General features: G+C 44.2%; 4 protein-coding genes and 1 pseudogene across 6 annotated transcripts; 2 read left to right on the top strand and 3 right to left on the bottom strand.

The window, feature by feature from the left end:
• Nucleotides 1–597: 597 nt before the first annotated feature.
• LOC127781120 (nuclear pore complex protein NUP43) lies at nt 598–5,490 on the bottom strand. The gene is made up of 5 exons (XM_052308026.1): nt 4,821–5,490; nt 3,464–3,533; nt 1,558–1,792; nt 1,402–1,475; nt 598–1,320 (listed from the first exon to the last, which is right to left on the bottom strand). Exons 1-5 carry the CDS (start codon nt 5,429–5,431, stop codon nt 1,246–1,248), a joined length of 1,065 nt encoding a protein of 354 aa, XP_052163986.1. The 5' UTR covers nt 5,432–5,490; the 3' UTR covers nt 598–1,245.
• A 7,299-nt stretch (nt 5,491–12,789) lies between these two features.
• LOC127782124 (probable leucine-rich repeat receptor-like protein kinase At1g35710) lies at nt 12,790–14,924 on the top strand. Its single transcript, XM_052309198.1, has 2 exons — nt 12,790–14,228; nt 14,867–14,924. Exons 1-2 carry the CDS (start codon nt 12,790–12,792, stop codon nt 14,922–14,924), a joined length of 1,497 nt encoding a protein of 498 aa, XP_052165158.1.
• LOC127782760 (uncharacterized) lies at nt 14,818–18,936 on the bottom strand. 2 transcript variants are annotated; one of them, XM_052310028.1, is made up of 6 exons: nt 18,584–18,936; nt 17,637–17,854; nt 17,117–17,245; nt 16,237–16,368; nt 16,038–16,142; nt 14,818–15,042 (listed from the first exon to the last, which is right to left on the bottom strand). In XM_052310028.1, the coding sequence occupies exons 1-6, from the start codon at nt 18,906–18,908 to the stop codon at nt 14,950–14,952; spliced, it is 1,002 nt and encodes a 333-aa protein (XP_052165988.1). In that variant the 5' UTR covers nt 18,909–18,936; the 3' UTR covers nt 14,818–14,949. The 2 variants fall into 2 exon arrangements, with proteins under 2 accessions (XP_052165988.1, XP_052165989.1); XM_052310029.1 differs by lacking the exon at nt 14,818–15,042 and adding an exon at nt 15,149–15,199.
• Nucleotides 18,937–19,879: 943 nt separating this feature from the next.
• On the top strand, nt 19,880–20,973 carry LOC127782123 (uncharacterized; annotated as a pseudogene).
• Nucleotides 20,974–47,613: 26,640 nt separating this feature from the next.
• Nucleotides 47,614–53,714, bottom strand: LOC127782529 (uncharacterized). 2 transcript variants are annotated; one of them, XM_052309776.1, is made up of 16 exons: nt 53,421–53,714; nt 53,152–53,332; nt 52,111–52,399; nt 51,957–52,036; nt 51,760–51,860; nt 51,546–51,671; nt 50,122–50,191; nt 49,952–50,038; nt 49,814–49,879; nt 49,620–49,712; nt 49,479–49,535; nt 49,264–49,389; nt 49,084–49,174; nt 48,902–48,990; nt 48,082–48,272; nt 47,614–47,999 (listed from the first exon to the last, which is right to left on the bottom strand). In XM_052309776.1, the coding sequence occupies exons 3-16, from the start codon at nt 52,343–52,345 to the stop codon at nt 47,897–47,899; spliced, it is 1,515 nt and encodes a 504-aa protein (XP_052165736.1). In that variant the 5' UTR covers nt 52,346–52,399; nt 53,152–53,332; nt 53,421–53,714; the 3' UTR covers nt 47,614–47,896. The 2 variants fall into 2 exon arrangements, with proteins under 2 accessions (XP_052165736.1, XP_052165735.1); XM_052309775.1 differs by having other exon boundaries at nt 53,452–53,714.
• Between the last annotated feature and the right edge of the window lie 4,410 nt (nt 53,715–58,124).

Genomic DNA, 58,124 nt, shown 5'->3' with positions numbered 1-58,124 from the left:
ACTATATATAGGGCCTGTTTGGCACAACTCCAGCTCCAGGAGCTCAGCCAAACAGTTTCAGCTCCACTAAAACTGGGAGTGGAGTTGGGTGGAGCTCTCTCACAAAATGTACTAGAGTTGTGGAGCTGGGTTTAGGCAGCTCCACATCTCCACTCCAGACTCAACTCCTGGAGTTAAATTTAGGAGTTGGAGCTGTACCAAACAGGCCCATATTTTTAAAACATATTTACAAATGGAGATGCTTACAATGCACGCTCACCCTACTCATACGAGTACATTCAGAAAAATGGGCCATCAAATTTTAAGATTGACGAAGTCACCGTAGGCGTCTCGCTATCAACAGAGACAATGTCTCTACCACTTGTCAAATCTAAGACTCGAACGTGAGTGGATTATTTCCAACACAATAAACCTAACCAGTCAAGCTTCAGTCACTTTGCTCTTAAAAGATGCAATTCTCAAGGCAAAAACAATTTCAGATCTAATAAATCCAAGGGAATAGAATAATGTACCACAAATTTGAAAACCAAAATTTAAAATTTTCAAATGGATTCTAATAAAATTTCAGCCTTGTTCGTCATAATACACTTGTAGCTCTTCCCCGGTTTTAATAAAGTTCAACCGGAGCTATTTGCTGTCCCAGCTAGGAAAAAAAAATTACCATCCTATCCAAGAATGTTGAAACCGACATTGCCAAATTTTTCAATATTTTCAGAGAGAGAAAAAGGTTTGCGTTCTTTCCTGAGCTACAAGCAGCAGATGAAATTTTTCGATAATAACAGATAAAGGTTTAATGGCATCTCGGTGCCGGAATCAATTTCCGTTTGAAATTTTGTATGGTAGCCATCATTAGCATGACTTGGGAGCACATGGAACAAAAAGTTCTCACAACAGTCGACCCATCCCTGAGCACCAAAATACTGTCTACAACAAAGAACTTGCCAAAATAGTTTTGGACCATTCCAACTTGCATTTCAAGAATGGAACACCCAACTCCCGTAAAGCGCAGTTACACATGTAGGAAACTAGGAACGATAATCTTTCACATCAAATTTCCACGATCTTCAATTACACCGACAAGGCAACGAACCAACGACCCAAAGTCGCAAGACAATTTCCTCCAGCACCAGACATAAGTTGGACGACTTGAATCAGTGTCATTCCTAGAAGACGTTTATCTTGGCATAGTTGCCCCACACAATTTAAGGAAGACCATGCGGGAAATTTTTAACGAAATAGAACTTTTCATTCTTCAGCCATTGTATCTCTACCACGTGTTAGTACACCAATTGATTCCCATTCCAGGGCACAAACCACATCCTGCGCAAAAAGCAAAACAATTTTAATATCTCATTTCCAATAAAGAAAAAACTATTCAAACTGGAGAAACCTTGAACTTACAGAAGGGTTCTGAGGATCTATGTCAAAGGAGTTGATAGCGCAAGGTTCAGCAAGCAATTCAAGGGGCCTCTCATCTGCAACAAAAAGGTAACTTTTTCAGCAATTTGAATAATAGCCAACAAAAAAAATGGCACAAGTTTCTTCATATAGGCTTACCTTGTTCGACGACTGCAAGGATCCCATCCTCTGAGCACATCATCACAGGTAATATTCTCGTCGAGGCAGATGAGATGATATCAGTAGACTGAGTGTAATTGTCAAAAAGAACCTCCCAGACCTCACTCTCAGACACAGGCTGTGCTGTTCCATTAAGGCCTAAACCAGAGAGTGGTATTGGTTGCTGCGGCCACCGCAGATCCCAAGCAAATATTGTCCCTGAGGACCCTCCCACCTAAAAACATCAGAGCTGGTTCAAATTGCAGTTATGACTCTCCTGTAAACACAGCTTTTCAACTCATCTCAACTCTGAGTTCCGCAGTGATGGACCAGTATAGGTCTATTTGGCAGTTGTGAGAACATGAGTGGTCTGACACTAATTGGTAGACAGTCCAGAGACCAGTATCCCAGGTTTAAAACTGTCACCATTCTCCCACAGTTCCCCCATCATGTAAACAGTGAGAACGTACCCCTAAAGTCGTCTAGGTCCACTCCACCATTATAGACATCTTAATTCTCTGGCATGTACAGCACAGATGCACAAAAGTGCAACATAACCGCTTCCTGACCAAATATCCCTAGTTAACTATGATATAACATATTTATGTCAACACTAGGATTTCACAATATATACTAACATGTCAATATGTAATTTGAAGATAATTTTAGAAGATAACTTGATCAATGTTAAGCAATACAGATAACTGACTTTAGTTGTCACAGCAAAGATTGTTCTGATTGGAAATTTCCGATCTTTGGCAAATATAAGAAGCAAGAGTTGTAGCCAATGACTCGACAGCATTCATTCATTACAATGAATTATTAGTTACATTGCCATTTCCCTTTTTGTGTGTGTGTGGGGGGGGGGGGGGGGGTTGGGGGGGGTATGAATAACATGGAAACCCTTGTACATAACTAAGAAGAGCTGCAAGAAATCAGTAAATACATCTGACCTAAGGATATTATCAAGGAATTAGTTGCCATTAACTCTGAAGGAGTTCTAATTATTTCAATAAAACAGCCGACATGGATATACTTTTTCTTTTGAAAAAAAGACTTTGAGAACAAATCCAGATTTCCACCTGTGCTGAAATTTTGTCAATACACTGATATATGGTTGTTTCCTCTTACGTGTATTCTATTTGGTTATAAGATTTTTGGAGAAAACAGAAACTATCACTCTCAGTGAACAGCGGACACCCTATCATACCAACTTCATGGTCCAAAGTCCAAACAGAGGCTTCTTGGTGTGTACGCAACATTCAGCTGTTTGATTAAGCTATATACCTTGGCTCATTGTCAGGGCGAGGATTATTTGAGATGAAAGGGGGTGAAGGGGGATAAATTGGATTATAATAGAGGAAGTAACAGGACTGGCCCTGGACCTAAACAGCGCAATGGAGCTAGAGCACATTGTGCAGGAAAGGCAGGGCCGGTGGGCACTAAGGCTGTGTTCGGGAGGAGCCCGGCATGCAAAACTAAGCTCGTATTATTTCATGATTAATTAAGTATTAACTAATTTTTTTGAAAAATAGATTAATATGATTTTTTAAAACAACTTTCATATAAAAAGTTTTTGCATAAATCACACCGTTTAGCAGTTTGAAAAGTGTGCGCGTGGAAAACAAGAGAGGTGGGTTGGGAAAATGGGGGGAAGAACACAGCCTAAGAGATAACTCAATCTAATGCCTCACTGACCTGGGATAAGATCCCTCTTTATATAGATCGAGGACTCTCTAACCTAATCCCAACAGACTCTGACTCTATCTAACTGAGATACGTAAGTAGCGTGGGGCGGGGATATTGTTCCCATTGGGCCTGGGACTCCTGGCCCATGACACTCATCACTTTTTAAATTCTTCTATTCACGCAAGTCAACACAAATTTTCTAAGACATTGAACTTACCACACAGATATGCTTTCTTGATGGATGAATGTCAATGGAATGAACCATACCAGTGACAATGCCACGGCCCCTGCAAAATCACAAGGTCATCAAGTCAGCATAACAAGCAAATATGGCACATTACCAACTTCTGGAATAATATAAACGCTGGCATAATTATATGACATGACATTGCTAAGATTGGTACCTTTACATGTTTACAATTGATCATGAATTAGATATTAACAGTAATTCAGAAGTTTTATGCTTTTCCATCAAGTAGTGATACAAAAACCACTCATTGTCTGCAGCATACTAGCACATAAGGTTCAGCCATCCAGCCTTGTATTCCACTTAACATAACAATCCATTATATAAAAGAACCTGAATCTTCTAGCACATGAGTTCAAGATGTGCAGCCATTCAGAAAAAAAAAACCTATTTTCTGGGACATCAGATCTTGATGTTTTAGCAAATAAATCCGCCAAACATGAAACATCTTGATTCATCACCATGATAATAAAAATAATCACAAGCCTAAATCATTTTTATCTTTTTTTTCTTATGACGTAGGAGTCCATATGCTTTTTGAGGAAGACTGGAGAGTAGAGATGAATCTATATGATTTTTTGCATGATTATTTTTAAACCTAAATCTTGACAATTTAATTAAAAAAACCACAGAACTTTGAATTTTGCAATTATCAGCATACAGACCCAACCCTTTTTACTCAAGTATAAACAGCCATGTAAATATCTTAAAAGTACACAACAAAAAAGGATCACACAATTAATCAAAATCTGCACTAGTAAAGCTTAGGCTGAGCTACTAAAAATAGAACGATAACTATTGAGCTATAGCCTTTCAGAAATGGAATGTAGAGAAGTTCAAGAATTGAGTTGCTTGTTACCCTGAAATTTTTTGAATCAAATTCCTGTGTAACAGGTACATTTCATCCATATCAGATTCGAGTGCACCAAATTTTAGGAAAGCAGAGATGTCTTGAGATGTTAGAATCCCATCAAAGAGTTACAGGAAGCTCTCCTTGCCAAAATTTTCATCAACCCATAAGCAAATAACCGTAGCAGTCGACCTAATTACGTGATGACAACAATGAGCATAACCATAACCATAAATATACATCTAGCATGTTCATAACAACAGCAGGAACATACATATCTACAGAGCAAACAACATGTAATGTACTAGCACCAATCAAATCATTGTGCGCGCATTGAGTCTCTACTCACCAATCACAAGCAAAGAAGATTTCCTTGATCCTAATTGAACCACTAATAATGTACTACTCCTACTAGCATTTACAAGCACATCAACCAACAACCAGGAACAGGAGAGATCCACCATTTCTCACACTCACCAAACGCCCTTGCACTGCGCCACCACGGCGTCCCCCTTCCTCCTGTCCCACCACTGCACGCCGCAGCCGGCGCCACCGGTGGCGAACTCCGCCGCCGACGCCCACCTGGCGGCCTCGTACCCGGCCATCCCCTTCCCATCCCACAGCCTCCTCGCCACCACCCTCCCATCCCCGCCACCGCCCACCACGTGCACCCTGCCGTCCTCCCCGGCCGTCACCCACTCCTCCCCGCCGCCGCCGCAGTCGAGGCCGCGGACGGGACCCACGTGGAACCCGGCGCCGGCAGGGACGGACACCCCGGCCGATCCGGCGGCGTCGAGGGAGGAGGGGAGGAGGTGGAGGGACCCCGAGGAGGTGGCCGCGGCGAGGACGGAGGGGGAGCAGCGGAGGGAGGCGGCGCGGGAGGGGAGGGGGAGGGCGGCGAGCGGGGAGGAGGGGTCGTGGAGCGGGAGGAGGTGGAGGTGGGAGGAGGAGGAGGGCGCCGCCGGGTCGTGGACGGCGGCGGCGAGGAGGCGGTCGGAGGAGGAGGAGGAGGAGGAGGAGGGGAGCCAGCGGATGAGGTCGATGGAGAAGGGGTGCGGGTGGCGGCGGAAGGACGGCGGGTCCGCCATTGCTGGGATTCGGAGCGTCGAGAGGGTTTTTGGGCGGAGGAGGAAATTTTAAGCTGTGAGTGAAATTTTTGGTGAAAGATGCCCCTTGCAAAAGACTTCTTTCTCTTTGATAGATGGCGAAATCTAGAAAACAAAATTAAAATATACATGATTTCTGACGTTTTGTAATTATATACGTGTTTTTAAAAGAATTGTAAAAATATACATGTACCGCAAGATGATAATGTGGGATCGATTATTCGACGCGACACCAAAACGCGGATCGATGGCTGAAACAATCCCGCGCAGCGGTCGCGTGGTACCGCGTCAGTCCCACGTGCCGGCCACGTGGCACCACGCGATCCCGCAGACTTGCTGTACGGCACCGGCTAAATGCATACCATTATCAGAAAATATGAACCGGTAGTTTAAGTATCAAATGGAAAAATGTGAAAAAGAAAATGCAACATCCTTTCCTACACTATATTCCAACGTCAAATTTATCGAGCCAATTTTGTTGAAAGAATCTCTAAATCTTACCATCCAATGTCTTTGGAAAAACATGTTGGTGCTCAATTTGGACCATTCAATAAATATGCTCTCCTCACTTCATCTAATCATCTATTGGTATCTGTTTTGCTGGATTGGTCTATTTGTGCTCTCGTCTGTTGGGGATGTATCAGTTGAATGGCTTGTAAAGTAATTAAGCTATGCTATTTTCTTCTCCATTGCAATTTGCAAATCTACCAATAAATCAAATACTACGAAATGTAAATGATAAATCCCCTCACAGCCTCATTTTTTCACTAGACAATAAAGAACTGAACAGAGCTCGCTCACTGGATGCAGGCAACCGAGGCAAGCCGCATGCCGCAAGAAGCAATGTAGCAGGCAACGAGGCAAGTTAGGCCTGTTTGTTTTAACTGTAATCTAAATTATTGAGCTAGATTACTATAAGCTGGATTATAATAAGCTATAGTAGAATAAGCTATGAGTTGGTTGTTTATCTGGATTATGGTAGAATAAGGATAGTGAGTCTTTAGCCACCAAATAATATGAAAAAACACGCTTAGAGGAGATAACCAGATTATACTATTATGTCTTATAGATTATAATAATCTACATGTTTGTTTCAGATTACTACTAATAATCTAGATTATAATAATTCTAAGCTGAAATAAATAGGGCCTTGAGCTGAAACAAATAGGGCCTTATGGCAGCAAGCAAGCTGGAAGCAGCACTTCCTAGGCTCCTGCCTCCTGGTTTGTCTGGCCCGGCACGCCTGCACGGCCCACTGTAGGAGTTATCATACTGGGGTAGCCCATCACGGTACTCAGAGGCCAGATCTCTAGCGTGATACGGGCCCAAGCCCATGTAATCTGTTACTATAAATGGTGAGGAATAAGGAGATAGAAACATATCCCGCCATATCTTGACGGATGGCAGGAGCCCGGATTGTAAGGGATATTGCATCCTCCTTGCCGCCGGTCACCCTGCTGCTATATTAAGGGGATCGACAGCACCCCTAGAGGGTTACACACTCTCTTCATTCAACACTCGATACAAAGATAATCCACCAAATAATTGGACTAGGTATTACCTCATCCCGAAGGCCTGAACCAGTATAAATCACGGTGTCACCATTTCTTTCTAGCATCTAGCGCACCCTATAAATTTTATTGCCGATCTTAGAAATCGACACCCACACTTGCGGGCTACAGTGGCGCAGTCCACTTTCCTCGGCCATAATGTCATACTCGTACTAAACAAATGTATCCAGCATTGGGGTCCCACCAGTCAGTCTTACTACCATGATAAGGCAAGAAACATGTACCAGGAGAGGGATAAATGAAATGAATTGAATCTGATTCCCTCCTATTGTTCTTCTTCCTTTGTTCCCTTCCTGTTCTCCACCCGATCCCCCAATTTCTTCTCAAACTATCTGGAGTTATTAGTGTATTTGTTGTTAGTTTATATGATTCGATCTCTCATGAGCTCAGGTCATAACGCAGCCTCGCTCCGGTGTCGCTCGTCACCGTTGCGCCGGCAATCACTCGCCATTTAATGGGCTTTTGCTAAATTGGTTAATTGGGTCGTTTAGTGCATATCGGTTCAGCTCTATCACTCCTGTTCTTCTTCATCGCGTGGACAGGGACGCAGTTATTCGCCTCTTCTCTTCTCCCCGCTTTCTCCAACTGCTCCCATGTGAGAAATGCTATATGCTTGAATTTTTTTTGCAAAAATCGGAATGCAGACTTGAGCCTGATGAAGCCTACCCCTTGGATCCGCCCCTGCCTGCAGGCAAGAAGCAGCATGCAATCATCCAATGGGATCCGTGAGCATCGGAGCCATGGAAATTTCTGAGCGCAATGCCCACTTACCAGTACGGCTACAACGATGACAAGGCAGGTAACGACATCATGGGAAGGTAACACTCCATCCGTCCATAAAAAACCAACTTATAGGATAAAATGTGATGTTTCCTACACTACTAAAGAAGAATTTTTTCAAAGGATCAAAATAGATTTTCGCATGCGGGCCTTCGGTCCTTTTGCACCCATGTGTCTACAAAGATTGCTATTTTTTTCGCATGCGGTCATCTAAGCTGACCGCACGTGAAAATAGTTTCGGCAAAAAAAAAATAAAAAAAATATCAAAATGCAATATAGCCCGAAACCCTAGCTCCCCGATTCTTCCAAAACTCTAGCTGCTACCGCCCGTCGCAGCCAACACCGCTGGTCGTCGTCGTCGTGTTGCCTCTGCCTGCCGCCGTTGCTCCCGAGGGCGAGGGCAGTGGATCCGATCACCGGCTTGCTCGCTCCCGCTACCGCCGCTCTCGAGGGCGGGGTAGGGCCGTCTCCCTCGCGTCAACGGCGGGGGCGGCCGGCTAGCTACCGTGTGCCCGCCACTAGCCGTTCCCAGGAGGGGAGTTGAGGGAGAGAGAAGAAAAGGTGAGAAATGGGAGAGAAGTGTAATATGAGGAGGAAGGAGGTGAGAGAGAGAGAGAGATGAGAGGAGATAAGGATGACTTCAAAAAATAAATTGAAATGCTGAGGGAAAAAAGGAAGTAAGTCAGACTTCTAGGCGAATATTTAAGAGGCCCGCCTGCGAAAATACATTTCATGCGACCATTTAAGAGACCCACCGAGGAAAATACTTATTTTTGCATATCACTCTCTTAGAGGTCCGCATACGAAAATAGATTTTTGCATGCGGACCTCTTAAGGAGCCGTATGCGAAAATATAGGTTGATTTTCGAAGGCGCGACCAGTTATGGTCAGCCTGCAACCTTATAGGGCCCCTTGTGTAGAAAAATTGTTTCTATAGTAGTGTTAGTACAATGAATCTGGACATAGAAACATCACATCCTATCCTAGATTGCTTTTTTTATTGGACGGAGGGAGTATAGAGTAATGGAATGATTAATTTCAGCAGGATGGTTAGCGGGCGAAGAAACATGTTTCTTCAAGAGGCAACAATATCCTTTCATTAGGGACGCAACCAAAACCCAGATCTTAGGCGTACACAAAAGCAATGTGGGCAGAATAAGCGATCACGAGAACTTTAGAAGGAGAGAAAAGAATGAGCGTGAGGAATGGTCAAATTAAATCAAACCGACACACCCACAAATAAGACATGGAAGGAGAAGCGTACCAAGAAGGAAATGTCGACGATCATCTTGAAGATACACAGGATGTGATCATGGATGTGAAGATGGTGTTTGAGCATCCGGCTGATTTTCAAACACATGAGAGTGGAGGTCGTGGAGCTCATTCTTGGTCCAAAAAATGCTATGTTTGAAAATTCAGAAAAATGGGGTGAGCACCTAAAGCCTCTGTTTTAACCTATTGGTTGTATGTTGGTTGATGGAGGTGATGGTATTGATATTTTGCCACTTTCGTTCCTTTCTAAATTAGGCCAGAAGGAGAGTGAATTAATGGAAACTAACATGGAGTGTAATGGTTTTTTGGGAGAGTTGGCTGAGGCTAAGGTGTTGTGTTATGTCTATGAAACTTACTGTTGAAAGTATATATATACTATATGCCTACTGCTTTTTATGTTCTTGATGTTATGGGTAGGTATAATATTTTATTAGGTCAGGATTGAATTCATGCAAACTATTGTATCTCCTCTACTTTACATCAATGTTTGATACAATAGTTGGATGTCGATGTGGAGATGGTTGAGGCCGACAAATCATCTTGCATTGCCTTGATAGACATGGCGGTTGATTGACAATACGACTGCAATGATTGATTGGTAGAGATTTGCTGGCCTACGATTATGTTAGTATTGGTAAGGATGGTTTTGTATAAATACATGCTTAGCCAGCTAGTGTAGCTCGACTTAATAAATAATGAGTAAAAAAGATAGTATAGAGTGTTTGCAAAAGCGTACTGCGGAGTATCATTCTGCAAAGAATAATATGCATGAAACAATTGAGGAGTTTGGTGATGTGCGGAGAATCCGCTTTGGATGGTGGTTATGAAGTTTCATGCATATGGTTCTTTTCTAAATAATACTCAGTACGCATTGGCAACCACTAAATACTATCTTTTTTACTTATCACTTACAAAGACAGATTATTAAGTCGAGCTAAAATAACCGGTTTAGCTTGTATCGGCACAAAACCATCCTTAGTACTATATTAATCATAGTCTGATAATATCTGCCTATCAAGTATTGCATGTTGTTGTTCCGCCAATCAACCGGTGTGTCTATCAAGGTGATATAAGCTGAGTTATCGGTCTTAACCACCTCCATGTTAGCATTAATCCATTGCATCAAACATTGATGTAAAGTATATGTGATACAACAATTATCATGAATTCAATCACGACATAATAAAACATTACACTACACTTAACATCAACAACACAAAAAAGTAGTAGGCATGGTTTTTACTTCCAACAATAATCTCTATAGACATAAACACCCTTAGCCTTAGCCAACTCCCATAAAAACCACTAAGCCCTATGCTAGTTTTCATTAATTCACTCTCCTTTCGGCCTAATTTAGAATAGAATGGAAGTGACAAATATTAACCTCCATCAACCACTATAAAACCAATATGTTAATTAGAGGCTTTAATTTAGGCGCTCACTTAGTTTTTTTAGCTTCTCAGACAAAGTGTTATTTGAACCAAGAACGAGCTTTGTGACCTCTATATCAGGTGTTGAAAAAAAATTAGGGGGAGCTCAAACATGATATTCACATCCATAAGCACATCAAGTGTATCTTCAAGACCACAATCGACATATCCTCCCTTATTAATGCACTTCTCCTTTAATGTCTTATTTGTGGGTATCATCGGTTTGATTTGATTAAATCACATTTCATGCTCCTCCTCTTCTTTCTGTGTCTTAAGTTCTCGTGACTGCAACTTGGGTATCTGTCCCTTTTGTGTACGCCCAAGATCTGGTGGACACAACTGCTGCATCTCTCGTGGAAAGATATTACAGCTGTGGCCTCTTTCTTCGTCCGCTGACCATCCTGCTGAAATAGGTAATCCCATTGCTTTAAAATCACCTTCCCGCGGCGTTGTTACTTGCTTTACCTTGCCATCGTTGCTACTGTACGCGGGCTTCATGCTCAGAAAATTTCGCATGCCTGTCGATTAGACACTGATAAACACTGATAGACACTGATGTTCTTGGACCCAATCAGTTGATTGCTAGGCTCTCGTCCGCTACATGTGGGGGTTTTTTTTTTTATCATATAGTTGGTACTTGGGGTAATTTTCAGCATTCTTCCGTCGATCCGAGGTGTTGTTTATCTTTGCCATTTCAACAATCAGGATTCTTCCACGAAAGAGGATAAATCTTTGTTGCTTTGCTTGAAAAGAATCCGTTCGTCGTTACGAAAGTACAATGGTTATTGTGCTGTCATGTGAATTGCGTGTCAAAAGTCGGCTGGTTGGTGGCGGACGCAGAGTGTCTCCTCTAATCACATGGTCATCTGCCAGGAACGTGTACAATCTCAGATACTTAGGGCCTGTTTAGTTGGAAAATAAAAATTTTAAGGTGTCACATCGGACGTTGGACCGGATATCGAAAGAAGTTTTCGGACACGAATGAAAAAATTAATTTCATGATTAATCCGTCATTAGCACATATAGGTTACTGTAGTATGACTAATCATAGACTAATTAGGCTCAAAAGATTCATCTCACAATTTACATACAAACTATGCAATTAGTTTTTCTTTTTATCTGTATTTAATGCTCCATACATGTGTCCAAAGTTTCGATGTGATGTTTTTGGGAAAGTTTTCGGGGGAAACAGCCCCTTACCAATCCGAGGAGAAGTTAGATATGGTCAGCACCATCTACCTCTCTTTTTGGGCGGCCGTCATGACGATGGTGATGGATCTGACTTTGATTTGGGGTTAGGATTAGATGGGGGAGAATGTGACGGGGGTTAGGATTGGAGCGAAGAGGATTCATGTGCTGTCTTAAACAGAGTTTATTGGAGCACAACAACGAGAGAGGCATAAGAGCAAGTTTAATACTTCCTCCGTTTCATAATGTAAAACTTTCTAACATTATCCATATTTATATAGATGTTAATGAATCTAGACATATATGAATATGAGAAATGCTAAAATGACTTTCATTGTGAAACAGAGGGAGTATATGAATATGAGCAATGCTAGAAAGTCTTACATTATGAGACGGAGGGAGTAGTATAACTAATTGTTGGCTTCAAATCATCTATGGTCAATTTAATAGCTAATTCATATAATAATCACCTATAAACATATACTACACAATTAATACCTAGTCCCACATATCATGAATTGAGATCCGGTGCTGTAGTAGTAACGACTGCAACTTTAGCAGTCAAAGCACATTATAACCGTTGGATCGATGGAGCCAACGCTCTGATTCGCTCTGTCATCCTGTTGCACCATTGATACTACAGTAATCGCTATAGTACAAATTTGCTATAGTATTTTATGAACAGTATTTACCTGTCATCTGAGCCGTTGATTTTTGATCCATCGGCTACACTGCAACTGCTAAAGTTGCAGTTGTAGTAACAATTGCACCATATCTCGATCTCACCTATCATACACACATGCATTTTGGAGTATGTGCTGCAGCTGGCTATAAATCTGTAGTCTTCTCTCTCATTTTTTATCTTCTCGAAATGTGTTTATAGCTAGTAGTATGCTATTGTACTTGGTCTAATTAACACGTTATCCGTTCGATAGAGATGTCAAATAACAGTAGCACAGGAACTATCATTATTGAGGATGAATTGTCTAGTACTACAAGTCTCGCAAGATGGACTCCTTCCAAATATTTGACCCGCTGTCAGTTCATCATCCGTCTACTCTACTGTAGGGAGTAATCCCAAGAACACGATGTGCCACTGATGGCTCTCCGGTCACGAACACACGCATCAAAATCCATCATCCCCCTCCGCATCTCCCTTCTGCTTCTGCTGCTGTCGACGCCGCCGTGTTCCAGCTCGACGATCATCCAGCACGGCGAGGCAGAATCCCTCCTCCGGTGGAAATCCACCTTGTCGGCGGCGGCGTCAGCGTCTCCGCTGACCACATGGTCACCGGCGACCTCCAGCTCCGCCTGCTCGTCCTGGCGCGGCGTCACGTGCGACGCCGCCGGCCACGTCGCGGAGCTCAGCCTCCCCGGCGCAGGGCTCCACGGCGAGCTCCGCGCGCTCGACCTCGCCGCGTTCCCGGCGCTCGCGAAGCTCGACCTCCGCCGGAACAACATCACCGCCGGCGTCGTGGCAGCGAACGTCTCCACCAGGGCCAGCAACCTGACGTACCTTGACCTTTCCGACAACGCCTTCGCCGGCCACATACTGGACGTCTTGCCATTGTCGCCGGCGACGCTGCAACAGCTGAGCTACCTCAACCTGTCCTCCAATGGACTGTACGGTCCTATCCTGAGGTCGCTCTCCGCCATGGGGAAGATGACCGTGTTCGACGTGTCAAGAAACAGGCTTAACAGTGACATCCCTTCAGAATTGTTCACGAACTGGATAGAACTCACACAATTCCGTGTTCAGAACAACTCGATCACCGGCAGCATCCCGCCGACGATCTGCAACACGACAAAGCTGAAGTATTTGCGCCTGGCGAAGAACAAGCTCACCGGCGAGATCCCGGCGGAGATCGGAAGGCTGGCAAGCTTGCAGGCACTGGAGCTAGCGGATAATTTCTTGACAGGGCCGATTCCAAATTCCGTGGGGAACCTGACAGACCTGTTGGTAATGGATCTCTTCTCCAACGGCTTCACAGGCGTGATACCGCCGGAAATCTTCAACCTGACAGCGTTGCGAACCATCGACGTCGGCACGAATCGATTGGAGGGTGAGGTTCCTGCATCCATATCATCCCTCAGGAATCTCTATGGCCTTGATCTCAGCAATAACAGGTTCAGTGGCACTATACCAAGTGATCTTGGCAGTAGGCAATTTGTGACCATTGTGTTGGCCAGCAACAGCTTCTCGGGAGAATTTCCTTTGACATTTTGTCAGCTGGATTCTCTGGAAATCTTGGACCTGTCAAACAATCATCTCCATGGAGAGATCCCTAGTTGCCTATGGCACTTGCAGGACCTGGTATTCATGGATTTGTCATACAACTCCTTTTCTGGGGAGGTTCCTCCGATGTCGGCTTACCCTAATTCATCATTGGAATCGGTGCATCTTGCTAACAACAACCTCACTGGGGGATATCCAATGGTCCTAAAGGGATGCAAGTGGCTAATAATTCTAGATCTTGGTGGCAACCATTTTACTGGCACAATTCCCTCATGGATTGGAACTTGCAATCCCTTACTGAGGTTTCTCATTCTGCGATCTAATGTGTTCAATGGGAGTATCCTGAAGGAACTATCACAACTCTCCCATCTTCAATTGTTGGACCTAGCTATGAACAATTTAGTAGGTTCGATACCGAGAAGTTTTGGAAATTTTACATCCATGATACAACCAAAAACTGAACTGAACTTGCCTTGGAAAGTCCAACACCACATTTTGGATGGGCGTGTTGATTACACATACACAGACCGAATTGGCATAAACTGGAAGAGGCAAAACCATACTTTCCAAGGAACGGTTGCACTCATGGCAGGTATTGATCTATCAAGCAACTATCTCTCCAATGAGATTCCTTCGGAGTTGTGCAATCTTGAAAGCATGAGGTTCCTAAACTTGTCGAGAAATCATCTATCTGGCATTATTCCTAAAGAGATTGGCAATTTGAAGATACTCGAGTCTCTTGATTTTTCTTGGAATGAACTCTCCGGCTCTATTCCTTCAAGCATCTCAAATTCGATGTCTCTTAGTTCACTAAATTTGTCCAACAATCATTTATCAGGCGAGATACCATCTGGTTATCAACTCCGGACGCTTGCAGATCCATCAATTTATAGCAACAACTTTGGGTTATGTGGCTTCCCATTGAACATTTCATGTTCAGATGGTTCAAATTCTACATCAGCATTGATAGGGGGAAGTACAGACAGCCAGGAACTTGAAATCCTAAGCTGGTTTTACTCCGTATTAGCTGGGCTGGTCTTCGGATTTTGGCTGTGGTTCGGGGTACTGCTTTTGTTTGAGCCTTGGAGATTTGCCTTTTTTGGCCAAGTTGATCATCTACAAAAGAAGATTATGCAAAAGATTTGTTGCATGTATGCAAAATCTGAATAATTACCAACTATTCATGTAACTCTGTGGAGGTGTGATCATCAGGAGAAGTAAAGGAAATGTGCTCTTGTCATTCTGGCGTGAAATAATTGCAATAGTTCTTTAGCTGAAGATGCAGAGGTGGAGAAGGTTTGAGTTAGCTGTATAATGCTACTGGGGAAAATAACCTACATGAGGCGTCACCTCAAAAGTTAAAAGAGGATGAGGAGAGAATAATAGGGAACCATTGATTATTACTGTGTGAGGAGACTATTGGAAAAGGATAAAAGTGGTTGTAAGTTATTCAAGCATCATAAGTTGTGTCTCGGTAATAATCAATTTGGCATCCAGTGCAGCCTCATCTTTTCGTTTATACTTATGCTTATAAGCCAAAATTTGAATTTTCGACCTTAAATTTGAAGCTGATTTTGGGGTTTTTCATCGAAGTTTATTTTTCAGCCTTTGCTTTTAGGTCGCTAAGAACACGTATATAAAAGTTTAATTCACAAATTACTTCTTGTTTGCAAATATGCTGTTTGGCTTATTCCATGAATAAGCCAAACACTGTAGCAGTTGCTGTAGCCACAGTTGGATCCTGATTGGATGGTCTAGATATTGCATAGTTACTATTCAGTACAGAAGCATAACAGTAGTACGTAGCGTAGCATTTACTGTTAATATAGCCAGCAGATACTAGTAACAGCAAACATTATATGTATATGGTGCTTATCACGAACTTTGACCATTATAAGTTTATAACGACCAGCTTGAGCACTCAATTTTTCACATAGAAAGGTTTATTGTGACACAGGTGACATGGAAATTACTAATATAACAGGCTAACTAAACTCAAATCAAACAGGCACCTAAAGTAGTTTATCAGATTATGCGATTTTCTCTATATGGATAACATCAACATGACTCGAAACCACACATCTTCTGTACATAAAAGTTCTTTATATGACCTTAATCTCCTTGAGCCAAGCTGTGTGGAGTGGGCATGGATCCGGCTTTCCTTGTGCGAGCGCCTTTTCGGTGAGAGAGTAAAACCATCCATTCCTCCACTTGAACTGCTCCATGGAAAGCTTACATTTTAATTTAAAAGGCACTAGAATAGGCAATGTTTAATTGTTATATAGATAGCTTATGATAGGCAGGACTTGCCTCTTTTACAGCAGTTGGGAAGTGTGCAACAGCTCTGGAGTATGCGCAAAGTCTCTCTTCTATGCCTGCATCAAATGTAAGCCCCCTTTCTTCAGCTGCAGCAGATGCTAATTCTGCTATCAGGCTGGCAACCTGTGAGAACAAAATATAAATGAATATGTTTTTTTTTATGTTGTGAACCTTGATTCACACAATTGGGATAGTATTCATCGAAGAGAGATTAGATGGTGGCAACTTAAAGTAAAAATGGCGGCTAGGCAAAGTAGCACACCGGTTGGGGACGTAGGTCAAGAATAACCTAGAGTTTAGAGACAGGGGACTTGTTTGTTTACTCATGTCTGGTCAATGAGAAGAGATTTAGTCCTTCCTTTTATAGATGAGATGACTTGATTCACAAGAAATTTATCTATAAAACTAAGGACATAGTTAACAAGAGTAGATATAATCTTATCTCTAAGATAACAAACACCTCACTGGTTACTATTGGTCACGTGTGAACACTATTCCTGCTCTTGACAAATCCTGTCTTGCACGTAAAACTGTGTCTCTATCTTCAGGCACTCCCATCAAAATTACCAAAGTAAACTAAATCATAAATAGCTATTATCTTAAGTGGACGAACAAAGTATGGAAGACAATAGACAATTTTATGCAGGAAGTACAATCAGGAAATAATGATTTCATTTTTCTTTTTGCTTGCAATTAATATATGCCTTGGTAGAAACCAGCATATTACAGAGGATCTCGAAGATTCTGTGTTATGACAAGAAGGGATTCCTCACAAATTTGTTGTGTTGGGAACTTACTGCCTTCTAAGCTTCAAATTAATGGAGAGAAAGAAACACAGAATATATATTAAAGTTTAAGGAATAAGGGTTACCTCAGATCGGTATTCTTTCTCGACCGCACCAACAGTAGCTCCTGGATGACGGGCACCAACAAGCATGAATGCTGAAATCCAGATCAGTTTCTCTAGCATTTGCTTCTGAAATGCTTCTTTTTCAAGTACCTGATTTTCCAGTGGGCAATCGCAACAGGATTACTTACAACTAATGGATATGCTTGTCAGTATATAACAGCACAGGGTTCATTATTTTTTGTTGACCGTTGGAATTTTGTTCGTTTTATTTAAAATCTTACACATGACATGACAAGAATATATTGTTAATCAATTGAGTATTTTATGACGTGCACGCACTGTCCATTACAATGTGCTGTAAGCACAAACAAAGATGTGAGTGCATTTTTGCTACGCACTTTGTTATCAATGGTCCTTCACCTTACTGTGCATTTACAGTCAAATCTTAGTAGAAATGATGGTAATCTGTGATGAAGGCATGCAGAATTGCAATTTATGAGCATCAGCTAGAAGTACAACTAATGTAACTGTGTAAAACCACCTTGCAGGTAAGCCCGCCATTTTGCAGGCGAGTAGCCACGGCTGGAGCCCAGTTTCCAAATGCAGCAGTCAGCCCCTCGGGATTAGTGTCAGTAATCCCATCCACTGGTGGCTCACCAAGCTTCGACACGGCAAAGTAGGCCAACACCTGGTTCGCATCCACTAGTCCCTTGCTCTCAAACCAAGGGTCCAACATTCCATTCTGGAAAAACACCAAATCTGCTCTAGTGTTAGCTCAGAAAGTACCAGCACACTGCACACTCCAATACTGGGAGGGAAATGGGCTCATGCTACACCAGCTCATACATAAGAAGAAAGTGAACACTTATACTATTTAGGAAGGATGACGTTCATAGAAATGTATTGACAGCTGTGCTAAGGATTAAACTTCTGAAGCACTATATGTCTGTTTGTCTAATATCCAATATCCGGAATTCTGAGCATTCTTGTTTTTTTTTTTTTTTTGAAACCTACTGAGCATTCTTGTCAGTTAGCTGATCCAATCTGAAAGTCACCAAACGAATTTGCTTTACAATCGCGTTCATAATACATCAACTATGACCAGCTTTCCCAAGACCACCCATTCGAGAAATAGATCCGGACTTTTTTTTCATTGGACTATCGGGCATCAGTTAATAGCAAACTCTATACTAAACAAAAAGAACTGAACTGAACTCAACTGCTAAGCAAGTTTGAGAAATTGGGTTCAACAACAATACTCCAATTCACGTCACAACTTGGTTAAATTCGTCCAAGCCGTCCGCATTTTCGGGTGAAAACGAAGCGATGCACCACAGGCACCAATCAAACGCATACTGAGTTACTGACGAACGACCTGAATCGCAGAGCAGCTAACAAGCAGAAGCAATGCAGAGCAGGAGACGGCGCGGCTGCCAGGCGGGAGACGGAGAGGAGAGGAGAGGAGAGCCGGGAGAGGGGCGAACGTACCGCGCCACCGCGACCTCGGGGTGGCGTCGAGCACGGCGTCGAGATCGTCGTTGCGGGTGCAGACAAGGATCGGACCGGGCGCGTCCTCCGGCACCTTCTCGCCGCGGCCGACGAGCACGTCCGCTCCCGGCGGGCCCATGGAGAGCAGCGCCTGCCCCACCCGCCCCCCGCCCACCACCACGGCCGGCTGCACCGCCGTCTTCGCGGCCGCCGCCATCGCCGCCGCGGACACCCTGAAGCTGAAAGCCCTCGTCGTCGTTGAGGAGGAGAGGCGGCGGAGAGGGGTGACGGCGAAGGGGACGGAGACGGCGGCTGTGAGGGCCATTTGGAAGAGGCTTTGAGTTGGGGCGGGGTTGAGAGGTGACGGCGTTTGGTTTTGGGTGGGGAGGTTGCCGTTAGGCGGCAAACGGGAGCCACCCGATCTGTGGATGGGCTTATCTGCTCGGTTTGTGGTCGCCGTTGGCTGGGCCTGGATAATAATTTGGTTGGGCTTTCGTTCCACTTTCTTCTGTGGAAAAAGTATACTGAAGGTCCCTCAACTTATCACCGAGATAAAAAACGTCCTCGAACCGCAAAACCAGATATCGAGGGTCCCTTAACTTACCAAAACAGGTCACAATAGGTCCTTCGGTGGTTTTGAGCCCGATTTTGTCCTACGTGGCAGCTGAGTCAGCGTGGACCCCACGTGTCAGGTTGCCACGTCACATCTCTCTCCCTTCATGGCTTCACAGGGAGGAGGAGTCAAGGGGGGTCCCACTTCCTTTTTCTTTCATTTCTCTTTTTATTTTCTCTTTCTAACGGTTTCTTCTCTTCGTCGTTCTCTTTCTCTCTCTGCCTTTTTTTTCCTCCTCACACACGCCGTCACGCGCGCGCAGCAAAGGATGGGCGCCGGCGACGCAGGTGATGGGCGGCGGCGGTGGGGAAGAGGGGGCCGGCAGTGTGGAAGGGGGAGAGCTTGGCGGCAGGGAGAGAGAGCCTGGTGGTGGTGCGGTTGCGTGCAGGAGCCGCGCGCAGGAGGAGAGAGGCTGCGCGGCGCGGCGGCTTGGTAGGGCGGCCGGGAGGCGGCGCAGAGGGGAGGAATCGGGGCGGCGCCGGGCAGAGGAGGGAGGGAGGGAAGGGAGTGGCGCCGATTGGAGGGGGCGCCAGCGGCGGCGTCGGCTCCGCTTGGGCGATGGCCGAGCGCATCGGCGCGGCGCGGCGATTGGCGCCCGAGGGGAAAGGGGTGGCTACACGGCGGCGCACGTCTAGGCGCGACAACGGTTTGGGGGGGTGGATGAAGACAAGTAGACGACGACAATGGCGGCTTCAGTACCGGAGGCGGAGGTGGTTGCGGGCGCGCGCATGCGGGGGAAGCAGCTGCGCGGGGGACGGCCGGCGGGCGCAAGCAGCTGGGGGAGGAGCGGCGCGCGGGCGGGCGCCGGCGGCGGGGGAAGCAGCGGCTCGGGCGGTGCCGCTCCACTGCCTTCTCCATCCTCCTCGAGCTCGTCCTCTCTCGCCCATGCCCCTGCTACCGCTGGCAAGGAGAACAGCTCGCCGCCGCCGGCGAGGTCGAGGACGAAGTGGACCGCTGCTGGCTGCCCTGAGAGAGAGAAAGGAGGAGGAGGAGGAGGAAGGGAGCGGCGATCCTGCTGCTCGTCACTGTCAGGCTCCCCGCCGGCGTCATGCGGCGGGTCATGAAGCGGCGGAGCAAGAGCCGAGGCCGCCGCAGGGGGTGGTGGGGCTGCAGGAGGGCCGCCCCGGACGAGTCGCTGTCGGGGAGCGCCAAGGCGATGATCGCGGCCGTGTCAACGTTCGATATGATGGACGACAAGGCGGCGTCGGCGGCGGAGTGGGGGCGCGGTGAAACTGACGCGGCCGAGGCGGCGTCGGAGCTGGAGCTCGAGATGATGCGCTCCCGGTTCTACAGCAGCGGCTTCTAGCGGAGCCCCTCCTCTGGCTCCAGCTCCCGCGCCTCCTCCCTACGCCGGAAGATGACGACGATGAGGCTGGTGTCCTCCGCTTGGCTCCGCCGCCCCGCCGGCTTTGGGAGCCGCCACTCCGCCCGCGTGTCCGCTCATCGCTGCCCTACTCTGTCCCACCAGCTTCGCGTGGCGCTGGTGACTCAGCAACGAAGACCAAGATCAAAGCGCCACGGTGGACAAAACCAGCGCCACGTAGGATAAAACCATGTGAAATACTGCCTTGGGACCACTTGTGACTGGTTTTATTAAGTTAAGGGAACCTCGATATCTGGTTTTGCAGTTCGAGGACGTTTTTTTCATCTCGGTGACCAGTTGAGGAACCTTGGGTGTACTTTTTCCTTCTTCTGTGCTATGTGTTGTTGGGCTGGGCTGTAATTTGTTGTGTTTGAAGCCCATCCAAATTTCGTTACGAATCCAAGCAATATTAAAGGCCCTGTTTTAAAAGAGTTGGAGATGCTACAAAACCATAGAAAAAGCGGAGATTCGTGAGTTTTCTGGTCACTAATTTGGCTCATTTATGAATTTACAGCTAAAGTTTCACGTAAACATAAAGTTACACGAACAAAACCGGAAGAAAGCTTGCAAAACATAAATTTAATCAAAACACCCGAATGCCGAATTGGGCCAATTGGGGACTTTAAGAAAGCTGAGAAAGGTAAAATAAATTGCAAACCGAAGGGGAAAACTGAATAGACCATATCCATTATTGAATAATCAAAACCTAAACCCTAAACCAGTGAGCTATCACTATCAATGTCAGTGGTTAAGCAGGGGATGTGTGATGGATCTGGAGCTCCAGTGGAGTGTCATGGATCTTCTTAGCATCCAAACAAAGACTAACCCCATAATTAAGTCCCTGGTGACAGCAAATCCAAACAGCATCTATCATCGGTGGTTGCAGTGGTCACAAGATTATGCATCTTGCTTAGTGTCTGACATGGCAAGACGACAGAAGCATCTTGTTTCAGTTGGCCCTCCACTGTCTGCACTACTATCTGTCAATAGATTTGAGCCACTTCTGCTATCTTTCAATTGTATATATCTTGAAATGAAACAATTACTAGATTACTACTTCCCCGTCTTATAATATAAGGGATTTTGGGTTGATATGACACATCCTAGTACAACGGAATTAGATAGACCGTCTGTCTAGATCCATTATACCATGTATCACATCCACCCAAAACCTCTTATATTATAAGACGGAAGGAATATATTTTATGACGAGAGAGTAAGTAAAAGGACTGGCATCCCTCATTAAACCCTGTCCCATGGGCTTTCAGAGATTACCAAGGAGAGTAAAATAAGACGTCCCTTATTACGGGTATGAGGCACAAATTTTTTTATATTTTAAGATAAATTTTAAATGCTTGGATTGCTTATACTTCCTCCGTTTCACAATGTATATGAATATGAACAATGCTAGAAAGTCTTACATTGTGGAACTGAGTATTATGGAACATGGGAATAGTACCTTTTGATAGAACCACTTTTGCTGCTGTACGGCAGAAGACTGAACACAAGCATAAAATTTTAGGGGCAATTGCAAATTTACCACTACTTTGAATCGTTATTGCAAAACCATCACTAAAAAATTGCAAAATACCACTAGAACTGTCATTCGAGTAGCATCCTTGCAAAATTGAAAAAACCGGTGGCAAATTTGCAAATGCCCCAAATTTTACAGTAGATATACAGCCTGACGATGACGAGGCGAACATCCGCAGCATCTCAAGAAAAGAGATAGAAACCCAAAAATGAACCAAAGAACAAGCTAAGATTGTGAAATTTCTTGGTAATCACTACTAACACTTTGATAGTATCATGCAGTTTCAAATGAATTACAGTATGCCAGGATGGAGACAGTATCAGGGTCTCCTGGATGGATTAGTAATGGCATGGTGTTTTTAGTACACCATGACAAAAAATAATATGATGACCTACCTTGTACCGTTTACACAACATATAAATTCTCTCTATCACTAGCAGATTTGTTGCAACTATTGAATAGCAGGTCTCTCAACAAAGTACAACATGAATACAAAGCAATACATCCACCACAAAATATACAGATTCAATGTATGAAGAATAAGCTGTGGGTGACCTAAAGGGCGCATTGTAAGCCTCAGTAACTTGGTCTTCGAGAGTATGCACGACAGCGCTAGAAAAATTTCAATTTTCCATGTCGAAGAGCAGATTTTGCCCGACATACAGCCTTTTCAGTGCCCGCTAATCCAGAGCAAGCATCAGGTGCCCCCAAGGTAACTGCAAAGTACAGATAGATGGTGCACAGGAAGACCAGAACCACTAGTGTTGTCAAGAGGAAGCGATGCCGCTCAACCAGTGCAGACCAACTGCCAACATCATCCTTCGATGATTGAAGCTTCTTTTGGGATGATAGAAAAAATGTGTTCTGTGACCTCCTGTGAGGAGATGATAATGAATCAAGAACCATGGTGGCGACAAGCTGACTTGTTCAAATCCTGTCCAACAGAAAAATAAAATAAAAAAGATGAGGAAACACACATATATTCTCAAACTAGTACTACATAGTACATACTAGCAAGAAATATTGCATTATGAAAATAACATGCTTCAAGGCTTCAAGCATTCAATTCAACACACATATGCCTATATGGCGCGATAATAAATTAATAGGTCAACTCAACAAGAACTCAATTGCAAGTTACCACTGAAAAATTATGCTTGGCGAGATACATCTTAAAGAAATATGATATGCACATGTGTTGATTACCTAAAGCTAAACTGAAACATCGCCAATAATAACAGTAACAGTTTTACTAAATTATGCCGTCTTAGTCTAGATATCATCAGTAGCAAGCTCCCTACGTCTTGATCTTACTCAAGGAAATTATCATTCAAGTTTTTACCAAGAAAGCAAAAATAAGTCCACTTCTAAATTACAGTAGACCTTTAATAATGGACAAATAGTTGAATCAACACTTCTGAATACTGGAAACAAACAATTATCCTCTACTGTATGAATATTACATGACATTAAAGGGCATGGACCTGTCATACTATTACAATGGTTCATTAAAATACCTATCCAACCTAAAACATACAAAAACACTAATGTTACACACATTCACATTTTTCAAGCATGCACCTGCCAATCAATAACATATGTTAAATGAGATTATTCTAAAAATGGTTTGGTTCATTATGCAAACACAATGTGCATGACTATTGACAAACATCCATATCTTCTTCATTACATGGCTTTGCCTAGTTATATTTCCACTTTTTTAATAAATAGAGAAGCATCTTATTCTAACATAAATCTGGAGCATCATATTATTTTCCATCAATAGGAAAAAATCATTGTATATCAGCTCCCATGGCAGTGAACAAGTGATAGGATTATGCCTTTTCTGTTACCAGCACATACTGAAACACTAAGTACATCAGCATATTGTAAATTTGTCAAATATATCCTCGTCGTCACATTGTCCAAACGCTTCAAATATGTTATATTGTAAATTTGTAATCAATGATAGCTCATACTGAAACACTAAATACATCACTGCAATGAACAAAAAACACAGAGATACTATCACACTATTCAACTAAATCTGCAGCCAAGCTCTAGATTCCTCTGTCAGGTCGGGAAATAATGATATAGCTGTTCTAGGCCATAATTTGTAGCTACATCTAAATCCAAGTTAACAAATTCAGCTATTAGAACATAGGAAATTCAAACATACTACTCTACCAATCCATCTGGCCATTAATACATGACAATTAGGACTACCAAACCATATATGACCTTAACACGAGCTTCAGATAAGGAGGGGAAAAAGTCAGAACAAAAAACATAGTGGAACAGAACCACCAGTCACCACACATGAGCCATTTTCTCTCTGCCTCGACCGTGGAATTTCCATAGGTGGAGCAATGGAACCCACAGAGTTCATCAGTGTGCACTCTGTACTGAAAACGACCCATCATGCGGCATTATCCCTATCCCTGTCAACAGTGGAACCGCATAAACCTCTCACTTGTGGTTGAATTCTTGAAGAAATCTTCCTTTTCTTCACTGATGATGGCTCCAGATCCAGGCAAGAAACTCATCTCCTGCTACAGTTCAGTGCTGAACCGCAAGCCGGTTCCTGCCAATTGGTAAACATGCTCGGACCAAGAATCAACATGCCAATCCTCTGTCCCTCCAATTCCAGAAACTCACAACTCGTTGAATCCCCAAACTTTTTGGGGGAACAAACAAACTGTTACTGGTATTAAGGTTAAGGCTCTCTGTAAAATTAACAAGAGAAGAGCTTCTTCCAGATCTAGAAGAGAAGGAACGCAAGCAAATTCCAGAAAAAAGTACTCCCGGTGGGAGAGAGATGAATCAGAAAGAGGATGTGGATGCTCACCAGGATCCCCTCCCCTCCCCTGTTCAGCCGCGACTCGTCTTGGGAACAAGGAGCGGAGGAGACGACACCGGAGATTTTCTTTTACGCCAAGGGAAAGGGGAAGATACGCGAGGGCAACTTCTATAATACGATATTTCGGAATGTTCCGTCTAATTTTGGAAATTTTCGTTCTAGGTGTACTTGATGGTGACAAAGTTAAGCAAAATACGATGACATTTTTTTAAACTTGATAAATTCAGTGCCATATATTATCCAAATTAAAGAAAACGAAGAACACGCATTGGGCGGGCAATGCGAGGTACGAGCTACACTACGCATCTAATCTGAAAAATAAAATAAAATACTAAAATCAAGGGGATCAAGCAGCCATCCTACCCACTGCCACCACCGCACCACAAGAAGGGTCAGCCTCACGGCAGCGAAATCCCCGATCGACCAAGAACAGGTAGGGGAAAAGAAGAAGAAGAAAAGAAAAAAAGAAAGAAAACAAAGGCAAGAAAGATGGTCAGATCCGAGGAGAGAAAACGGGAGATGATCGAGCGCTCACCTCAGCTGGTCCCGATCTGAGGAGCCCTTGTTCCTCCTCCTTGCGCGCGCTCCCTCTCTAGGAGGATGGATGTGCGGAGAGAGGGAGAGGGAGACGCGGTTTGTGCCTTTGTGGGAGAGAAAAATGAGAGGAGAGAGAGAGAGAGAGAGAGAGGGTGGGTTAAAAATGGAGACGAAGGTGGTATTGCATTGGACTAATTTATTTATTGCAATTGGTTTCTTCCTATTTAGCGAGAGCTTATTTGGTTTCGAGCCAGTTATATTTTTTAAATATTAGAGAAAAAACAAATACATTGCAATGGGAAAAGTTATTTTAATCTTACTATTATTTTACGATTTAGTTGAGTTAAAATTTCACTGTGAGAATTCTCTTAGACGCATATTTTTTTTAGAAAATCATGAGCTGCAATTAGGAGTCCGATAGCCTCAAGTTAGCATGCAAGTTTTTTTAAAGAGATCTTATACGACTCCTTGTGTAGTTACAAAAGCGAATAAACTTAAAATTGAACTCAAATACGGATATGTATTTTCAAAATATAAACGAAGTTAAAACCGACTCATACACGGATGACATACTAAAGTACCGGCAAAAACATCTTCAATTTTTATAATACTAGAGATTAGTAAGCTTTTGTATAACCAAAATTAGTATTATTCAATTTGAACTACTTTGGGCGAAAATTCGTATCGAACCAAATATTCGAGGTCAGCAATATTTCGGATGGATAAAAATTAGCCTGAATCTAAACAACCATTTATTACGGATAGGCCCTTTCTAGGATTGTTGTTGTGTTCTCTCATGTTTCTTTCTGCCAATTCTCTTTGCCTTTATTTTGTTTGGTAAACAATGCTTAAGAAACAGACAAAAGTAATGTTTGAGAAATAATTGGGTATGAACTTCAAGGCTGCTAGTTGATGGCTTGGTTTCTTGTAGGCAAATGGGCATACGTGGTCGTGTAACCGTGTTTAATTAGATGACACTTTTGTGACGTACTGTCTCTACATGAATATAATTATTTTTGGGTTATTTAATAAAGATTAAGGTTGATAAAACTTTGTACCTCACTTTAAATGAGTGATGATTAGAGATGAGAAGGTGATTGAGGTAAGATAAAAAAATTAAATAATACTGATTGATAGGATAAGTAGTTCTCTAAGAATTCTTGTATTTATGATTAAATTTTAAATGCTTGAAATACTTATATTTATAGATAGAAAGGGTATTTTATCTATACCATTAACATGTCAAAGACAATTCTGAGAAACATCACGAATTAGGGTTGTGTATATGTAAGTACTAAAATGCTACTTGTTGGTATGATTAGCCTTCTTGCCGCCTGTTTTGTCCATTTTCCTTGTTGGTTCTGTCATAAGACACACAACCATAAATTTATTTTTAAAAAATAAAAATAAAAATAAGTTAAAATGAGAAATAAGGTGATGAGACATATCTCCAACCCCTTTATTATTGGCTAGCATTGAACCACATAGTTTTTTAAACTAGCAATTCTAATAAAACTACGCTATTTATAGTGGAATAAGAGACCCTTGACCATAGATTCGAGTGTAGTACCATCACGCATGTGCGTATCAAAGGCTATTAAAACTTCTTACAATTTCTGGGGAAGTGGGGGACAAAATGCAAAATTGCAAATACCAAGTATAACTGCAAAATGCATAGAGAGCAGACAATTGCTAATACTATAAGCATCTTTTTGAGTTGTTTATTGGGGAAGTTTGGTCTGTACGCAGTTGAATGCCCTTATATATCAAATATTCCGTACTTATTTTGGACCAGTCAAACTTTTTTTGGCAAGTCCATTGTTTATTTTATCACATTCTGGTGAAGTGGTCAACACAATACAGCTGACCAAGACATAATTTGAATGCCCCTATATACCAGACAATAATGCTTAATAAACTTTTCTAAGCCCTTTTTTTTAAAAGGATAAAGAAGAAGAGATGCATCATATCACAAAGATGCAAGCCACGGAGTTTATAATGATTTATGGCTTTTACGGAAAGGAAATTCTAGCTGGTCGACAAAGAGGTGGCCAACCCATGTTTGCCTGTTTGGAGACGGGATTTTCTCATAATGCTACTACCTCTTTTTAAAAATTGTAATTACTGTTGATTTTTAGCATGCCATTTGACTATTTGTAATGTTAAAAATATTATTTACATTATTTTGTTGTGACTTCTTTTATTACTAAAATTATCACTCATATATTTTGCATATTTACACTGATTTTTTAATAAGATGTGTAGTCAAACATTGGGTTTATGTCAACATTATATTGCATTATTATTTTCACCTGCTTCACCAAATTATTGTCACAGATTATTTTTTCCATGTTTCCTTATAAAACTTCCTTCCACTGTTTTATTTAGATGTCTTAGAAGCTATCAGTTACATTTATTTATCAAAATATTTAGTCTATTTCTAAAATAGTGTAGTTAATAATCCACTTATAATTTGGCCAATAATCTGTTTCAAGCTAGGTTGAGGGAGTAATTATCTAATAAGTTGACCACATTTTAGATGATTAGAAATGTTTAGATAATAATTGTTTTTTTAATTTTAATACTATGCTGGTAATTCCATTTTAGAGAGATATTATCTAAGTTCGGTGTAAATTTTACCCCTCGGAGAGAGATAGGAGAGGGAGATATGAGAATATCAAGCTAATAAAAACTCAATAGAGTATTTTTTTATACCTCATAAGTCATAAAAGACTCATATTAATTATATTTATTGTTGTTAATTAAATTGTGGTGCGATAAAAAAAAGGGAGAAGAGTCTCTATAAAAGCACCGACATCTGGAGGAATGTTTTGGTCCGACTCCAACATATATCGTGTGGGTCACTGGGTCACTGGCTCACTCAGTCACTCCTTGAGGAAGCAAGCGACTGCAGTGACCTAACCTTTCGGTGCACCAAGATGCGCACACTAGTGCTAATTAAGCTCGATTTATCACTAACTTGGTGCTAAACTGCAGCATGCATTTGCTTTCTGTCAGTGATGATGCCACCATTGCCAGCTGTGTTTCGTTATGCAAATTTAATTATGCACAGCAACTCCTTTATATGAACTTGTCTACCATGCAGAGTTGCATATTAGAATAACTCTCTAATGCTCTGTTCGTTTGGGCAGGTTCCCAACTCCTCCTCCTCGTCTTCCACGCGCACGCTTTTTAAACTGCTAAATGGTGTATCTTTTGCAAAAAGTTTCTATACGAAAGTTACTTAAAAAAAAATCAGATTAATCCATTTTTGAAAGCGAGATCGACTAGATGAGAGTGACAACAATTCCGACATCAGAAGCCGCGATCGGTAACATGAGCTCATTTAAGCAGAAGTCGGGAGCTACTATCAGGGTTACGGATAAGGTATACCCTCTATCCTTGGATGTGCGTTGTATATAGATACGGTATACCCGCGCGTATACGGATAGATTCCGTATACATTAAGAAAATCTATCACGTGATAGGGATGGTATCTACGGATGGAAGGAGTTTTACTCAGACAAGACTGGGTCTTTACCGTATCGTAAGGGGTACGATATCTCTGAGTCCTACTTGGAGATCAACTGACCCGCGGTATATAAGGGACCCCCTGGGTAGGACCTAAGGCATCGAATATCACCGCCAACACACCCACCACAGCCTACGGAGCCGGAGCGTGCAGGAGCCAAGTCGTCGGGAGATCTAATCGGACCAACTTGACTACGGTCTCGTCGGTATCATCGAGTTCTGCTATTCCCTTTGTAATTTGTGGTTTCCATCATATAATCCCATATCAACTGGATTAGGGCTATTACCTACCAAGGAGCCTGAACCAGTATAATCCTTATCTTTTGTTTGCTTGATGTCGTACTACGTCGATCCTCGTACCAACGGACCCCAATACCCTTTATATCCGGTCTACGGGTATCCCTTGTCGACAGTGGCGCACCAGGTAGGGGAACTTGGTGCTCAAGGTTCTACTATTATGATTTCAAGCCTTCTTGATGATAGCGTCAACACCGGCATCAACCAAGGAGCTTCAACTTCGACGATGCTGGTGCGGACTCAAGTCGGCGAAATCGTCTTCCTGCTCTACACCACAATGCCGATCTCGACTGGCCCAGCAATTATCGGGAGCGAGAACGGCGTGGTTACGACCCCGGTCAACTCCATGTCAAAAGATCCTCCCGCAGAAGCGGAGAACGGAGAATCGACAACATCCAAGCCTGAGAAAGATCCTAATGTGGCCAAATCTTATCCTTCCCACAAGAAGTACGAGCCGACAAGGACAACTTCCGGGGCGACAAAAGCTTGGTGTCCCATCCACAGGACTAGCAAGCACACCTTGCAAGCTTGTTCGGTTTTCCTCAACGTACAAGCTGAAGTCCGTGCCTGCAAAGAGCGTGGAATTCAACGTACTTCTCCAACTCGTGATGTCTATTGTCCCATCCACAAGGCAAAGACTCACGACCTCTCCAGCTGCAAGGTCCTTCTCAGCGCCATCAAGACGTCACCCCCTAAGGTCCAGCGGTCACGAATCTCTCCTAGAGATGCGGACAAGGAACAAGGTGCAGCGACTACATCAGATCGATTCGTCGGGGTAATCGATATCGATCCCTACGAGCCATCTGTCCTACATCTGCTCGAAGTCCAGGCCTCATCATCGACAAGTACACCACGCGACGTGTATGCTATCGATGGAACCAACACACCTGGAGGCGTCCACACGGGAATGATGGATCAATCGGTTACACCGACGCCGGCCAACATATCAGAACCCTCAATGCGATATTGAACGAAAGCCCTTTCGATCCCGTCCTGAACACTGATCTTGATCAATGGGCAGAACGACTACGGGAATCAGTGACTAACTTCAATAACGCGTTCGCAGAGGCCGCCGCCAGGGCACCACCAGAACAACCGCTGACCGGCGGCGCTAATGGGGAACAGCCTGATCAGTGGACGCCACCTCGTCAAGCTACCCCTCCACCTCGCGGCACCAGTGATCTCCGCAACCATCTAAATGGCCGCCGAGAAGCGCGACTCACTCAAGATAATGAAACCGTTCCCAACATCGTGTCTCTTCACGACATCGCGAGAACAAAGAACAAGGAGGACGTCCGAGCGAGAACCGAGACCGTGATGATCGCCACAACTGCCACAAACATACTAAACGCGAGCAGCGGGTGCCGCGCGATACAAGTTGAGGTCGACGCCGTGACAATGACGACGACGGAGATCGACGCCGGGACAGCAACTATGGGCGACGATGAGGCTCGCAAGAACCCGAGAGTCGTACTCGAAATCGCGCCTCGGAACCAAGTGACTCATCATCATCATTGTCATCTTCGTCATCTTCATCATCGGACAGACATCCACGACGAGCATATGATCGCCGACAACCTACTGCCCCCGGTGGTGGGTGCAAGGCTTTCACTCGTACTCTGTGAGATGTCCGATGGCCTGAGAAGTTTCGACCGGGAGCAATAGAGAAATACGATGGAAGCACCGACCCTGAAGAATTTCTTCAGGTCTATTCTACAGTACTCTATGCTGCCGGAGCAGACGACAACGCATTGGCGAATTATTTGCCGGTTGCATTGAAGGGATCTGCATGTTCATGGCTGGTTCACCTCCCGCCCTACTCAATTTCTTCGTGGGCAGATCTGTGGCAACAGTTCGTCGCTAACTTCCAAGGAACATACAAGCACCACGCGATCAAGGACAACCTACACGCGCTAACGCAGAATCCGGGCGAATCATTGAGGGACTATATTCGACCATTTAATGAGTACAGAAATACGATCCCCGAGATCACCGATGCTTCTGTAATCCGTGTTTTCAAGTCTAGCGTCCGAGATCGCTACACAACCCAGGAATTGGCAACAAGGCAGATCACAACTGCTCGCAAGTTATTCGAGATTGTCAATAGATGCGCTCACGCGGACGACGCCCTGAGACGCAAGAACGACAAGTCGAAGACAGGAGAGGAGAAGAAACCAGCCAAGGACACGCCTGAGTCAAGCAAGAAAAAGAGTCGCAGGAGTGGGAAACAGAAAGCGCAAACGGAGGTCCTCACAGCAGAACACGTTGACCCGCCCAAGCACTCAAACCTACAAGGCGACGACACGAAGAAAATATGGTGCCCTATACACAAGACGGACAAGCACTCTCTGGAGACTTGTTTCGTCTTCAAAAAGGCACTCACGAAGCAACTGGCGTTGGAGAAAGTCAAGCCAGTACGTGTAGTCGAGAAGGCCGCCGAAGTGGCTACTCAGGACTCAGACTCAGCGTACCCAGACTCCGATCTCCATGTTTCGCACATCTTCGGAGGTTCCACGGCGTACTCCTCAAAGCGAGAGTACAAGAAAGTGGAGCGCAAAGTTTGTTCGACATGGCAGGGGGCTGCATCCAAGATGAAGTAGTCAGAGCAGAAGATTGAGTTCTCAGAAGTAGACCACCCCAAGACTGCCGTTACTCCAGGGCGATATCCGATCGTGGTTGAGCCCACTATTCGGGATATCAAGGTCGCACGGGTTCTCATCGATGGCGGCAGCTCCATCAACTTACTCTTCGCTAGCACCTTGGACGCGATGGGGATCCCACGAAGCGAGTTGACACCCACTGATCAACCCTTTCATGGAATCACTCCTGAGTCGTCGTCCAAGCCATTGGGCAAGATCACGCTACCCGTGACTTTCGGCCAAGTAAACAACTTCCGAACAGATCACCTTGAACGCGCTGATGAAGCCTAGAGGGGGCGGTGAATAGGCTGTCCCTGAAAACTTAAAAACAAATCGCGGCGGTAAAATTCAAACAGACCCGGAACTTCCTAGTAAGGAACTCTGGAACTTCCGGCCAGCCAGGCCCGGAACTTCCGGTGTTCTAGGACAGGAACTTCCGGGTAACAGAACAGAGATGAAATTCAAATTTCGAAACAGGAGACTAAGCCAATCTTCACAAGAAGGTGCACAGGTATTCTATGCAGAGGATAGATCACAGAATCATCCATAGAAACATCACAGAAAGAGATAAGAGCGATTTTTTCCCGAAGTTCGGATCTTGCGATCCTACTCTCCGTTGAGGAGCTCCAAAAAGCTGGGTCTCGATTAACCCCTTGCCTCACTTGTGCAAAAACCCCAGAGGAAATCCACAGCCTTCAACCCCAAACACTCCTAGGCAAATTTCTAGAATTGAGTGACCACCAAGATCCAACTCAACCTACTTCTAGAAATCCGCCACAAGTGTAGGTTGCTCTACTTGGAAAACCTCTAGAATCTCAGCACAAGAACTTCATTAACTTACCTCGTTCCCTTTCGGAGGAGAGGAGATCCTTCACAAACTTACCCAGGACATCCACAATATGCAACGAATTATCGCGGGCGACACCTAACCGTTAGGAGATCATCTCCAAGAGTAATAAGCACCGAGATGACAGCCCACGAGATATTCCAAGTGCTCACCCAAGTTCCTAGTCTTCACACCTCTCCAAATCTTCTTCTCTCCCTCTCAATCTCTCTTTCTCACAAGAATTAGGCTCTAGATTGAATGGAGAAGGCAAGAAACACTTGGGAGAGGCTAGCAACGAGCTGGAAACGAGCTGTATATGTATAACGGCTAGGTGACAACATCTAGCCGTTACTCATAGTTTTGAACTGGAAACTAGACAGGAAGTTCCGGACCTGGAAGATAGGAACTTCCGGATAACACTTAGGAAAATTTCTTTCATCAGACCGGAACTTCTGGACCTGGGAGGCAGGAAGTTCCGGACTTGCATTTTTGGACAGATGGAGCATTTGCAAAAATAACTCCTAGGGAAACTTTGACACTTTGTTCACACTAAGAGCACTTGACATATCTCAGACCACCACTTGGAACCCCTCTTAATAGTACGGCTTTTCCTAAAACTCGATTGCAATTGAATAAATTATCCTATGCACTTCTCGAGTTCCGGTCCGCTTTGATTCTATACTTTTGGGGGGTCTCTAAGCATCCATCTTCCACGCCTTGGACTAATGCACCTGAAAGTAGCTCAATAAACTCATTAGGACCTTAACCACATTTGTCATTAATCACCAAAAACCACTAGGGGAATTAATGCACTTTCACACCTTTGATTTCGCTAAGTTTGACACAGTATATAATGCCATCATCTTGAGGACTGCACTTGTGAAGTTCATGGCCATATCTCACTACGCGTATCAAGTGCTCAAGATGCCTAGACCGAAGGGAACAATCACTACTCAGGGAAACGCGAAACTGGCGGTGCAGTGCGACAAGCGGAGCCTCGACATGGTCGAGCACACTCCCAACCCACCCGCCACAGCTGAGCCGCCCAAGAAAGTGAGCATAACCAACAAGACGCCGAAGCCAGACGGTGCAATCAAGATCGTCCCGCTCTCCAGTGCCAACCCCGACAAGACCGTCAAGATCGGGGCGTCATTGGATGAGAAATAGGAACTCGCGCTCATCACCTTCCTCTGCGACAATGCAGACGTGTTTGCTTAGCAGCCGTCCGACATGCCGGGAGTCCCTAGGGAGGTGATCGAGCACAAACTCATGGTGCGACCCGATGCCAAACCAGTAAAACAAAAACTGCGGTGATTTGCACCGGATCGGAAACAAGCCATACGAGAAGAACTCGACAAGCTTCTCAAAGCTGGCTTCATCAGAGAAGTTCTCCACCCAGAGTGGTTAGCCAACCCAGTCATGGTGCGCAAAGCCAACGGGAAGTGGAGGATGTGTGTCGACTTCACCGATCTCAACAAGGCGTGTCCCAAGGATCACTTCTCTCTTCCTCAAATAGACCAATTGGTGGACTTAACGGCCGGCTGTGAGTTGTTAAGCCTTCTTGACGCTTACTCCGGCTACCACCAGATCAGCATGGCAAAAGAGGACGAGGAGAAGACAGCATTCATCACGCCGTTCTGTGTATTCTGCTACGTCAAGATGCCGTTTGGACTAATAACCGTAGGAAACACTTTTCAGCGCACGGTTCAAGGGGCACTTAATGACCAGCTCGGACACAATGTCGAGGCCTACGTCAACGACATTGTTGTCAAGACAAAGACAAGCGACTCATTGATCGATGACCTCCGGGAAACGTTCGACAACCTCCGACGATATCGCCTCATGCTCAACCCAGATAAGTGCACATTCGGAGTACCATCGGGCAAGCTCCTCGGATTCCTCGTCTCCGAAAGAGGGATCGAAGCAAATCCCGAGAAGATCAAGGCGATCGAGAACATAAAGTCATCCACAAGACTCAAGGAAATCCAGAAGCTAACTGGATGCATGGCGGCACTGAGCAGGTTCGTCGCTAGGATGGGAGAGCGAGGACAACCTTTCTTCACCCTGCTGAAGAAACAAGACAAATTTGTGTGGACACAGGAAGCCGAAGATGCGTTCATCACGCTCAAGCGCTACCTGTCAAATCCCTCTGTACTTGTTGCTCCCCAACCTAATGAAGAATTATTCCTCTATATCGCTGCCACGCCATATTTTGTGAGTAATGTCATTGTTGTCAAGAGAGAGAAGGTTTACTACGTCAGCGAAGCTCTCCACGACGCGAAGACAAGATACCCACAGATCAAAAACTGCTTTATGCAGTAATTATGACATCAAGAAAGCTACGCCACTACTTTCAAACCCACATAGTCACAGTTGTTTCCTCCTTCCCCCTTGGAGAAGTCATGAGAAACAAAGACGTTGTCGGCCGCATTGCGAAATGGGTAGTCGAGCTAAGCCAGTTTGATGTCCACTTTGTGCCACGAACAGCTATTAAGTCCCAGGTCCTCACTAATTTTGTAATCGACTGGACTATGCCTGAGAACAGGTCAGACAGTCAAACGGACAGCGAGACATGGACAATGGCGTTCAACGGCGCACTCAACAGCCAAGGAGAAGGGGCAGGGTTCATCTTGACATCACTATCGGGAGATCAGTTCAAGCATGCAATTCACCTCAACTTCAGAGCGACCAACAACACAGCCGAGTACGAAGGACTACTTGCTGGGATAAGAGCAACAGCCGCACTTGGAGTCAAGCGACTAATCGTGAAAGGGGATTCAGAACTAGTCGCGAACCAGGTGCACAAAGACTACAAGTGCTCTAGCCCCGAGTTATCTAAGTACCTCGCAGAAGTTAGGAAGCTAGAGAAGAGGTTTGATGGGATCGAGGTCCGACATGTATACTGTAAGAACAACATCGAACTAGACGACCTACTAGGGATGAAAACGGATCGGATACGGTCGGAAACTACCTTTATCATATTCGTTTTCATATTTTTTTTCTCGGAATCGAAATCGGAATCGGAAACCCGGATACGAAAACGGAATCGAATATTATCGAATACAGATATGGAGCGAATACGAATCGAAACGAATACGGTAATGAATATTAATCGGAACATAAAAGCCCCTCAAACTGACCTTCACAAATCAACGAAGAAATATAACTTGTTATTTTTTCTAATAGAGCATGTTACATTTGCAAAGATCAATAATTAATAATACCATAACGAGAAACATCCACAAACTTGCACATACTGACAAAGTCACACTGTCACACACATTACTTGCACAAGATGACTGTCACACATGCACTGCACAAGCTGAAGCTGCTGCTACTTGCATGAGAGGAATTCATCACAGATTCACAGATCTACCACACATGCAAAAAGAAAAAAACAAATGAATAAGGAGCACCACAACAGCACAACTCGATGTCTCAAACTCTGATATAGGGCTCACTTGGCTCAGTGAATGAGGAGCACAAAAAATGAATGTGGATCCGATGAACCTGCTTACGGGCCTACGGCGAGACGATGATGCGGCAGACCGGCAGTGGCGGTGATACGGCGATGCGACGACGCCAGCGAAGAGGCGGCGGCTGTTGGCCGATGCGACGACACCGGCGAAGAGGGCCGACGCGACGACGCCGACGAAGAGGGCCGACGCGACGACGCCAATGAAGAGGGCCGATGCGACGACGCCGACGAAGAGGCAGCGGCTGTGGCGAAGGGGTGAGGCGGCGGCCGTGGCAAAGGGGTGAGGCGGTGGCAGCGGCGAATGGGTGAGGCAGCGGCGGCGAAGGGGTGAGGCGGTGGCAGCAGCGGCGAAGGGGCGAGGCGGCTGTGGGCGGTGGCGGCGGCCGCCGGCCGAGATGCGTGGGGGTCGGGGACTCGGGGGAATAGGAGTAGTTGGCTGGCTCGGCTGCCTGTTGCCTGTTGGCTGTGTTGCTAGCGAGCTAGGGTTTGCATAACACACATAGTTGGGCTGGGTTGGGCTCTTTGGGCTGATTCTGATGAATGGCTGATGATGGTCTCCGGATATCCGGGAAAAATTACCGGATAGTTTCCGACCGTTTTCCGTTTCCGTCGGATATCACCCTTACTGTATTTGTTTTCGTATCTGAGAAAAATTATCCGTATTCGTTTCCGAATCCAAGAAATTCCGGATAGTTCCGACCGAATTTTGCCGTATCCGAAAATTGGTCCGGACGGACGGAAACTATCCGAACCAGTTTCATCCCTACCTAGCACGGCGCGCGTCCTGACGAGAGCCACTTGAACCTGGCACTTTTCTGGACATCCTGACAAAGCCATCGGTGAAAGAGGCAAGCGACGACGGTAGCACGGTTGTCCCCGACATCAGCTCGGGGGCTACAGAAGCGGAACACGTCGTTGCCGATATCGAGACCACAGACGACTGGCGGACCCTACTCACCAAGTTCCGGAGTAGCGACGAGTTGCCCGAGGACGATGCAGAAGCTGAGAAGATAACCCGACAAGCCAAGATCTATTTGTATGATCGGCAATGATCTGTACAAAAAGGCGCCAAACGGAGTACTTCTCAAATGCATCTCGTCTGACGACGGCAAACATCTCCTCCTGGACATACATGAAGGGATCTGCGGGTCACACGCCGGCGGATAGACGTTGGTAGGAAAAGCTTTTCGACAAGGGTTTTTTTGGCCGACCGCGCTCAAAAACGCCTGCGACATGGTGCAGCGGTGTGAAGCCTGTCAAATTTCATAGCAAACACACAAGACTGCCATCGCAAGTGCTCCAGACTATCCCTCTTACTTGGCCGTTCTCGTGTTAGGGGCTCGATATACTCGGACCATTCCCACGAGGACAGGGCGGCTACAAGTTCCTGTTCGTGGCCATCGACAAGTTCACCAAGTGGATTGAAGCGACGCCCACGGGGGAAATCGAGGCCGATAATGCCATCAAGTTTATCAAAGGGATATTCTGCAGATATGGATTGCCTCACCGCATCATAACAAATAACGGCTCCCAGTTCATCAGTGCCGACTTCCAGGATTACTGCATTGGATTGGGAGTCAAGATTTGCTTCGCCTCGATTTCTCACCCGTAGAGCAATGGGCAAGTCGAAAGGGCAAACGGCATAGTGCTACAAGGGATCAAGACCCGCGTCTACGACAGACTCATGTCACACGACAAGAAGTGGGTCGAAGAACTTCCCTCTGTTCTATGGGCCGTGCGTACCACACCGACAACATCCAATAAGGAGACACCCTTCTTCCTCGTGTATGGCTCAGAGGCTATGCTCCCCACGGAGCTACAACATCAGAGCACACGAGTACAGAAGTACTCCGACGAGGAGCAGGAGGAGCAGCGAAGCGACGATGTGAATCTACTCGAGGAACATCGAGAAAGAGTTGCCGTCAGAGGAGCCGGCTACCAGTAGGCCCTTCGTCGATATCATGAGAAGCACATCAGAGCACGCACACTTTCGATCGGCGATTATGTCCTCCGACGGGTTCAAAGCCAAGCTGGGTGCAACAAGCTCTCACCCAAGTAGGAAGGACCATACACGATTACGCAAGTCTTGCGGCCGGGCGCATTTAAGAGTGCAGACGGCGATGGTCGCGAGTTAGCAAACTCCTGGAACATTGATCAATTATGTAAATTTTATGTATAAATCAATAGAATCCATATTTGTAAGATATCTTACGATTTCAATAAAGTTGATTTCAGGTAAAGAATATCGTCAAAGTGTTCCTTCCCAACGATCCCTTACCACTACGACACCTAGAGTTGAAACCTATCCTCATGTCCCTTTACGCCGTCCTGGCAAGGCCTCTGAGGAACCTAAGGGAACTTCGGCTGGGGACGCCCAGAGCGGATAAGGCCTTGTCAGATTATGCAGAGACAAATCACCACGTAAGATCTGGTCATGTAAGAGTTCTCACCGTGCGTATTAACCAAGCCGTGTAATCGGAAATTGAGTTTTCTAACTTTACGGCTATGGCTAGGGTCTGCGCTTTTTCAACCAAGGCAGGTCAAGGGTCCAAGAGTCTTATCCCCCGAGAACAATTCTCCGACGACAAGGCTGGGGGCTAGGGAGAGTGTATGGCTCAAGTGACTGATCGAAGTCGTAGAATGAGAAAACACTCATACACAATATACCAAAAGTAAGAAAACTTAGTTAGATAGATTTCATTTTTATTTTACAAGGATTTCTTACAAGTCATGAATACTTCAAAGTATATTACATGCTCCCTTGAGATGTTTTTCTACAGGATACAAAAGCTACCAGGACGGCCAACGCCAATCCATGGAGTAGAAAACCTTCTTGGCAAGCAACGCCATCGACTGCACAAGACCGTCGATCTCCGCGGATGTCCTCCGACAACAAGAGAACCCTTCGCGAAGGAACTCGAGGTGCAGAGGCGGGCGGTGATCTCGGATGCAAGCCAGCACATGTCCCCCGGCGTAGCGGCTCGCTCGACGGCACTCCTGCTTCAGGGCCTCGTCGATGCGCTTGCCACTCCCTTCGAGCTGTGCGCAGGCCCCCTTCATCCACGAGATATAACCAGCAGCGGACTCCTCAGGATCTCCGCGGGGAACTCGGAGCTCCCTGCAAACTTCTGCCATGGCCATGCAACAACTCTTAAGGTACGAGTTAAACCACACCTCGCGACCTCGGAGAGTTTCCACGGCCTGGTCCTTCGCCCCCACGATGGTCCTTTCGAGTTCGGCCACCTCGAGTTTCATCTTCCAATACTGGATTCAACGATCTCAGTTAGCCAACGCGTTCTTGAAATCTGCCCAACACGGAAAGGACTAAGTCAAGCTACTCTTCTCTTTCGAGAACACGGCTAATTAAGTCAATCTGAACACGAGGAGCGAAGAAAATCAAGACACAAACCTAAGGACGTCATCGCCATATTTGTCTCCGCGGACGGGCTTTGACCGATTTCCACCTCCGGCACGTGCGGCTCAAGCGTAAGCGCCGGAACGACTACCGGCATATCGGGCTGCCCGCGCTGCTGGACATCCTCGACATCAACATATCTACAACGACAAAGGTACTCGGGATCACATGCTAAGGAAACAAGGGAAACGACTCGTTAAATAAAAGCAGTTCGGACCTACAGAAAGTTTTACAACATGTTGATTAAGGAGTATAGAGGAAAATGAAAATCCTACTCTTCAAAAAGGGGGAGGACGGACTCCCCAAGTCACCGAGTTCCTCCATCGTGTCCTTACACGCGTCATCAGCGGCCCCCCGATCCAAAGTCTCTTTAAGGTCTAAGTCAGGATGCGCCAGCCTCATACACGCAAGAACATGGCACGCCCCGATGTAGATGCCGTTAGACGTCTCCTCACCAACCCTGGCCGCGTGGCTGGAGGGGATCACCTCCATTGCCTTAGCTAGCTCCACGAGCGACGACATCAACGACCACTCGTTAGGATGCGCCAGGATCGAAGTCGTGACGCCGCACTCCCCGGCGAGTTGGTGCAGGCCGGTGAACGATGTCCGCAGCGAACCTCGGATAGCTGTCAGATGGCCCTCGAGCTCTGACATCCAGTGCTCGAGTCCACGCCGCTGCGTCTCGTTTCCAGCTACCAGCCCCTTAATCTTTTGGAGGTCCTCGCGGGCCTCCGCTAGATCACACGCCAGCTGATCGGCACGCTGGTTTGCCGACGATGCCGCCGCCCTGGCCTCCTCGATCTCGCGGCCCACGCCCTGGGCGCCCGCTTGAAGGATGCTCTCCATCTCAGCCTGGAGCTCCCCCCAGGTGAGGGCGTTGGGGGACGGAGGCCGGACGGGCACGAGGCGGGCGATAGGACTACGTGGCGCCGCCTCCTGGTCCTTAGTAACGGCCACGACTTCCGTCGAGGTCGCCGCAGGGGACGCACTAGAAGCAGCATCAGCCCCACTATGCGCCGCTTTCGCATGCACCATCTTGCGAAGATTTTTCTCTTCTCCATGAGAATATAAAAACCTCAAAAGCATTTATTTACTTCTCGCCGATCGTCACCAACCTTTGCTTTCGCTGAGGCGGTGGAGACGCACCCGAGTCCTGAGTAAAATGATATGATGTGAGGTTAAGTCGTTCTGACTACGCACTCAAGGACGAAAGAGAAGCTTACCGCTGGGCTCGTCGCCTTCCGGTGGGACCCGAGCACAGAGGAGAACTTCCTCCCCCTCTTCGGAACATTGCTACCACTTGTGGTGGCAGCAACAACGTCTGATGCCTCCTTGGCGACGCCCTCCTTCAACGACGTCGCCGCCTGGTGATCCACGAGTGGTCTGATGGCGTCTGTTAGAGGGAGAGCCTGCACAACGTGAAGTCACGACGTGATCTCGAGAAGAAAGATGTAAAGGAATCATCGAGTACACTCACGTTAATTGCGGTGGCGCGTTCGGCCGAGTCCGTGTCGCAGAGTGAGACAGGAATGCTGTCCGCCTTCGAAGGTGCGCTCATCATTATCTGGCCGACACGGCACCCCACAGTGTCACTATCCAGACCTGTAAATCGAGAACGAGAACTCGATAAGTCAGAAGAAACAAATACAGTTGGAACAAAAATAGAAATGCGAGGATAAATACCCCGAGGAGAGACCCGGGTCACGTCATCTGGCCTAGAGTAATCGAAGGCCGGATGGGTGCAGGCCTGTAGCGGTTGAATCTGCCGAACTACGAAGTCGGCAGCGACTTCATATCCCGACAACCCCCATTTTTGGAGATCATCAATGATGTCGATAATGGATTGGAGGGAGGGAGGGAGTCAGGGCGGGTTTAGCAATCCACTCTGGGATCTTTTCTGGCTGGTCCTCAGGAATAACAAGGACGGGGTTTGAGTTCTCTATCTGGAGATAGAACCATCTTGTCTGCCACTTGCTATGAGAAGTGGGGCACTGGAAGGGGATGTAACGCGACTTCAGGCCATCCCGAAATCGGAATCCGACGCATCCAGATACCCTGTTGGATTCCATCCAACGCAGCCCGTAATAAAAACGGAAGAGGTCAAGGAAAGGCACTACCCCAATGTAGGCCTCGCAAAGATGAGAGAAGATGCTCAGAAAAGCGATGAAGTTGGGGTTCAGGTGAAGCAAAGAAAGGCCGTAGAAATTCAAGACAAGAAGAAGAAACTTGGAAGGCGGAGGAAGAAAACTGCAAGAAACATAATCTTCGACTACAACCATGCGGCCCAAGATGGGTTCAGGTTCTGTACGTCCAGCCTCCCTCTGCATGGTCCCGTGACCGGGGAGGGCACCGTCGTCCTGCAGCTTCTTCATGGACGTGGTGTTCGAGGAAGACTTCTCAAGGTCCATCACCGTCGGAGGATCGCCGGAGAACAGGATGAAGGAAGTGAGCTAGGGTTTTTCTTTTGCGGGGAGTGGAGAGGACGAGGAGCGCTAGAACGCAGGAGAGTTTTCTGGCAAACGGACTTCAAATGGATCCCCAAAATCCCTTTAAATAAACACGCTTCTGATGGTGCGTATTCGAAGGAAAGGAGAGAGATTGCCGCCGGAAAATTCTGGGTCTGTTGCGTGCGATAGTTTTTCAGACTTCAATTTAAATTCACTCATGACCGTTGAACTTCACGCGATGTTGTCGATGGCTCTTTGTCTCTATGGTTTTCACACCGAGATCGACTAGATGAGAGCGACAACAATTCCGACATCAGAAGCCACGATCGATAACATGAGCTCATTTAAGCAGAAGTCGGGGGCTACTGTCAGGGTTACGGATAAGGTATACCCTCTATCCTTGGATGTGCGTTGTATATTGATACGGTATACCCGCGCGTATACGGATAGTTTCCGTATACATTAAGGAAATCTATCACGTGATAGGGATGGTGTCTACGGATGGAAGGAGTTCTACTCGGACAAGACTGGGTCTTCACCATATCGTGAGGGGTCTAATATCTCCGAGTCCTACTTGGAGATAAACTGACCCGCGGTATATAAGGGACCCTCTGGGCAGGACCTAAGGCATAGAATATCACCGCCAACACACCCACCACAGCCTACGGAGCCGGAGCGTGCAGGAGCCAAGTCGCCGGGAGATCTAGTCGGACCAACTCGACTACGGTCTCGTCGGTATCATCGAGTTCTGCTATTCCCTTTGTAATCTGTGGTTTCCATCATATAATCCCATACCAACTGGATTAGGGTTATTACCTACCAAGGGGCCTGAACCAGTATAGTCTTTATCTTTTGTTTGCTTGATATCATACTACGTCGATCCTCGTACCAACGGACCCTAATACCCTCTATATCTGGTCCATGGGTATCCCCCGTCGACAGATTTGTTGTAATAGGAGGGGCCACATTCCCACCTAGTTTGAGTGTTTTTTTTATGGATGGAGTATCTTTCTTTTGTCTCTACATCATCCAAGAGATGCTTCTCCAAGATAGTAACATCACACCATTGTTACTTTTAGAGCGATGCTATACTATTAATAAATAGGGGTAATCAAGTAAACACAAACTCAATACTCCCTCTATCACATTTTAAGTGTAATTGTAGGTTTCTATGTCCAATGTTTGATCATCTATCTTATTTGAATTTTTTTCATTATTAGTATTTTTATTGTTATTACACGATAAAACATGATAATACTTTGTACATGATTTATTTTTAATTTTTTTTATAAATTTTTCAACTAAGACGGACGATCAAACATTGGGCACAGAAACCCACAACTGCGCTTAAAATTGGACGGAAGTAGTTGGTTTCTCTTGCTAAGAGCGAGTACAATAAGATAATATAAGCGGGTTATACATGTTGCCATATCATATTGAGCTTATGTGGAGCAGAGAGGAGGGGGGAGAGAGAAAAAGCGGGCAACAATAAATCATGTGAGAGAGAAATGTGGGAAATGCATTAATGGTATAGTGTGTATCTATAGTTAACTATTGTAATATTAGTCTATTAAGTTAGCTATAGATGATGTGTTAATTTTTGGAGGTAGTAGTTGGCTATATTACTCCCTCCATTATATAATATAAGGCACAACTACTTTTTAAAGTTGTTTCATAATATAAGGCATACATGCATGCATGCCATTATCTAACACATCTTCTGCACTAAAATATTATTATTTAAATTCTCCACCATGAAGATCTAATTATTTCTTGGTCTTTAAGTTGAGATGGTTGTTAAAGATTATTAAAGATTTGTGGATGATACATACTGAAGAATTCTGGCGACCTTGTGGTCTGTGGGCAACATATCCTATACACACCGGCCCTCACATGTACACACGTGCACACCAACTAAAAAATGTCATGAAAAAATCTAGAAAAAATCATACACATACTTTCAATTGTATTACACCTAGGGTTAAAATCTTAACGTCAAATTCATTATATTTTAGCCGTAACAAAAAAACAAAAAATCTGACAGTTTTAAGGTTGCAATTTTGTCAGAATTTTATCTTTTTTGTTATTCTCTATGTAGAATGAATTTGAAGATGCGACTTTGCACGTAGATGTAATACTATTGAAAGTACATGTATGAATTTTCCTAGAATTTTTTGTGATAATTTTTAGTTGGTGTACACGGTGTGTACACGCGAGGGCCTGTGTGCATAGGATACGTGCAGGTGGTCTGTGGCCATATGGTTGTACCTTATATTTTGAAATGGAGGGAGTATTAAACTTGCTCTAATTAATCGTACATTAATAATTAGGGACAATTACTTATTTGATCTCGTTTTGAAGCCTAACTACTAAATTGACCTTACTTTTTCTAATTTGCTTATTTGGCCATGCTTTTCAAGAACAAATACCCCGTCTAACCCTGTTTCCACTGCAATGTTAAGGTTTTTTTTTTCTAAAAAAAGTATAATTATTACTCATAATGACCAAACTACCCTCAAACCCTATCCACACCTAACCCTATCCATTCCCTCCCCTCTCTCTCGTATTCCGCTTGAGGCGGCGACGCACAAAGGGTATGAGCCCATGCGGCCACTTGTGGAGGGAGGTAGTGGCGGCTGTGGAGAGGCACGGTGGGACTGGACCCGCGGCAACGCGTGCGCGGCGATGGCGGCGCGCGCGGAGAAAGGAGCGGCGGCGACGGCAGCTGCGGAGGCTCGACGATGAGGAGGAGGAGCAACTGTGGCGTAGCTTGGGCTGTGGCAGTGTGCAGGCGGTGGATCCGTCGGCGGCTGGAGGTGCGAGCCACAAATACGGCGTTGCCGAGGCATGCGGGCTGTGGATTCGGAGGCGGCGAGTCAGCGACGGCGGCGCGGCGGTGGTCTTAGGGACTTGCGGGTAGGCAACGACGTGTGACCCCGCGCCAACAAGTTCTCCAGCACTGGCTGCCTCTCGCCACCATCCTCCGCGCCTCTCTCCCGCGTGCTGGCGAGCTCCGGCACGGCACAGGGCACCGTTCCCTCCCTCTACGCACGCACCGTCACCGCTCGTCCTCTGTGCGCCGGCCTCCTTCCTCCGCGTGCGTGATGCCACCGCCCACCCTCCGCACACCGGCGAGCTCCTTCACCACACAGGGTGATGCTCGTCCTCTGCGCACCAGCCTCCTTGCTCCGCGCCTGTGATGCCGCCGCGCACTCTCCGCACGCCGGCGAGCTCCTTCGCCACAAAGGGCGCCGCTCCCTCCCTCCCCGTGCACTGACCTCCATCTTCCTCCGTTCAAGTGCCGCCGCCAGGTCGGCAGCGACGATGACAGCGCCGTGGTGAAGAGGATGGGTGGTTCACAAATCCAAAATTTTCTTATATTTTATTTATATTTTTTATAAAATAGAATCAAATAAGCAAGGGAAGAAGGGGCATTTGTTGCTCGAATTAACACCGTTACATGCCCTTAAATGAGTAGGGTCAGATTATATTTTCAATTTTGAAAAGAAGGCTCAAAGGAGTAAAGTTGAAAGAAGAGGGTCAAATCGGTAGTTAGGCTGTGTTTAGTTCCCTTCAAACTTCCAACTTTTCCGTCACATCAAATGTTTGGACATATGCATGGAGCATTAAATATGGAAAAAAAACCAATTGCACAGTTTGCATGTAAATTGCGATACAAATCTTTTGAGCCTAATTACGCCATGATTTGACAATGTGGCGCTAGAGCAAATATTTACTGATGACGGATTAATTAGGCTTAATAGATTCGTCTCGCAATTTACATACATTTGTTTTGATATTAGTCTACATTTAATACTTGAAATATGTGTCCGTATACAACAATTTTTTTTACCAAAACAACTAAACACGGCCTTAGTCCTCAAAACAGGATCAAATGCGAAATTGCCCCTAATAATTAATAACTTCTTTTTAACAACATCATCTGTCTTACTGATCGGACAATTGTTCTAGACTGCAGATTAGTCAAAGTAGAATTTTATATTTCAAAGCTCAATCCATAAATCTATATTGCACCTAACATTTAGCATTCCGCCACAAATTTTTCCACATCAAAGCATCCGACATCTGCACCAAAATAAAATACACACAAACTCCAAAAAAGAAAAAAGAAAAAGGAAACATAGTACTTGTGAACTGACGCTCCTTAAAAATCTGGTAGTAGTATAAGATGCCAAACACAGAGCACCATTTGTATCTTATATACTTTGACACGTCAGCTACAAATTATTTTTTTATAGTACTACTCCGTTTCAAAATATAGCAACTGTTAGCTATAATATTTTTTAAATAATAGTTTTTTTAATAATATGACCTCTATATCCACGAAGGATATATATAGCCAAAACAATACACGAGTTCTTAGACTCCACACTTCACACAAACGAAGAAAACTAAAACACAAAAAAGAGAAGCTAGAAGATATAGTTTGCAACTTCATCAATGACTTAGGCCCTCTTTGTTTAGGCTTATAAGCCAACTTATAAGTCGAAAAGTCTAAGCCAAAACAAACAAGCAGCTTTTTCATTTGGCTTTTTTAAGCCATAAGCCACTCTAACACTATTAAGCCAAAAGTTAGATTGGAGAAGCTTTTTTTGGCTTATATGAGATAGATGGATGACTTTACCATTAAACTTAGGACATTAAATCCACTGGCTTATAAATCATATAAGCCAATAAGCTAACTTAAAAGTCTAGGCCAATAAGCCTAAGCCTAAATAAAGAGGGTCTTAAACATTCCGTCACAGCATGACGGCGAAAAGGGAGACTCAGAACTAGTTTGTGTTGCCCATCGCCACACATCTCCACCTCTGCAGATCACAACAACCATATGCTGCAAACTGAATATGCAACAGTTCTCCAAAAGGGAGAGTCGGATATGCTACAGTTCATACTTTGCACTTAAACATTCCTTTCATTCTAAAATATCACAACCATCTGCTACAAATATGGATATACACTAATCCAAATTTATATTTAAAAGTTGTTATATTTTAGAACGACAGGAATATCAACTCACGAGTATTCCAACATCCCTATCCCTCTGTTTCTTGCATGATATTTTGTTCCCAATCGTTGAAGAATGAAATTCTTTATACACCCAAAAGATGTGACAACCAGATTTTTTTTAATAAAGAAATACCAACCTTTTGTTAAGCGCAGCTACTCAAGAATTGACAGCCCAAATTTGTTGAAATCTTTGTGTGGGTTCTGTTTATTTATGTGGATTGGGGGTTATCTTCTGTAGCAACTAGTTACGGCAGGGTATAAACAATTATGTGCATTAGCTTCCTACCGTTTGATCTAGAACGAGACATAATAGCGGTCTTGTAAAATGCAGGGAAAATGAATTTCAGTTATTCATTCCCATTGCACACTGTATAACTTGATGAGCTTATGATTGAAGAGGAACCAGGCATTGTTAGCAGTGGCCAAATTGTTCCTTCACTTCTGACAATATTCATCACTCACTGAATCTAACATATTCTATTTTTATGATATTGGTGTTTTGGCATATACATGGGAATAGAAAGTGAGAGGAGGCAAAAAGACACAACACAGGTTTCAGAAGAACGAACAACATTTTTCTTCTCTACAGGTGTTACACTTTATGGATCACCCGCCTGTTTGCAAAATTTCTTACGGGGCTTATTGCAAATTTACATGCACCAATGTTGGAAAACCAACATTTTCTTTCTTCATTTTGTAAAGCCAGGAGGGTAGACTTAATTCATACCAGACAATTTGCTGCTACTTACGCTAGTACAACATCAATATCATTATCTACACCTTGTAAGGGCTGTCGCAATTTCGCTTCAAAGTCCTCCAAGTACTCTCTACTGTTGATCTCTGTCAACCTGCATAAACAAAAAAACCAGAAACGATAAAACTTATTGCCTTCTGAAATCATTATGCATAATATCACAAATTTGACATTACCTACTAATTGTTCGATCCTTGGCAAATCCTAGCTCATTGTCCACACACAAGTCAGGATCATCAGTTTTCTGCGACCGTGAAGATCTAGGAGAAATTTTTCGTGCTTCAGCAACTGTCACTATATTCTCAAATAGTTCTATTGGTGCAGCGTCTGCTGTACATAATAACCTTGCTTTGTTCTCGTACATAACCTGAAATGTCATCATTTCCTTGGTGGTTAGAGACGAGATTACTTCTGCCATATTAAACAGAGGTTCTGGTTAACATGAATTCTGTTCTTGTTTATGCTCAAGAATAATTTCTATCTGCAATAAAAAAAATTCTACTCCCGTGACCTGTCCATCCAACATACAAGGCATATGTCATCTTGCACATAAAGCATGTATTAAAAAGGACTAGGTTAACCACAGAATTAGTATCTCTTAAGGGCTATATTAAATGTATGCATGTATGGAATATAAAGTAACGGTGAATATTTACTGGGGGTATGAAGGAAAAAAATGTGTTTGTTTTTTGCGTTGATATATGAGAAAAACCTAATATTTATTGACAAAACTACTCAAAATATATGCTTTGCAATCTTGAACAGAGACACTATTATATAATAAAATCTAGCGAAGAGACCAAGATTCATAAGAAAATTTAGTGCATTAGTACTAAAGAGAAGCAAAGCAAATGTCATCTGTGCTTATAAGGTTATCAGGTTCAAGGTGCTTATTGTCTAGTAGTTCGGAGTCATAACTATAAAAGGTTGTCTAAGCAGTCAGGCCAATGCAAACTTGAACATGAAAATAATAGAGTAAGGAAACAATGATCTTACATCAACCAATGTGACAAACCGATAAGCTGCTGTTCGGTTCTGAGACCCAAACTTAGGAATGCCATCAAGTGCCAAGGTGTGAAACTTTTCTGCATAGTAACAATTTGGCAACAATTATGTTATATCAATAATAGGCATTTGAAAATCCTGATTGAGAAAATGCATTGCACCAGTATACTTACTGAACAGCCCAAAATAATCAGCTGCACCTAAAGGCCTATCACAAAGATCTTCAAATGGGAAATATGCAATCCCATTTGCTCCCAGTGGAACCTGCAACAAATTAAGGTTCAATAATAACACCAAGTTATTTTTTTACTGGAACAAAACTAGCTACTTAAAAATTTTAACTTATAAAAGACCTGCAATTGCCGTCCCATAACAACTTCAACTGTCTGAGGTCTAGGTTCCTCATCTCCAATTAATGTTTGCAACTTCTGTTTAAGAAGTGAGTATTGTTTTCCGATAAAATAGAAACCCTGTTCAGCCTGTTCATGTATCAGATGAAAGATGTCAACAAAGGAAAGGGTTTACAAGAAAATTAAACAGTAATATATTGAAAAGATAGGCAACATACAGAACCCAATTGACGATAGTCTACTGCAGAGCCAATGGGATGTGCAATGCACCTTTCCTGAAATGGTTCACAAAAGTTGAGTCCAGTAAACTTGCACAATAAAATTGATTTGACAGTAAAAATTGTGAAACTAACTCATACTTTCAACGTGTCAATGAAAGGTAAGAAAAGGTCTCGCTGCAAACCACCCTCGTAAAGCTGATCCGGAGCACGATTAGACGTTGAAACAAGAATCTGAGAAAAAAAACATCATGCAAGATAATTAATATGAAATGCTAAGGTACTGTTGCAAGTTGCTTAAGTGGAATAAGAGAGTGAAAAAAAAAATCACATACAACGCCTTTGCTGAACAAATGTCTGAATAGCCGGTTCAATATCATAGCATCAGCAACATCAGTTACCTGTACAATGTCTTGAATTTGTTAACAAGACACATACTTATCAATCCAATATTTCGATAAGCATACACATACCATAAACTCATCAAGACATAATATGATGGCCTCATCGGAAATCTCAGCTGCCACCACCTCAAGGGGATCTGAAACACCTTTATGCATCTGTACATAGATGAAAGTCTAACAATATATGCCTGAACTAAAACTGAGAAAGCTAGTTATGCACATTATATCCACATAAGTACCTGAAGACGACTATGTACGTTTAGCATGAAATCGTGAAAGTGAATGCGCTTCTTTCTCCAATTAGCTGGCCTGCCCCCCCCCCCCCCCCCCCCCCCCGCCCAAAAAAAAAAAAAACCAATTTAGTATGAAAAAGTAATTTTGTGTTTCTTTTACCACACAGTGAAATTGTTTTGATGCAAACACTGATATTTCATAAAAAGACAAAAGGAAGACGCATGATGGTTTTTTCCAGGTACTTTCCTTCAAAAGGGAGAAATATGGTTATTTTAATTTAATATTAAATCATCATGATCACTGTAGGCTCCAATCTAGCAAATAGGGCTGCAGAGATTGGACTGGCCAAGATACTACTTGATGTTTCCTACTTATTTCTAAACAACTGCAAAGAAAGAGCCAAAATATTTAAGAGACATGTTTATGTTTACTCCATTTAGTGTCTTTTTATGCTGGAAATCCCATAATGGACAAAGCTCTTGACCAAGGGATTTAGTGCATTTCTTCAAAAGAATGCTGGAATATAATCAAGAAATTCCTACGTGTTATGTAATAAATTTTAATCTTCACTGGTTTTCAATTAATAATCCAAGAGTTTCAGTTCAACCAGGTGTAGCTCATAATTCTCTCATTATCTTAGTGCCTAAGAAGAGTGATTTCAAGCCAATTCATTAGCATAACTCATGTGTTAAGATACTGACAAGGCTTTGAGCTAGTTATTATTGGTTTGGTCGACATGAATTATTTTGAATTCATTAAAACCAGAACTCAAATTTTAGGGATATAAGCAAGTGAAATTTTTATTTGAAAATTTATCAACTCCATATTGGGGAAGTCACATGAATGTCCATTAATAATTATACTAGACAGTGCCAATAGCCTAGACCCTTCATACTAGACAATGTCCAAATGAATAACTCAAGAAAATTCCATAGATAGAGATTTTTTTACTATTTTAGCATTATGTAACAGTACATGAACCACTGATGAAGCTTCTTAAATTCTGTAAAGTAACATGCCATCTGTATTTTGAAATTGTTCACCATGTCAATTTTCAGTATGTATCCATTGTATGCTTCTCCATGAATGCAGATTATATATGGATTATAGTGAACAAGTAAAAAGTAGAAAGGCATACTTGTTTACTTGTTTCTTTATGCAGTTCTCTATATGATTAAATATGGAAATAGGTCATTGAGGACTGCATAATTGCCATGCAAATCCTGTATGAGCTATTTTGCACCAGAGTTTTCATTTCAACGAAGAGCATTACACATACTTGCACACTGATGAATTACTAATAAGCAAGCAATCTATGGACAAGTTTTATCTATTATCTGCACTATGAAACATAACTGTTTTATCTCAAGTTCTCAACTTCTCAAGGATGCACCAACAAAGCCTACAGATTCTAGGTTGAGGTACTTACAATTGCTCATAGAACAAGTCCATAAGCATTGTCTTCCCAGTACCAACACCTCCGTACATATACAGCCCCTGCACCGGAGAATAGGTAGAAGGCTGGGTAATGAGGCGGGACCATAGCCATCTACGCCTGCCAAACATAATAATAAGGTTTAGGACTTAGGAACATTCACTACCAGGTAAACAATGAGAACTCCGTGTTTTCTAACCGCATTTACCTTCCAGATTTCTCAGATGACTGGTATCTGTCCAGTTGGCAAGCTTCTTCATTCTCAACCAGCTCCTCATAGAGCCTTTGTAAATGTTGAATAGTATCAATCTGTATAATGAGGAAAAATGGCAAGAAAAATCTTACACCAAACATTAAAGGAAAATAGACAAGAAGAAAGGAAACATTCAGGAGCGGTGCAACAACCTGAAAGTTATCACCATCCACAAGCTCCCCTGATGCTATTCTCCTTTCATATTCCACCATCGGACCACCTCTTGCAACATCTGACACAAATTGGGAAAGAAAATATGTTGAATGAAATGCCGCTACCAGAAGACAAATGAGTGCAAGAATGTACCTTTGATTGAATCAGCTGCCACAGTGGAAAAGCTGGACCTCAGTATTTCCACACTTGGGCTCACATATCTGCCAATTTCTCTATTACAACATAATGTGCTCATTGAACTGGAAGCTGAACTGCACAGCACTAGAGCATTCTGCTGCTTGATCAATCTATTCGTTGATGAGTGTCTCTCTGCATGGAGCTGGCCGAATCGCCGGAGCTGGCGAAGCGACCGAACTACTGATCTCATATTCCTTTATTTGTTTTACTTTCTAGGGAAAGCTCAGCAAGTATTTTCTTGAAGCTACAAACATAGCAAAACAAGAACACATTAAAGAAACCATAATGAGGATCTCCAAGAATATGACAGTACTGACCATGTGATGAAACACACATGATTCGTGCAGTAGCATAAACAGGGAAACCTCAAAGCAAACAAATAAAGTAAAGAAAAATGAGGGAGGGAGCATGTGCTTTGGAATCTGTAAGCATGTAAGGCTACTAGAAAAGTGATGGTAGGAACGAGTGGCCAATAATGAAATGAGACAGCACCACTACACATGAGCTAGCCTCCAATACCCACCAATCAAATTCAATTAATAAAAAAAAAGTGAGCCTAAACTTTACTTGGAGATTCATCACATATCCTTTGATCGAGCAACAAAATTGACAGAAACATGGAATATTTTGCCCTAAGTCGCCAAATCGAAAGCGGGATATCAACAAATTTTAGGACAGCGAGCTGAGGTTAGAAGCTCCAAGGTTATCGGAATACTACTATCAGCCACGATTTTCCGATGGCGGACAAGACAACCGGGCGCGTCTCAAGATTGGAGCTTTTCCGCGGCTCGAAATCTCTGGTCGAAGCAAAACCAATTTGAATCCGCATGCTCCAAGTCCCAATATAGCAAAAGAAGAACAAAGATCGAGGAATTCCATATGGTCCATAAATTTGGGAGCGGACGAGGTGACCAAGAACACCCAGGAAAACAGGATTCTTCTTCCCAATAAGCAAAAGCAGCGAATTCCAACGAAAGACGCAGCCACCGTCCTCACCTGAGCCGGAAATCCCGGAAGCGGAAGAGAAGATTCCCAGCGGCGGCGGCGGCGGCCTTGCTGGATCCTGCCGCCGCGCGATTCTCTACGGGAGGCGAACCGGCGCCGGAGCCGCACCGCCGCAGCGTCCACCTGTCCAGCGGCGGCGAGGGTGGACCAAGAAACAGAGCAAGCAAATTTCCTAATCGAATCCGAATAAAAAGGATGTGAGAAAGGAAAAAAAAATCGAACATGCAGCGAACCAAGACGGCTTATAGGAATATAAACACCGGATTAAAGGATGAGAAAAAGGGGAGAGACCGAATCAAACTCTCCAAACCGCGGAGCCGAAACCGCGACTCCTCCCTACGTCGCCCTCGACAGCGACGCCGCCGCCGCCGATCCCGATTAGAGGCTGGATTGCGAACAGGGAGGGGAGGAGCAGGTGAGTTTGGGAACGGGAAATGCGGGCGCCGGGACTGGATTTGCGGCCGAGGAAACGGGAATGGGAGGAGGCGTGGTGAGGTGGAATGAAGGTGGAGGGAGGTTGATGACGCTTGCACGCTAGGTCTCTCTCTCTCTCCTGATGACGACGATGAGGATGCGCTGGGTTTGTTGGGGTGGGATTTTCTGTGGCAGAGGAGAGCAGTATGTTAACTTGATACCAAGATACGGATAGGCAGATACAGGAATACGTCTATATATATATTTTTAAAAAATAAAAGATACAAAGCGAAACATAATGGATAAGCGTTGTTTGCATTCATAGTCTGCGATGTGGCTGGAAGTCGTACATCCCCACACTAACATAGTCGCATGTTAAATACTCCCTCCGTTTCTACATTAATTGACGTTTTGGATATGATTGAGGTTAAACTTTTATAACTTTAACCATCAATAACTTTAAAAATATTTAGTTTAAAAGAACTAAAACAACATATATAGATTTATCTTTTAAAACACTATAATAAAAATAAAAATACATTTATTTATTATATATATTATAATAGAAAAATAAGGCCAAAAATATATATATTGTAGATCGTGTCATTGTCCAAAACGCCAATTAAAATGAAACCGGAGGGAGTAAGCGATTAAGATTTTAATTCCAAAATTCATCGGATCTAAATGACATGGGAAAACACATAACGAAATCCAATCTAAATCGAGACTTAAAAGGAAAAGAAAGAACCAAATGGCTGGTGTATGCGTTGCCTGTTGGTGGACCCACCCCAGCGGAGGTCCTACGCCCACGGGTGGCGACGCGACGCGACGCACGGCTGCCGGTGGAGGGCTTGCCCCTCAGGTCGTGCACGAGCGGCGGCGGAACCCGGCGGCCAGCTGGTCGAGGCCCTGCGCGGTGTGCCCCGGACAGCGATGCGGGCGTCGCTGCGTTGCCGCAGGAGGATTGGGATCTGCGTTGTGCTTCTGTGCTGGAGCGTTGGTTAGCGTATGGGGACGGAAACACATCGGAACGTATCGGAGAAGTATCCAGTTTATTTTCTTTTTTTTAATATTGCGGTAATTAGGGATACGTACGGGCGTATCCGATACGTATCTGTATCCGATGACACATCCGATACGAATAAGTTACCTGTGAGCCGTATCTGGGTATCCTTAGGTGTAGCTGCTTCCTTTCGATATGTTTGGAGCTACGATTACCTGGAATACGTGAAAAATACTCACGTTGTATAGGGTATCCATCCCCCCTATGAATACTATTAGATTCGATAATTATTCAAACGCCCTATTAGATTTGCACTTATTATTTTTCCCCTCTTAACTATTTGTCATTTTGCTCACGTGGCATGCCAACATGGTAACGTAGGGTAGAAACTGACGTGGAACCCACTAGTCAGCCTTTTCTCTCCCCTTCCTCTCTCCCTCTAGTCCGGCGTGCATCGAAGAACCTCCAAGCAACTCGTCACCGTCCTGAGGTCCGCTCGCTGCTCCGCGTCCTCCACCACCACGAGGAGCCCCTCCACCGCTATTGGGCCTCCTTCACTGTTGCTCTGCCTCCTCCAATGTCACCCTCCTTCTCAGTCACCGCCGCTGCTCCACCCCTTCCAGCACCGCGAGGAGCCCGTTTGTCGCCATCTCCACTGCCACGAGAAGCCCCTCCGACGCTGCTCGGCCTCCTTTGCCGCCGCTTCGCCTCCTCCATCACCGCCCTCCTCTTCCGCCGCTTCGCCTCCTCTACCACCGCAAGGAATCTGTCCGCCGCTGCTCTGTCTCCTTCGTCACTGTCACTGCTCTGCACTGCAAGTTTTGCTGTCATCGTATGCCAGACCGAAGGAAGAGGGGAGGAGGAGATGAGAGGATGACTAGTGGGTAACACAACGGTTTCTACTATGCATTGCCATGTTGGTATGCCACATAGGAAAAGGTGGAAAATAATTAAGAAGACATCTCTTAAAAGAGGAAAAAAAATAAGTGTAAATCTAAGGGGTATTTGAATTATTGTTGAAACTAATAGTTGCAAATAGTTAAATTCCACATCCATCCATCCATCCATGATTTTTTTCACGATTTTCAACACCACACGGCAAATACAACCGGATCTTAAAAAATGATAAAAGTGAAGCATAAACACATGTACAAATCCATTGGTAAAATTTACATGACACTAAAAAATCATATAATTGGCTGAGAGATACCGAAAAACGTGGTAGTGTCGATAGATACTACAAAAGTTATGTAATTGATTGTAGCACACCATAGGCATTATTTTATAATTTCCGAGCTGAAAGAGGTGAGAGATTTCAAAATGATGGGAATGCCTAGCGGCGCCTCGTCACCCCGTGCGCCTCTCCACTTCTCCACCGAACTTGAGGATGGGACTGCAACAGCATCAGTTGGGGACGCCGGGGCGGTCGTGGCATCGACCAGATCTCACGCTTCTGCTACCGCAGCAGGACCTCATGTCCCTCGCCGTGCTGCTCCCGCTCCCGCCATCGTCGACATCCTCATTTAGGCCCTTCTCGCTTAGCGGCATCCTCACCCCGCCGAATTCAGTCGGCTCCGTGGCGCCGGCCCCGTCTTCGTTGTTGGAGATGGAGCGTGTCCGCCACACCCGGCCATCGTGTGGTGCCACGGCATGTATGAACAGGCCGACGAGCTATAGATCATGCTGGAGTACATGGACAAGGGATCCCTCGAGGGCCACCGCATCTCCTCTGAGGCCTTCCTCGCCGACGTCACACGACCGCCCCGATATCCCGACTGTTGCTGCTGCTGCTACAACGCCGCCTGAAGTTTGGCGGTGAAGCGGAGTGGCGCTGCACCGCTAGGGGTATTCCCGTTATTTCAAAAAAAATTTCCTTTATTTTTGTTCGGAAAATATAAAATAATGCCTTGTCCAACACAACTTTTGCAGTGTTTATTGGCAGTGTCTTTTTTTTTTGTCACTTAACCAATTATATGATTTTTAAGTGTACTGTAGTAAATTTCGTCAATTCAAAATCCCCTTTTGAAAACAACCTTTTAATAAAAACAATTTTTGGCCTACCTCGCAGCACCAAAGATCCCCCATGGGAAAACAACAAATTTTCAAGGCATTTGGGAAAAGGAAATTCTGCTATCCATCTCGCAGTTGCAGGGGAAGAAGAATCATGGAGCTCGACATCAAGCGATGTGAGAGGATTAGAGGAACAGCAGTAAAAAAAGGAACGCCGGATCCAGTCGCTCCGATGGCCACCGGCTCGGCTACGCTGCTGCCCCTTCCTTCCTGCGGAGAAGCTAGGTTCGGTGACGAACGCTTGTAGCAGAGGAGACGGAAAAGAAGTGAAGAAGAAAGGAATGGGTGCCGTCAATTCGGTTTTTTTGCATCGTGTGACGCGTGTCCTACTGCTCCGTTTTAGTTCAGCTCTATTGGAGCACATGGAACTATGTAAGGCCCTAATCAATCACGATCAAATAAACCCCTTTTTTCAAAAACACACACACAAAATAAACCGATTCAACTATATCTAATTTTCATGTTGTCAAGATTAAGAAACAACTTTTTTTCCATTTGATTTTCGATGTATTTATATCAGGGTTTGAGCTAATCGAGTTGCACTTTCCTTTATTTGGTCAAACTGTTGAAAGTTTAATCATCGATAAGTTTTTAAAAAATAGTTTGAAAACATAAAAATCTTATGTGGGCAGATTTCTCTTTACAATTACTTTTATAATATTAAAATTTTGGTATTCTAATAGAATAAAGTGTTCAAACTTAATCCCTCTGTCCCATAAAAAACTAGTCTAGTACTGGATATGACACATCCTAGTAATACGAATCTGAACATACATATACCAGATTCGTTGTGCTAGAATATGTCATATGCAATTCTAGATTCGTTTTTTTCGGATGGAAAGAGCCCATACCAAAGCCAAATAAAACGAGCCATGTCATATATTTATATTTATGAGTAAATTTCATAAAACAATTGACCAAATTATAAAAAAAACTACAGATTTAACATGAAATTTCTTACCGAACTATATATTTGAGATGGAGTGTCAAAAAATAAAGATTACGTAGCAAATTTATCACAAAACTACAACGTTTATAGCTCCAATATAATGATAGTGCTAATCATAGTCCTAGGGATTGTAGTTTTGTGATAACTTCAATATTAAATAGATACTTGACCTTAAATCTATAGTTTTATGAAAAATTTAGTGCTAAAATTGTAGTTTGTTATACAACGTGTAAATTATATAGTTTTGTGATAGTTATGTTGTAAAATTTACTCAGTACTTAAATATGGAGGTAATATAACATATCCAACCTTAGCATGAACCACGAAGCTTCATGCTCTTACCTCTCGACACCACATGCTCCAACTTCATAGAGGTTTTCATTAGACAAATTAGGTTTCTAGTGGGTAAAAAAAGATAATCTAGTAGTTCAAAAGATGTGGATTTCCTGACTTAGAGGAGAGGCAGTAGCGATGGTGCCCTCCTGACCATTGGTGATGACCGGTCACTGATATATAGATCCGGACCTA

This window comes from Oryza glaberrima, chromosome 8 (genome assembly GCF_000147395.1).
Source record: "Oryza glaberrima chromosome 8, OglaRS2, whole genome shotgun sequence".
NCBI lineage: Eukaryota > Viridiplantae > Streptophyta > Magnoliopsida > Poales > Poaceae > Oryza > Oryza glaberrima.
The sequence above is the reverse complement of the archived record's forward strand: the minus strand, read 5'-3'. Positions and strand labels throughout refer to the sequence as shown.

Coding starts and splice junctions, on each gene's coding strand:
- LOC127782529 (XM_052309776.1), bottom strand. CDS start 52,345: ATGAGATCAGTAGTTCGGTCGCTTCGCCAGCTCCGGCGATTCGGCCAG. Junction 52,037..52,110: donor GGCAGCTGATTCAATCAAAG/GTACATTCTTGC, acceptor AATTTGTGTCAG/ATGTTGCAAGAGGTGGTCCG. Junction 49,175..49,263: donor TTATGGGACGGCAATTGCAG/GTCTTTTATAAG, acceptor AATTTGTTGCAG/GTTCCACTGGGAGCAAATGG.
- LOC127782760 (XM_052310028.1), bottom strand. CDS start 18,908: ATGGCCCTCACAGCCGCCGTCTCCGTCCCCTTCGCCGTCACCCCTCTC. Junction 17,246..17,636: donor ATGGCGGGCTTACCTGCAAG/GTGGTTTTACAC, acceptor CTGGAAAATCAG/GTACTTGAAAAAGAAGCATT. Junction 16,369..17,116: donor AGAAAGAATACCGATCTGAG/GTAACCCTTATT, acceptor TTGTTCTCACAG/GTTGCCAGCCTGATAGCAGA.
- LOC127782124 (XM_052309198.1), top strand. CDS start 12,790: ATGGCTCTCCGGTCACGAACACACGCATCAAAATCCATCATCCCCCTC. Junction 14,229..14,866: donor ACTTGCAATCCCTTACTGAG/GTTTCTCATTCT, acceptor TTTCATGTTCAG/ATGGTTCAAATTCTACATCA.
- LOC127781120 (XM_052308026.1), bottom strand. CDS start 5,431: ATGGCGGACCCGCCGTCCTTCCGCCGCCACCCGCACCCCTTCTCCATC. Junction 3,534..4,820: donor GCGCAGTGCAAGGGCGTTTG/GTGAGTGTGAGA, acceptor GTGATTTTGCAG/GGGCCGTGGCATTGTCACTG. Junction 1,321..1,401: donor TAGATCCTCAGAACCCTTCT/GTAAGTTCAAGG, acceptor CTTTTTGCGCAG/GATGTGGTTTGTGCCCTGGA.